At 48.6% G+C, this 71,360-nt stretch overlaps 1 protein-coding gene across 1 annotated transcript; it reads right to left on the bottom strand.

Annotated features, from left to right (window-relative positions):
* Positions 1 to 11,006: 11,006 nt before the first annotated feature.
* TBX5 (T-box transcription factor 5) lies at positions 11,007 to 48,816 on the bottom strand. The gene is made up of 8 exons (XM_042805307.1): positions 48,646 to 48,816; positions 46,867 to 46,961; positions 43,987 to 44,106; positions 43,117 to 43,264; positions 40,782 to 40,934; positions 31,608 to 31,699; positions 20,383 to 20,609; positions 11,007 to 12,058 (listed from the first exon to the last, which is right to left on the bottom strand). The coding sequence occupies exons 1-8, from the start codon at positions 48,790 to 48,792 to the stop codon at positions 11,475 to 11,477; spliced, it is 1,566 nt and encodes a 521-aa protein (XP_042661241.1). The 5' UTR covers positions 48,793 to 48,816; the 3' UTR covers positions 11,007 to 11,474.
* Positions 48,817 to 71,360: the final 22,544 nt, after the last annotated feature.

Consider the following 71,360-nt stretch of genomic DNA (forward strand, 5'->3'; position numbering starts at 1 on the left):
AGAGTTGTTCCTGTTTTCTTCCTTCTTCCTGGGGCTCGTCTTCTGGCTAAACATGGAAAAGAGCAACTGATTCAGCCTCTTCCTGGTGAGCATTTCTCAGCCACTTCAGCTGATTTCAATGAAGAACTACAGCCCATCAGTGCCAAAAGATAACACAATTAAAAGACATGGGACATTTCTACTTGTGCAGCCTATGATGGGCACCTAAGAACAGAGAAACATCCCTGCCTTTACTGCCACCTGCCTTGCTGTCCATCTCCTCCCACCTTTTCCTTCAGATCTATGTTGTCCTTCCTATATTATCCAGACAGAGATGACACTCGGGAAACAGGGCCGGACAAGAGGGTGTGGGAGCAGTAAACTGAGACACCCAACTGTTTAGAAGGGATGTGGGGTAGGAGGATAAGGAGGGGAGAGCTGCATGGGTGATGCTGGTCTTGAGACGGGGAAAGAGTCCCATAGGTACCTTGGGCTAGAGGTATATTGTCATCACCTAAAAATAGGGAACTAGACGTGATTTCAGCTGCAGACACAGGTGGGTTCCAACACCACAGTAAGCCCGGATCCTGGGTGAGCATCAGCCCTGTCATGGGATGTTAGCAGAGCACCTACTGAGCTTTTAAGCTTCACTTGCTGCTGACATTCAAATCCAGTGCTGTGTGAGGCCTGGCTCATGGTTAAGATTACCAAAAATCCAGCCAGAGCCTTTGGACCAAAAATCCCAGCTTTCAATCTAGTTGATCCTGCCTTGGGGCCTGGATGACCTTTTGGAGTCCTTTAGATCATATCTCCCACCTAGCCCTTTTCCAGGTCACCCCACCGCAGATGGACGAGAAGAGGAGCAGGTGCCACCAGGACACTGCTCAGGCCAGTTAAAGTTGAATGGGGGATTTTTTTCTGGGAATGAAAGAACACCAGAGAACCACGTTGAAACTTTCCCTGAGCAGATAGTTCACTCTTGAGAGGGAGCCGAACGCTTGGACCTAAAAACTATATGCACACAGATATGTTACATATTTATTCGAGGCAGAAATTGGCCAGGAAATGGCTATAAAACACACATTTTAAATAAAAGGAGGGAGATTTATGGCTCTTTTGCGAATCTGAGTCATATCTTTCTGCATCCCCCAGGCAGGAATACCCTAATCACTAACATACCCCAAACATGTACACACAGTGGGCCGAGAATTGCTTCCTTCTGGCCACAGCTCCAGCTAAAGACGTGATAGGGATTGAGCTACTTTATCTGACAGTTGGTAAATGAATTGCCAATTCATTCTGAGCTCGGAGGGGGATTTTTTCCCCCTTAAAAAAAAAGGTCCTTTTATATACGTCTTTGATCAGTCAGGGCCTTGACAAATTATTTTCTGAGGAATTTCTTGAGCCCTAATTCCATGAGGAAGAAAAATAATAAAAAAAAAAAAAATCTATTTGCTCTCAAAGAAAAGCTTTTATGTCTCAAAAATGACAGCGATGTAAGGGGCTTTCCTCCATTTCCCCTCATCTCCTTTGCTTCAAGAAATGGAGGCAGGTAGCCTGAAGATTTTTCTATCCCACCTAAAGCCAGGAGGCGGATGGGGAGGAAGCACTGCCAGGTCTCCCAGCCTGATTCCTCCCCAGCATGGGGGAGCACCGTGAACTCTAGCAGAGACTGAACAGAAAGGTCATGGTCATCACTGACACTAATAAAGAGGCCCCTCAGCACTAGTATGAGCGATGGCAGCAGAGGACAGCTCGGGGCTGTGTCACCAAGAAGCTGCTTGCTTGCCACGAACAGCAGCGCTAAGCACTTTGGAAGGGTTGAGATACAAGGGAGCATCTGCCCGGAGGCACTGCCAACTGCTGGGGTCACTCCAAATTGTGAGAATAAAGCAGTGTCTGCTTGTCTTTTACTAGAGTCTGGGGCAGGGGGGCAGTTTCCTCGGTTTGTCACTTTACTCTTTTTACCCTGTCATTTCATCCCTCTTCTCCAGGTGAGTATCACATCCCTGACTGAATCCCAAACAGTGCAGGCAGTAAGTTGCACAACCCAGGGCTGGGCAATGGCTGCACTTTCTATTACCATTAATGTACAAATAACTTATCCCCCAGTTATCCCACTCATCTGTCCTGCAGGAGGACAGGCTCCCAACAGCACAGGATTCAATTAATACAGTTCCACTACACTGAATTTTATCAGGATGGCTCAAGCTCAAAAAAAAAAAAACCACAAGACCTTTTTTCCAGCCTAACCCTGCATGGGCACATATGTAACTTGTCTACAGGAATATTCCTACCGGAATCCCAATAGCAGCCCCACTGCAGACAAGACTGATGGATAAAGCCTTTTGGTTAAGGGCCAGATGGTCCAGAGAATATGTTGTAGCTTAATTTCCTAAAGAAATGAGCCTAATCAAATCACTGCATCTGTCTCTTGGGAGGTTTTCACCTTCATGATCTGAATTCAACCACCTTCAACAAAAAGGCAGACTTAAAAATTTCAGGTTGAATGCTGTTGAGGGTCCTCAGTAAGAAGACACTGAGCTTGAGTTTTTCAAGCTAGTTCACTCTTTAAATAGTACCTGTTACACTTTTCCTGGCTTACAAAGCCTCCAGCTTTGGCTTCAGATTAAGTCCTAATTTAGGTTTTATATAGCTACCGTTACATCTCAGCTAGCTGCACCTCTCAGGCATAGGGCCACCTCTCCTGCTCTTGGAAGTCAGTCCTGGCACGAGCAGCAGCTCTGCCAACCGGCAAAAATAGGAGACAGGCTGGACCCAACTAATGAACCGAGGGGATCCTTGCCCCATCCATCAATAACTGATCAAGTTGTTAAAGTCGCCCTAAAAGCTGCCACAATCTGATGAGAAAAGAGATATCACACACAGCTTTCTTGTACTTTATTAACAGCTGTATAAATAGGAATAAAATCCAAGCAAACCAACATTAAAAATAATCCCCTATAAGGATCAGCAATACCTTGGGATGGTGATAATCCTGCTCAGACCAAGAGCTCACTTCCTTATGAGCAAGAGTCTTCAAATGCTGTAGTCTGAACCATGATGTCTGGAAGACAGACATTAGGAAACTATTTAAGGCTTTAGGTTTTGGGGGTTTTTTTTTTTTGTTTTTTTTTAATGCCATAGCACAGCTAGGAATGAGGTGGCTCTTTTGATTCCTAGTCTTGACTTTGTCATGTTTCATTTCTCTTTTAAATACCGATTAAAGTTGAACAACGTTTTTGGATGGCGGGTTGGATGAGGTGAGAACTATCTTTTTTCCACAAAAAAAAAAAAAGCAGATCACATCAAATTGCCCTTACAGAAGGATTCAGTAACCTCTGTGAACTATCCTCACATCCCATCCCAGCAGTAATGTTTTATGTTAAAGTTTAAGCAGCTTTGATGTTTCCTATTCTAGGAGATGCTTTATGTAGAAACATTTTTTTGTTTCAGATAATTTGTTTAAAAATTGAGGGAAAAATACAATTATTTCTTTGTAAGCTAGGAAAATTATGTCATTCAATCTTAAGAAGTGTTGGGTTAAATACATCCAAAAAAAAAAGCAGTTATCCACATTGGTCCAAGAGTGGTATTTAATTTCCTTTGCAAAGTGTTTTCAGAGGCTTTGAAGGTCACCCAGCAGTGCAAGGTTGCCTCATCTGTGGCCCGTGACCCTGGCTATGCAGTGCTGCCTCCTTCCCTTGCTACACAATCTCAGTGTAGGACATTTGGAAACGAACCAAAACAGGATTTTATTATTTGCTCCCCATGTAGGCAAGTGCTGCAGTCACTGCCAAGCTGGGTTTGTCATCACCACCTTGACTGGCATTGACCCAATAGCAATACTGGTGCCTGTCACTCAGTGAGGCTGTTAAAGTGTCTGTGTACAGGCACAGGCTCTCATAACTCACTGACCAGCTCCAGACTGCTTATGGCATCATGGACCAAGCGTGGTCCATTGACCCTCTGCCTTAAATTAAAAGCTTTCCAAGTCTGAAATTACCTCTCCTTCCCTGCCCAGGAACACCAAACGCCAAGCTCAGGCACGGTAGCCAACACTACTTGAACAGCAGCAAATACATCATGCTAGCCCAGCTTTTCAACCAGGCTTCAGCTAGACGTGCTTTCCCCAGATATGTGCCCCACAAAAATCACCCTGTGTTTTAGTGGGCCACAGTGTTTCCAATTAAAGGCTTTGATGAAGAAGGTGCATGCAGACATCCTCAGGTTTATAACCATCTTGAGATGGAAAATGTTAGGGGACTCCCCCAGACTTAGTTTCTCATGAACAACAGGACCTGCAACTTTGACAGTCTGCCATAGCGTTCTCCAAATTCAAATTGATAAGGTACGGATGGGATAGGTAGACAACATAAGTTGTCTAACATAAGTAGACAACAAGGTGGGTGGAAAATTGGCTGGACCATCAGGTGTAAAAGGTGATCATTAGCAGCAAAGAGTCCAACTGGTGGTTGGCTACTAGCAGCATCCCTCAAGGGTCAGTATTGGCACCAATGTTTTTTAATTTCTTAATATATTAACCACTAGGATGATAAGACAGAGCACACTGTCACCAGGTTCACAGATGATACCAAACTGGAGGAACAGCCAATACACTGGAAGGCAGAGCTGCTACTCAAAAGGATCCCAACAAGCTGGAAAAGTGGGATGGCAGGAACCTCATGAAGTTCAAAGGTTCATAGGCAAAGCCCTGCCTCTGGCATGGACAATCACATACAACTGAACAGGCTGCAGCTAGAAAGCAGCTTTGCAGAAAAGGACCGGGGGTTCCTGGTGAACAGGAGCCAACCATGCAGCCTTGCAGCAAAGATCAGCTGCACCCTAAGCTGTATCAGAAGAAACATAGCCAGCAGGTCCAGGGTTGTAATCATAAAGGATATATTAGAAGTCTATACACCAAGGGCAGGAAAAGAGGAAATAGTACTCCATCATGACCACCTCATTACCTTTTGATGAAAATGTTCCCCTGAAAACTCCAGACACAACAAACAAATTTCTGATTCAGCACAGCCCAGGTCTAGGTAAATGCTGAAGTGAAATACTGATGACCTTGGGATCCCTGGAGTTAGTAATGGAGCTATCACAAGAGCACAAAGCCCTGCAGTAATACAGACATGCGTTAGTAATGGCATTCTCCACACACCAGATCACATAATGTAGAGGAAGAGCAGCAGTATATTATTATCGTGATAATAAAAATAATAATATACTTGTTTGGTCTTATGCAACAAAAACATCTCAACACCAGCATTTATGGATATATATACCACCAGACCCCTCAGTCCCTTGCTATTAAACAGCTCACTATGTGCTGCAGCAGGCTTCTACCTCTTCCCCTCTCCAATTTAGGACTGTACTTTCTGTTTATAATTCAAGCAACAATTTTTGCCTTGAGGTAGTCATTTGCTAGGTTTTAAGGACAGGCCAAGGGCCCCCCCCACAACTTGTGGCACACGATACACCCCTAAGCGAGGACACTACACAGTTACATAGAAACCTGTTCATAGGGACCAACTTATCTCCCTAACACAGCCTCACTTTTTTAGTTACTTGTGCTTAGATGTGCTCCCAACAGCTGCTGAGCTGCTCGTGGAAAACCTCCATTGCAAAGCCTAGGCCTGATCTTGTCTCTGCCTTTAATCCCTGTGGTGGGAAGGCTTCTCCAGGTGGAAATGATGCTGGTGAGAAGCCTTGGGGAGCGTCCCCAGATGCTGCCGCCTGAGTCAGGGCGGCTGCAGATCCCACCGGACTCTCCTCCCGCTGATGGGCAGCAGTGGGCATTGCCCAGGTATTCCCAGGAGAGGGACAGTGCTGCCAGCACAGCTGGCCAGGATGCTCAAACAATCAGCACAACCCCCCCACCAGCCCTTCTGACAGAGCCGTCACACCTAAATTCATTTATTTATCTCATCAGGGGACCATGGCAGACACTCGATGACTTTTTACTGTAGCTGAGTCCTCCCAGGTCCAGGGTAAAGCCTGCAAAACCCACAGCAAAGCATAGTCAGAACCAGCCGCTGAGGCTGTGGGATTTGTTTCAACCAAACAAAGGAAGTAGAAAACATCAGAGCCACTGGGTGTGGTGGGTTCCAAGTGAAACATGTCAGTGTTTCACTCTGAAACGAGTTCAGGTTGAAAAATTTCCTTTGAAATTTCAAAAGAGTAAAATCTTCTAAATGTAAACAAAATATTTCTCCATTTTTTTTAGGGTGGGAATTTATTCAAGCCACTTTCTGAACACTTTCCATTCACTTAAAACTTTGAAATTTTTATTACTCAAAAAAAAAAAAATGCAGGAAAGGCATTCAGTTTTCCAGAGAGAACTCAAAATAAAAAAAAGAAAAAAAAAAAGGCAAAATATTTTTTGTCTGGTGATGAGTTCTAGTCCCACCTCCAGACAAGTTATTTCTTTTTGCTGCCTCACTTTCCTCTTCAGTAAAATTTCCAAATTTATTATATATCCTAAAACCCAACAAAGAAGAAAAAACAAGGAGGCTGGGGAAAGACTCAGAATCCTTTGAGAGTCTCATATAATCACAGGACTCCAGCAACTGGAAATTTTAAGAGAAAAAAAAAAAACACTTTTGCAAATCACATGAGACCCATCATAAAATTGTCAGAGTTGGCAGTACTGTAAAATCTATGATATTGTGGGCTGGATTTATGAGCAAGAATCCTGAGGCTTTGGGATATTTTTTTCCCTCAGCCCTCGAGGCACAAAGGCAGTTTTCGGGAGGTCGGCTCTGCCCTGGGAGCGCAGCCTGCAGTAGCGCTGAGCAGGAGAGGGGTGACTGTGCCCCTCTCAAGCATCCTTGTCCCCAGGAGAAACCTCACCCATGCAGGTTTGGGAGCTGCTGAGCCCAGCAGGTACCATGGTGGGGAAAAACCACGTCCCAAACCCACACAGCATCCTAGCTGTTGAAACCTGAAAAGTGGAGGCGAGCTGATAGGGGCAGACAAAGAGCTCTCTGTGCCTGCTCAGGGCATCTGCAGCCTCCCCAGGTACGAGCCATGGTAACTGCAGGGAGTATTTTAGCCTAGGAAGGCAGCTGAAAAAACAGCATTGTGACCACAGACTGGGAATTTGCGTTCGCTCTTTCAAAGATGTTTTTAGCAGAGGTTGGGTTTCTTTCTCTCCTTCTCCGCTTGAAGGAATTGCGCAGCCTGCACTTATTTATTATGGTTCATCTATAAAGCTCTGTTTTCCTTCTGCCTGGTGATGTTTCACGGCTACTTTCCACGCTGCCAGAGCAGCAAGTTTGCTGCAAGGCTCCTCTCCAAAGGGGAGAGGTTTGAGGCAAGGAGGTCCCCTGCCCATGAGGAGGAGGATGGGCCACCATTGCCTCCTCCTCCACTGGCCTTGCAGGGCTCCCTCCTCGCCCCGGGACATGGTTCACCCCCCAGCAAATCCAGCTCTCCTGGACTCTTCCACCAGCCCTGTCCCCAGGCCCACGGCAGAAACACCCCGGGTCCAGCCCACCCCCAACACCCTCAGTGGTGCTTATGGGAAACTACCCGGCAATGCTGAGGATTGTTTTCTGGCTCCTGGGACTTGTAGGCAATAGAAAGGCTGGTGGTGGCTGTGCTCAGTCTCTTGTACCATGCTGGGATGGTCTTCCTCAAGTTTCAAGGCTTCTTATGGATGAATTGCCAGTTTAGCTCTGAATAGGGTGAATTTTGCAACCTCTTTTGTCCAATTCTTTCAATGATAGTAACTCTTATACAATCTTTTCCCTATTTTTTTTGTCTGTTTGTTTATTATTATTGTCATCATTATCATACTCTGCTAAGGAATAAGTCCGTAAAAAGAGAAACGAAGGAAATCACTTCAGGCTCTTTGTAACATAAAATCACAACCAAAGGCAGAGAACACCCTTCTCCTTGACAGCTCCCAGCATTGTTTTGGACCAGTTGGGAAGAAGTACAAGCTGTTTCTCAGGGCTCCACATAGACCAGGCACATTCACATCCAGGCTGAGAGTCACCGTGGGCCTTTGAACAAATCACCTTTTTTCTTTCATCTCTTATTAGACTCCTCACAGTCGTACTCAAATGGAAGAGCAGGCTGTGCTCATATGGCACAACTGAGCTCCATCAAGGCTAAAGCCCAGAAACGCCATACTAAAGCAGTAACCACTAACAAACTCTTCTGGAAGAGGAGGAGAAGGCTATATCACATCCTCCCACCCACCTTTGCCTTCATCCCAGATTTTGCGGGTGTGACAGGTCCATCCTCCCACCATCGACAGCCTCCTTGCTTCTCACGACAATGTGCCCTCACCAGGCTGCATCCTTGGGGAGATACCCGGATTTCCAGCAGCCAAAACCCAGCGATCAGAGCCCACCGTGGCATTCCAGACTCCACCAAAGAGTCTCGGCATTTCCCCGAAGAGCCAAAAAAATAATGCAAGGAACTCAGAGAAAACTAGTCAAGTTGAAAGCTTGAGGCTTTCCTTCCAAAGCTTGAGAAATAATTTACCATGCGGGTTTAGTTTCCTTAATACTCTTTGAGATGCATGGCACACATTTCTGGTAAGACCTTTTTACTTACAGAGTAACCACTGGCTGTTTAATTGCATGTAAATTACCATATAGTGTTAAGACAATTACATGATTAGCAGTGGGATAACGAAGCCTGGAAAGTACAATGTAACTGACAGCTAAATACAGTGTAATTTTTTATTCCTTAACTCAAGATGCAATTTACTCAGTCATTAATCTTGGACAACTGCGTATTCTAGAGGAACAGCATGTGATTTACTGAGCACTGCAACATTTGAATAATTCCCTGGTGGTGGCTCCACAAAGACAAACGGCTTTGGGTATAACCCGAGGTCCCAGCCATGCCCACAGAAGGGTTACATGATTCCTACATCTCCTTCTGCCTGCAAATGTGGCTGATACCCAGAGCGAGCTCCCAGGGTAGCACGGCCTTGCATTTTGACTGTGTTTAACCCAGTTGTTGAAAGTAGAAGGCAGAAAAAGCAGAGACAGCCATAGGAAGTATCGTAGCCAGCGCTGGGACAGCCCCAGCAGACACCATCCCCCAGGTCCCACCTGCCATGGGACACCTAGGTGGGCCCGTCACCTGTGAAGGGGCTCTGATAATCCTACTCACTTTCTGTCCCTTTACAAGGTGTCCCTGGGTCTCTGGCGCACCGGGTGAGCTGCCGCGGGTGGGACAGGCTGGGGACACCCCCTCGCTTCGCTCCCAGGACCTGGCCGTGCTGCTCCCTGGGGTGGCCCTGGCTCACCGGCCAGACACCTTCCTGCTGGGCTTCTGGGATGCGATCTCTTTGTTTCTCCGAAGCTGTTCTCCCCACCTTGTTTCCAATCCGCGAAGCATCCAGCATCCTCCCCTCCTTCACCGAGGCTGGGACGCGGCCCCACACCTCCCCTGGGCCAGATGCCCCCCACCAACCCCATCTACGCAGGAACAAGGGGCAGCTCCACCTCCACGAGGGCTTCTCGGTGCCACCCCAGCACCCACCGGGATTCCCAAGGGCGCTTCTAAATCTGCCTCTCCAGGAAAGGGACCCCAGGAGAGCACGTCCCCTGGGGATGGGTTGGGTGAGAAGGACCTGGGGGGACCCAGGAGTTCTGTAGCAGACAAACACAGCCCCAGGCACAGCAGTCTCAAGCTCAGCCCATCACAGCCTTCCCCGTTGGGACGCTGTGCCTCCTGCAGCACATCAGAAATAAATGAAAATCAAACTTATGAGCATCGAGCAGAAAGAACTGAAAAAAACCACCCCTAAACAACAAAAAAAAAATAAAAATAGGTGGCCAGGTCCCTTGCCATTGAGAGCATATGGTATTTATTAGACATAAATTGGCACACAAGAATAGGAAAGCGTAGCTAGGTAGGGATAATTTTTTTCTTCTTAGCTACATGGCTTCGGATACCTGTCTATAATCCCTCCCACACACATACCAGTATTCCCACGCATTCACACCCACATTCTCAGTTGCTGACACACAGGTATGCCTCTTTTGTTAATTAGAATTACTTTTAATTAAAAATATATGTAAATTATATAGTGTGCACAGCTTGAAGAGAAAAAAAAAAAAAAGAAAAAAAAGCAAACTTCCATTTCAATAAAAATTTTAACCCCTTTGAATCAGCTGCTTTGCTGGCTTTGTAACATACTATGAGTTATTTGAACTGTCATGTATAAATAAATAGTACCAGGAAATTCTACACCTGAAAAATTCGGCAGTAGACATGTTTACTTACACACAGTTGCTTTTTCTTCTCTTTTTGCCTCCCCCACTCCCAGCCTCTCATGATCATTTTCTGCTCCTTTCAAAAACATTTACTTAATATTTCACTTAACATACCCAGACCAGTATCCCTTTTTCTTTTTTTTTTTTTTTTTTTTGATAGGAAGAAAAAGAACACACGATAAAATTCAAGTCCAGGATTGCAAACAAGCGTCATCATCATTTTTATGAGCAAGCTTTTTCCTTTCGCTGTCTGCATCCTCTCCCCCCTCTTTCCCCCCCTCGCAGCTGGCCCAGAGCCTCGCTTTCCGCATGCCGGTAAAAATTCGGCAGCAGACAAGCTGTGGCTGTTTTCAAGTTTGAGAGATACCCCACACTTCCATCAGAGACAGCTGGTGGACTGGGAAAGACTGGGAGATGAGAAGGAAAGAAGAGCGAGAGAATTACACACAAGTGGGAAAGGAGATGAGTTTATGGGCCTTGTTCCTGCAGAGATGTGTTTTGGGGCGTTTGTAAGGAAACACAGCACCCTGCAGGCAGTGATTTCACCCATGGTACAATGTCTGGGCGAGGTAGGTACCTGCTTTTCTTATTTGTGGGTTTGTAAAACCTCTTTCTGTTGAAAAGTAACAATGATAATACTAATGAGAAGAAAAAAAAAAAAAAAAAAAAAAAGAAACACCACTCCAAAATTCACCCTTGGTTAAAAGGGCCGGTGTCTTTTTCTGAGAAAATTGGAAGAAAATATATATATATTATTATTTATTATATAACATTGTCAACATCAACACCACAAAAAAAGAAACATCCTAGTTGTTTTCGTTCAAGCACTCTGACCGTGTTGAGAAAGGCAGCAGGAGTTTGGTGTCCCTTGGAGAACAAAAAGAGCAGGAGGGCAGAGGGGGGGGGGGACAAGGGCAGAGGGCTGGCGGTGGCAGCAACACAAACTGGGTGGGGACCGTGGCAGGGGAGAAGTGTGCCAATCTGACGATTTTTCTTTTGAAACAAAAGAAAAAAGGGGGGGGAGGAAAGTCACACGGAGGCCGATGACCATTTCATCTGTGGTTTCAATCAGTGTCCGTCCCTCTCGAGTGCTATCGGTGAACATTCAGTTAAAGGAGTCTTGCGAAATACTCTCGCTTTTATTATCGACAGGGTATTTTTTTTTTTCCTTTTCCCTTTTTTTTCTTTTTTTTTTTTTTTCCTTTCCCCCATGGCTAATGCTCTTGCACTTTCCTGACCGCCTCGTTAGCTGTTCTCACTCCACTCTGGCACCATGCCCACACCGTGGACCGAGTGGTACTGGTGGGGCGAGAGGGTTCGAGGCACGCCGTGGGAATACAGGAACTCTGCAGGCTGTAAGCTGCTGGGGGGGGACTGGATGCCAGTTTGAGGTCCACACTGCCGGACGATGGGTTGGTGAGAAACCGAGGTTTGGTGCTGAAACATGCTATGGGTATCTCCTATTTGGGGGGAGGTATGGTTGGCCACACTGCTGAGCCGGGGCATCAGCGGCCCCGAGGTGAAGTGGGCAGAGAAATGCTGGTAGGGTAACCTGTCCATCGGCTGCATGGCAGACACTGTACAACTGCTGTAGGATGGCACGCTCGGCCACGTGTTACAGCTGATGTCTTCTAGGCTGGGCACGGGGTCCGTGGGGGGGGCGGAGCTGGCATACATACATGCTTGGCGCTGGGCTGATTCAGTCCTGTATGAAGTGTTCAGTCCCTGCTGCTGGGGGTAACTGGACCTGTAGAAAGGATCCTCTTCTGCCGGAGAAGTTTCCATGTAGGGCTTCTTGTAGGGATGCTCGGTGGTGGAACATTCCTCATCTGTTGGGAGAGAAAACTCCTGGTAGCAACCAACAGTACTGTGCCCTCGGCTGAACCTCCCTCTCCACAATCGTCCTTTTAGCAGGGACGCAGCCTGCACAGAGCTAATCCTGACACTTCTCTCAGTTAAGTCAGCATAAATCCAGATCTCTTCCTTGGAATTGATCTGAATCAATCCTGCTGAAACCAAGGCTTGCACTTGGCCCTGTCTGCTGGACTGGGGAAGGGAGTAGCTGGGAGCTCTGGGAGGAAAATCAAGGCTAGAAGTTGCTGGGGGGATCCTGAGGCTTAGCTTGCTTGGTGATAACCCATGCACACCCCCACACCACCAAGCTCCTCATCTCCTTTTTGCTGCCAGCAGAAGTAACATCTGCCTGCGGATACAGTGCACCTAACAGAGGTCCCCACTCTCAACCGAGAGGCCCAGAGCTGATGCTGTTAACCAAAAGCCTTTATGATATATTTTTGTGACAAATGAGACAAAAATGGAGATCACAATAAAAATCCCCCCAGGAGAGCATCAGCGATGGCACAGTTGAGACAATCAGATTTGGAGTTTTACAGCCCTGGTCTTCAGTTGTGCCAAGGGAGCTGGGCACATAAATCCACACAGGGCTGTGTGCTGGAGCCAAGTGTAGCAAAAAAGAAAAGTAAATTTCACAGCTAAAAACAACAAGGCGCAGCTTGCAGAGCCCTTTGTTTCCTGCAGCATCCCAGGCCAACAGAGGGAAGGAGATAAACAATTTAGGTGAAATCTCTAGGGTGAAGCAAAATGAATAAATGAATATGCACTTATTTATTCATTCACAGGGTCATCAGATGAAATCCAGCTCTGCTGGAATGGATGGCAAAGTTCCCAGGGACGAGCACTTCATCAAGAGATTTTAAGGACAGCGAGGCAAGGGAAAGGGAGCTTGTTCTGACCAGGATTCACTTTGCTGCTGCTTCAAGAACAAGATTTCTGGTGCGGGCAGAAAAACCATCCCACTTCACTTAATGCCTTCTTGTCTGCACCTTTTCAACAGGGGTAAAATTTGAAAGAATACTGCAAGAAATGACCCTTTTTAAATTTTTCTCAACCAACACGTTTGGAGCTGTAATTTTTTTCATCCCCAAAATACAAAGGGAAAAAAAAAAACCACAGTTCTACAGAAAAGAGGACTAAGGCATTTGCAAAGACACTGGTGTTGCTGCTGGGCTGCTCCAACGTGGGTGCCCATGTCTCACCTTCAGGAGGTGCAGATGGGCAGTGCAAGCACCTTTTGTTTCTTGTAAACATGCACATACACATACCCTTACTGCTATAAACAGCCACGTGCTTTCTCCTGGAAGCTGCACCCGTTCTGCTTGTAAAATAGCCCATTTACTCCCACTCAGGTGTCTATCAAGTCCAGCTGGAACAAGCACTGCTGTTTGTCTTCTTGGCCTGACAACCCCAGAAAACATCAGGTACTGAGGTACGCACCGTGCGGACTTTCCCCTTTGGTGTCTTTTGGCTTTGTAATAGCAGCTGCCTGTAAATTCAGCTGGAAAGCCACACTCCCATTTCATGCATTCTTCCTGACAAAAGCAAAACCTGACTCCTTAGTCCCAGCAATGCGGAGCCCTGATAATCAAGTTATCTTCCTCCTGTGCTTTCTCTTAAATCAGGACAGAAAGTAGAATGGGATAAGTGAGCAATGCAATTACCTCTTTAAAAGACCTGAAACAGTAAGCAAATAGGTGCAAAAGTGTATCGCTCTCCTTAATCCTGATCAGGTTCTTTTTATATAGAAACGGTGGAGAGGATGTAGTACCCTGAAAGACAAAAACTGGAAGCACGGGCCTAAGCTCCCGCCTGAACATGTGTCTATGACAGGAGGTACATCTGGAAGAACAGCCTGAGCTCTAGCTTTTACAGACAGCCTTAAAGTTTTGGATCCCTAACCCACCACTGAGTAATAAGAACACTAGGGTGGAAAAACAATGTCTTGTAAAATGAAGCATTGTTCTACTAATAAAGTTTTCAGCATTAAACCGCATTACTCTTCTGGCATTAGAAATCATTGGCTTGGGGTTTGATTGTTTACTTTATTTTTTTTTAAGATATACAACAGAAAACACTCAAACTCTGTTTTTCCGTTGTGTAAAAAATGTGCCTGACTTACAACCTGAGGTTGCTAATTTTCCCATTTAGCCCAGACATTTTGCTGCCTGCCACAGCCCAACCAAACAGAGCTGCAGCGTTACGGATCCACTTCCAGAATTCAACACAGGTGAAGAGAGAAAAACAAAAAACAGGATTTCAATGGAAACCCTATAGGTGCCACCTCTTCTGTAAGTTCTCGCGATCGCTCTGCTGGCCTCTGTAGAGCCAGGCTCACCATTGTTGTATGTGGAAAGGGCACCATCACTCCAGATTTTAAGATGTGTAAGGACACCCCATCCCTCTCCAAAGAGAACATAGTCCTTAGCGAAGGATTACAGCCTACTCTAACAGCTTCTGCCTGCCCTCTGGCCCCAGTTCCTGATGATTTTCCCATCTATGTAACCTCAAAGTGCTGGAGAGGGAAGAGAACAGTCCATCTTCATCTTCAGATGGGGTGATGCAGACCAGAAATCCTCAGCGGGTGCCAGCTAATGAATTTACACTGGTCCAGGCTCTCTACTCTGATCTGGTGTTGTCCCACCGCTCCTCACAGAGGAGACCAGAGCCAGCACACAGCAGGTGAAATGCATCCCTACGGTGTGTGGAGCAGATCTGGGGTGGAAAAGGGACATCTTCAAGTAAGAGAATTGCAAAAGGAGGACAAATCAAACAGAACTCTCAGACAATGCTGAAGGCTGGAGTTTAAATTCATCCCTACCTGCTCTGGAGCCTGGACAGTCCATCTCAAGGCCTTAATCCTTGAAGGTCCTCTTACCTCCTCAGCATCAGCATTAGCAGGATATAGCAGATAACTCTCTGATCTGCTCTGCGTTTGATTCTTGATGTTGGTTCCCTGACAGCACTTCATAGTCCTTTTCCTGTTGCCACTGAGCCCCAGGAGGTGCTGGGCACCACTGGGAGGTGCTGGGCACCCTCCGCTTTTGTTGCTATTCTTGGAAGCCAAGGGTGACGATCAGCTCTTGTGACCAGCCCCTTGATACTGCACAAACCTCAAAAAGCAAAAGGTTCTGCCAAGCAGGGGAAGCTGCCAGCGCTTGGGAGAAGCTGCTCCGAAGTGGATCCAAGGAAAACGGAGCCTGCAGAATGGGGTGGAAACTGGCTCCCTCACAAGGAATTTGATGATCTATCTAATGAAGGAGCTTGAGCGAGAGCATGAGCAGTTCCAAGATTTCCGGTATTTACTACTTCCAGCTGGGTTGTAAATACCACACAAATGGCTTTTTAAATGGAATTTTCCCAATTCCAAGATTAGGGCCGTCCAGAATGAAATGCAAACATGTAAAATCTCTGGACTTTAGGGTGCACTGGGCCCTCCTCTTCCCCTGGTGTAAATCAGGAAAGCTCCCTTCCAAATCATGACAATCAGCTCCCCAGGAGAGAAGACAATGAAGAATGGGACCCAACTGTTTTAGTTTTTAAAGCTCATCCACACTTCCAGGGCATTACAGTAGGTTCATCCCAACTTTGTGAGGGAGACACAATGGGTGATTATCACTAGCACTGCTGTTTTATCCAGTCTGGTTTCTAGCATGAGCCTGAATAGCCAATACCAGTGTGTAAAACTGACAAGGGCTGTCAAAGAAGAAGAGAGAAAGGCAGATTCAAGCAAAATGAACACCCCTAACGGGCAAATAAGATGTACATCCTACAACATGAAACCTAAGACGCCCTAGTTAATTCAGCAATCACACCATTTGCAAGATGGCTGTGTCGCATTGCAGGGGAACACGACAGAAAGGGTTGTGGGGCAGGGACAATCCAACACCAAAAGCTGGAACCTCTTCCTGAGGCAGCGAGCTGCCAGCACTGCCTGCAGAGGCACAGGAGGCACCTCCTGATGGGAGAGGGGGATGCTTCCACGAAGCCGCTGAAACTACAGTGTCACAAGCAATGTGGCTGCACAGCAAAAGCTGGGTGCACCCCAGACCCCTGAATATCTCCCCACCTGTCAGGCAGGCTCATCTTCACCCTCCGTGCCCCAGCAGCCACCTTTCCCTGGGCTCCACTGCGTCTACCCAAGCTGCAAACACCTCCAGCTGCAGCATGGCCCATGCCTTGGCCAACTCATTGCATCTCCTAACATCAGCAGGACAAGCAGCATGTCCTCCAAGAAGACATCCCATACCTGATTATTGTCCTACAGATTCTTTGAGTGAAAGGAAAGCTGCATGGGATGAGGGAGAAATGAGTTCAGTCAACTAAGAGGTCCATCCACTCTACCAGTGCCTGTTCTTGAGGAGAAGGAGGAAAGGCATTGCCGTATCTCCACCGACCTCATCAGAGCAGGAAGGAGATGAAAGATCTATTCTTCCCCATGGTCAGGGTCATGTCCAAGCTAGGTGGCTGAAGGATACAGTCCTCGCTGGTTGGAGCCAGTGGATTCTGCCACGTCCCTCTTCTCCCTCAGGGTGCCAACATGACAAATTTTATAACCTCCCCAGGGAGAGGCTGTTCCAGTCGCCTCCTGTTCAGCATCACAAGCATCCCAGAAATCTGCCAAGTGGTTGAGATTGTGTAAGGCTGGGAGGGAGCGGAGGTTTAGAGGGATGTCTTTTTAGTTCACAGGAAGTCTGAGGGAGAGGATAACACAAGGGAAAACAAGCCCCAATACACTAATTGGGATGTGGGGCTCAAATGAAAGACAGAAAGCAAGCTGCCTGCTGGTAAGTTCTTTTGGGCTTCTCCAAGCACAACAATGAGAGGGAGAGAGGTGGAGAACAACTAGAAAAAAGGCAAAACTTGAACTGGTCTCTGTTGCAGCCTAAAAACCCACATCAGGAATGGAGGCCACTCCTTGGTAGGATACGGGATTGGAGTTAATCCATCCTCTCAAGACCAGTGACTTTGTGAAATGCCATAAGCAATCTCAGCATGGAGCTGGGATACAACACAAGATGATTCTCGCCTGGAGGACTGCCATTCCCCATCACTCAGCATGTTCACAAGGTGCCTGGAGCAGCAACCCCCATTGCACCACACTGGGGTCATCCCCGATGCCGCAACCCTGCACTCCCACCTGCACACCAGGAATTGCCAGATTTGGGGCTCTGGGATGTGTCCTTCCTTCCTTCCTTCCTCACCCAGAAGAGCATCACCTTCCTGAAACAGAGGAGCCTTCAGAGATAACATCCCTTCCCAGCCCTGCTGCTCTCCCCTAATGCAACTCCATATCAGATCTCCAGAGCGAATCCATCTTGACTTGACAGCTAAGAACAACACTGTCAACCACAGAGCTAAATCTCTGTCTTAGGTCACCAAGGAAGTAGAATTTGAATAAAGTGCCTCTGAGTTGCTCAAATACAGTCCTATTCTTAACTGAGCCTAACCCAAGACTTGACCTCCTCATTAAAAAGGATACAGAGAAACACCATGAGATGTCAAAGCTGGAAGGAGCCATATCTGAGAGACTATCTTGGAAAACAGTGGTGGTATTTGCTGCAGAAGATACAGGCACCAGCTGGTCTCAAACCCTGTTGAATCGTCCTCTGCCCCTGCGAGCACTTATCCGTAACCACAACCTTGCAAAAAGGAAATAATCTGCTTGAGATAAATCCTAAACTGACTGAAGGAGTCAATGTTTGGGGAGTTGATGATCCAATGAAATCAATAAAACTTCCAGTCCAGAAAATGGATAGAGGTGCAATAGTAGCAAACACGCTCTTGCTTTCATATTTTTTTAGATGGTGAGGCTTGTTAAAAGTTATGCAGGAAGGTAGGAAAGCAGGACAGCTGTGAGGGAAAGCTTAATACTACACTTAGAAAGAAGAGGCTGGAAAATGAATAAAAGAGGAATATTATAGTTAAGATTTTCCCAAGATCAATAAAGATCCTTGCTCAGTGCTAGAAGAAAGTGCCATGCTCAGTCTGAGTTTGAGATGAAATCTTGGATCACGTTCTGATTTATCTGAACAGAATTGCTCATCTCTAGTGACTTTTTTTTTTTAATTAATTTCACTTTGGAAAGAGCTGCTTGGCAGCTTATGTTGGCTCTCTGTTTTCCATTAACTTTGTGTTTCTTTTCTTTAAGCCCTGGTGACTGTTTTCGATTTACTAGATGCATGGGGAGGGGGAAAAAGGCACAGCGAGGAAAGCAGAGACTCAGGCTCCTGAGATGTACAGCTTCACGGAAGAAGCCGGTGGTATCGGACAGGACATTGCTTCTCTTTGATTAAAGCATTTGGTGACTTTGATAAAAGGCCCTTAACTGCTTGTGCCACTCAAGCCATCGTAGAGATAATGAGGGGCCATCAGCCGTACAGACAAGGACTCGCTTTGCCAGTCTCCTGCAAGGGCCACGCAGGCCAAAAGGGGCCGGGGAGCTTATTACAGGGCAGATAGTCGTCTCTTTTGTGACAATAAGAGGAAGTGAGATAATTGGGGGATTGAGGGAAACCACCCATGGAGACACCACTTAGCAGGAATCCCAAAACTGGAAGGAAACCTCTGTTGATTCCTTATCACATTACAATGTGGAGGCGAATGATGAATTGCCCTGTGGTACGGGGACACGCAGCAGTTGGAGATTGTCCGAAGGGTTTGTTGCCATTTGGGCCAGCTTGTTTTGGTTAGTTTTTGCAGAGGGGAAGAAGAACGGTGAAAGCTCAGCTCCCAGGGCAAAGGAGCACCGAGGATGGATCACAGGCTGAGGGACTCCAAGGGCGAACTGGATCTGCCTTTCCATCACCAACTTCGGGGCTTGGCAGCAACCCTGTTGTGCCCCAGCACCTCGTACCCAGAGTGCCACACCAGCACAGGGGTAGCAAGGGCCACACACCCCACCTCTGACCTTGGGGGACACTCTGGGAGGCCACATCAACTCCATATTCCCTACATTACAGCTAGCTCAAGTCTTGCATCACCATTTCCAATCACAGGTTTGATACACTCTATATGAGCACGAGAGCTGCCTGGTCAGCTGGAGGGGTCAGAAAATGATGCCTCTGTTTTCCACTGTTTAGCTCAGTCTCAGGAAAATAGTACGATTTCTCCACTTTTTCTGTTTTGCATATATACTGGTACACAACACACGTGATGTTACAACATTCAGGGAATTCACCGAGGATGTGAAAGAGATTTCCACTGCCGTCCCACCTCATCTGCCAGCACCTCCCAGCATCCGCTACCTTCGACTGTGTGTCTATACTGCACATCCCAGCGCCCCAGAGGTGATGTTACTAAAAATAATGACATGTGGCTGACTGATAGGACCGTGCAGGGAAGCAGGAAGGGATCTGCTGTGGGAAGAAGCTACCAGGCTGGAGAACTCAGTGCATTCAAATGCCACGGTGCATGCTGACTCCTGTTAACTTTTCCCACGCAATGTAAACTAAATCCTGAGAAAGGGGGACAGGGATAGGCAGTAACCATCTCCTGCCCACACCACAGGGTTGCATTCAGCCCTAGAAATTCCTTATTTTCTTCTGAGTGTCTGGGGTGGAGCTGATCTGAGGCTTTTGCTATCTCAGTCCTGCAAGTGTTTCTGCATCTAAACATTCCCATTGCTTTGGGAGAGACTGCAAACCACTCGCTCCTGCCTGAGAACAATTATCCCAGCGATACCACGGGACTGGGGCTCTTCACGCCAGGACGAGCTGAGCAGTCAGTGTAAAACCCTCACAGTTTGATCCCTCAAGCTCTGTCAGAGCAGGTCAGTCGCACCAGAGGCGAACGAACATGGATATCATGATTTTCAATCCCACGCCCCATTCATTAGACCGAGCATTTAAGTGGAATTGCTTTCTGCAGACAGACAACTGTCTCCCAGCTGTGAGACTCTTAGTTGAAAACTGCAAAATCCAAGCTGTCAAGGTATCTCCACTTGGAGATTAACCCTGTCTGAAGGGCTATGGAGAGAGATAAGTCATCTTTATCTCCGGCACCAGCTATCTTACTGAATGTGGATTCAACGTGGGTGAAAGGCACTGCTACCCCTCCAAACAGCTCACCCCCAGCCCAGCAGCAGAGATGGGGGGTTAGGCAAACATCGGTGAGAGGAGTTTCCCAGCCCATCCTGGGGCCTGTGGCACAGAACCCTCATCCCTTGCTCGTCCTCAAGTGTCACCATAAAGCAGGCTGGGGCTGTCCAGACTGTGGGCAAGGGGAAACATCAGAAAACAATGCTGGCAGTCACGTCAGGAAGGAGAAAGCACCGAGTGGGGAGCAGCTGAGGTCTGACCTTTTCTCTTGGTGCAGTGGTAGATCTGGCTGTGCTCCTGGGAGATCGGGTAGGGGTTGGCAGGCGGTAGCAGGTCCTGGGAGGTGCTCGACACCCCGTTCTCACACTGATACTGGGAGCCCAGGTTGGAGGAAGCAGAAAGGACCCTGGTCTCACCACTGAAGGGGCTGTGATTCGAGGACACTTTTTGTCTCACTGTGCTCCTGGGAACAACCGGGTACTCTTTACTAAAAGCAAAGAAACAACAACAGGGGAAAAAAAAAAAAAAAAAAAAAAGACATAAAAGCAATCAATTAATAAGTAGGTTAATGGATTAATAAATGAAAGCAGCACATTAGTGTCATGGTGTTTGTTTAGACTTTTAGGAAAATAGAGACATCCCTCCCAGGATACTGCAGCCCTGTCACACTTTATCCATGCAGCACTCTTGCATTTCACCTTCATTTTAGTGTCTGTCTCCTTAGATTCATGTTTCTTCCACCACAATTGCTATTTTACACTCATATGTAGATATATGCAGTTATAGTGACATACACAAGATTTATATTTATGTATTATGATAGCATTTATAAATGATATATTATTTATATTGCATATGTGGATATGCACATGCACCTCATTTCTGTCAAGCTGACTTGGATTAAATATCTAGGTCTACTTTTTTCCTCTTATGCTAGTTATCTCCATTCCTTTTCCCCAGGGTGTGCCAGCCTGGTTGTCCTGGATGGGGGATCCCTGAACCAGAGAACAAGCTTCACTCCAGAGTGCTCAGAAAAGAGAAATAAATAAACCCCCAAGACCTGACACACACCAGAGCCACACACCCCAGTGGAGCCAGGCTGGGAGGGTGAGCACTAGTGGAAAGTCTAGTTTGTTCCCTTGCTCTGAAATCTGGTTTGAAGTAGGGATGCTTTGCCAGCACTGGCTAGAAATCCCCTCTCCTACAAGACCCTACAGTATGTTCTGGAGACATTTCTTCAAGCACATCAGCAATATGGCTGGACAAGATTATTCCTGCTCTGCAGGGGGGAGAACTGAAGTTGAGTAGGGTGTCTCAGAGCAGCCACAAACCAGAGCCCAGATTCCAGCACAAGCTTTCTTCTTTGAGGCTATAGCCATTGGATCAAGCTGGCTTTGAGGTGCCCTACACACGTGCCCAAAATCACTGTGCTGGAGAAAGGACAGATCCTTAAATCCCATCAACAGGATCATCTGGAGGAGGAGCCCTGAATCTCCAGTTACACCCCTTAGAGAGAACCTATTACTGTAGCAACTCAGAACTTACAAAATTTAACAATACCAATTATATAAACCTACTCACAACAGGGAGCTTTCATCCAAGCCACTGCTGTGGTGGCTGCCAGAAACATCAGCAACCAAACTGTAACGGAGGGAAAACTCACCCAGGAGCTCAAAACCAAATAAATGTGTCTCTTATTGTGCCACAAAAGCTTTCCAAACCCTGGGCACTGGTGGCTTGCCAAAGAGAGCCTGTTCCAAAGGTGGGGTTTCTTCCCCTGTAAGCCCAGCAGCTCCTCCCTGCAGGGCCAGCAGGAACATGGCTTTCCACCCAGTTGGGCTGGCTTTCCCAGGACTGAAGTCCAGCCTGCACATGAGGAACAAGAGAGATGGACTGGGAGGAAGCAAAGACTTATCCCTCAGTTACACAAGACAGTAAGGGATGCCAGGGTATGTGATGGGCTTCAGAGGACCTCTTTGCCTGTGGACACCCAGCATTAACATTTCCACTCCAGGAGCTCTTGCTGGAGGGCAGCTTTGGTGGCTTTTCAGGAAGGTCAAGCGCTGTAGCCTTCAAACCTCATGAATGACCTTCAAATCTTCTGGGTCCTAGGGGATTTCCCAACCCTACCAGGTCAGGCTTTTGAGCTGCCTGCTCCTGTCGTAATCCAGCTTCACCCGGTGATCCTCATGGAAATCGTACCAGCATGACACCCCAAAGCCACATCCCCACCATTTTTCCTTTCCAAGGAGACAATCTACAGGGAGGTGATGACACATGGACCTTGTCCTTAGCTTTCCTCCCTAATGAGATGATGCTGCATGGATTGTCTGGTTCCTTCTTCCTCAGCCCCACCACCACCACCACCACCCAATCTCCCAAGAAATGACAGAGCCTCTAAGCTACGGTGGAGGAGAAGGAGGGACATACCATGGCGTGATGTCACATCATGTTCTCTGTGGCTTTTTTGGAGGATGCAGAGATGAATGTTTTCACACTTTCTCCCTGCTTCAGTGGGGGAAGAACTGGATGTCTCTTTGGGACATAGGATTAGATCCGTATGGGGATTTCCTGTGGTAAATTCTCATGGTAACTCACAGGGACCCCATCAACATCAGACCCTCGCTGTGCAAAGAACCACGCAAACACTAAGAATCCATCCCCATCTCAGATACTTCTCACTTAAATCAGCGCTTCCTCTGTCTCAATGGAGAGCTGAGAGAGGGAAAATGTAACAAACTGGTTGTTTTTTCTTGATTAAAAAAAAAAAATATTCTCTTTCCATAAAGGAGCTGCTCGCCTGAAACAGCAATATTTTTACCCCCAAGTGTCAGCATAGGTGGTGTCAGGATCCCACACTCCTATTGTGCACTGGGGACCAAATTCTTTCCAGACTGCGTTTCCCAGGGGTCAGGACAGCCTCCATGGCCATAAGAGAGGACCATGGTGATCTGCAGGAGACAGCATGAGCAGGGAGTCATGGTAGAGAGGGAACAGGTTGGAGACAACAGATTTCCAAACAGCAGTTCCCAGGAGGTATCACAAGGACTTCTCTCCAGACTGAAATATTTCCATTTCAGTCAAAACACGTTGGGTGTTATTTTTGCCAAAAAATCAACTATTTGAAGAGGGAGAGGAAGGAAAGTATTTTCTAACTAAATATCTGAAATATTTTCTTTCTTTCACTTTGCCATTTTTCTATACACGGAGGCAGTTATCTCTGTATTTCTACCTTTTTCTTCCTTACAGGAACTGAGCTCTAATAAAAAAATCTTTGGTGCCTTGTAAAGCAAGAGTCATCTTGAAACATTTATACTGTTTCCTGAGCCCACTCAATATGCAGTGTGCATAGCTACCATGTCAGTTTGTCCTTTGGTCCTTACAAATGTATCAGAATTTTTTTTTTTTTTTTTTTTAGGCCCTAAAAGTCACTATTCCCAAAATTACTGATCAGAATCCTGGGTCACAGTTCAATTGAATGAAAGGTTTTGTTCACCGCAGGCACAAAATGACCATTGTGTCCAGAAATTTTGCTGTCCAAAAAAGTTGTAGCGAAGTAGGAAGGGAAAAAAAAAAAAAAGCATTAAAGCTTGACTTACACAGACAATATAGGAAATTGTCCACACAGCAAGGAAGAGACTGTTGTTCCTGGGCCAGAATGTGAGTTAGTTTTACATGGGAGTGTTAATAGGCTACATTTTTTTTTGCATTAAAAATTGTAAAATTAGAAGAAAAAAAAAAGTTCTTTGGGGAAAGAATTTACAAGGAAGGAAGCTGTCACTGGTCTATTTAAAGTCTGTTGGAAGCTAATGATGAATATTTAGTTACCGTAGTTGTTGTATTACAATAGCAGAGGGGAACTGGGAGGAAGGGGGGAAGAAGTGGGGAGCTGCATTGCGCAAGGTGCTGCACAGCCTCTGCACCACCCGGCTTCCCGCGGAAGGGCCACCAGGAGAGAATATTATTTTGATTGTAAATAAAGTTTGGGGGAAGAAATCAGGGATGAGGTCCAAGTCTATCATGAAGGCACTCAATCCTGGAGTCTGGACTCAGTTCTTAACTCCCACCTGGCCACGTGTTCTCCAGACCCATAGGATCGGACACCGGCTCTGCATAACCATTTCCTAATAGCACACGCATTCCTCTTCAGAGTTCATCATGTAACCCTGACCCTACAGATCAGGCCTTACAAGTGAATCCTTCCTGCATTTCCCCAGGCACTTCCACCCAAATCAGATCTCTGCCAGGTAGAATTAGCAAACTTGGTCTCATTTTCTCTCATGACATCTTCCCCCACCCCTGGCCAAAAGATGCTCTCGCCACGGCAGACTCAGGAGCTTCACAAGCTCCTTTATGCCACAAATTCATATCTAGCAAAGATTTCAAAGGGGCAAATTCAAGAAGGTTTTGTTATCTCAGATCTTGAAACCTTGTTGGCCTCTGCAAATTTACAAAAACTGTGGAAAAAAAATAAATATAGACCTTCACAGAGTGACATCCAGTCCACTTTCTTGCTTATCACTACACTGTAAAAGAGTAGTAATTTTTAATGTATTTTCATGTTCAGACTTGAAATTTCCTAATGTACCAGCCAATACATAGTAAATGCAGCTGCCAGACAAAAACCTTGTTAAAAATTTCTTTGAAGATTCAGAGTTTATAACCAGGACACTTCTGCATTGAAGCATCCAACCCCTGATGGCCCTAAGCAAATTATTTTAGAAGATGCTTCTGATATTTCTGCAATAAAGTATTATATACCAAGGCTTTCCAGAGCTGCTGTGCCTCATGGTAACAGGACTTAAAAAGACTTTTTAAATGCCAGATCCCAAGGATCATACTGATATCTGTTCAAGGTCAAGTTGAAGCGTGATATGGGAGAGGATTTCCCCGTGGTTAGTAGCTGCCACATTCTTACAGCATCCCCTGAGCTGGTAACTGTCTAGATCTCATTTGCAATGGCCATTTCTAGTCTAAAATGTGACCAAAGGTATATCAGTGGCCAAACACAAGGATTCCTCTCCACTCTTCCCAAATTGCCATGAGATTTTCACTCCTCCTTAGTCAGACACTACAAAAGGACAAATGTTTGTCATCTTATCAGTCCCATCCCCTCCACCCACCCTGTACTGTGGATACAGTGGTGCAGACTCAAACCCCAATTCCAGATGGGCAAATATAACTCACAGGCATTTGGATTTATATTTCCCAGGCCACCAATTGTTGTCCTTCCTGCTGAGTCTCAAGAGTAGGAAAGAAATGGAAGTCAGCCATAACACATATAGAAAGAGGAAGAGAAAAAAAAAAAAAAAAAAAAAGAGTGACTGGAATAAATATACCATCTCTCAGGGAAAAAAAAAAAAAAAAAAAGGAAAACAAAAAACAGAAAACAACTGACAATTTTCAATGTACATTCATTTCAGCTTATTTCCAGCATATTGAAATAAAATTGAACCACTCTCAAGAGATTGGAGAGTCTGCAGTGGGTAAACTACAGGAGGAAAGGACTTGGTAAGAGAGGAACTACTGAGTACTTCCACAGTACTGAGTACTTTCAGTCTTACCCTCAGATCAAATAAGACCTCTCTCTGCATGGGGACTGCAGGCCAGCCCCACCAAAAATAATACCCTAGACTGGATGTCTAGTAATATAAGTCAAAATGTTCTCTGAAAATTATGGGAGTCTGTTCACTGCAGCATTCTCCACCAACATATCAAATGTCCTGATCTTCTTGCCAGAATGTGAAGGGATCCAATAACCCTGGTTTGGGTGCATGCATGGTATGTTAACAACCAGTGCTTCCATCACTCATCTGAGCAGCGCAGCCCAAAGAGAGCACTGCAACAAACCCAAGAACCAGCAGTGAAAAGAACGAGCTAGAGATCTAGATCTATCATTATCAGACAAATAAAAAATGAGATTCCTGCAGACAAATGTCCCTGTCCATGTTAGAGTAAGAAGAGATGGAGCATGGATGCTGGCCAACAGAGGCAGCATCAGCATTCTGACATGCTGGGCTGAGCTGCTGCAGATTGGGTCCTGATGAGCAGTTCCCCCGAAGAAGGGGCAGTGGAGGAAACTGCAGCTACCCTGTGTTTCTTGAGCTGACTTTCTCACTTTAAAAGAGCTGTGGATACCCTTCAGTAAAGTCTGTAGACCCTTATTTTGGATTTCATCTGAATTCCATCAAATTCTATAGAATACAATTCAAACCTACAGTTCCCACTGGGGCTTTGACCAGGAAAATTTTCTTGGGACGTCTGCTAGAGGAAATAATCATCTCTCCAACAGATGTTCTAACTCCAAGTCTCACACTGAAAATGTCTCAGACAGCATGTGAGTCTTGGGAGATTTCAGTGACAGAACATGGGAAATTAAAGTGGATGGAAAGATGCAATGAGAAGAGGTAAGAAGAGCAAAGTCATTTGCACTGGACCGAGACCTATTTGCATTAGTCAGACTGGTGCCTATCAGTCCAACACGCTGTTAGCATGTCAGGGTAGACAACCCTTTGGGAGCCTAGAGGCTCATCCACTTATTCTACTGGCACCCCAAAACGCACCGTCTTCTCCATTATGCCAGCTCTGAACCATGGTACTGATTTTATGTCCTTTTCGTCTGGCCCAGTTTCTGTTCTCAGTTACACCAGGAAATCTTTGGAATAATTCCTTTGGAGCCAGGAAGATTACTGTGGATCAGTGCCAAAGGCAGCAAACTATGGCTCATGATCTTTGACGAAGAAAACTTATACATAACATTGAACTACTTGCCACTCTTTGTCAAGTGGATCATTCTGGATCTTTTGAAAGGGCCTGAGGTACCCATCAAGGGAGCTAAGATCCGCCCTTTCACATAATCATCTTTCCTCTCAAAAGCTTTCTCAATAAAAATCTTCAAGGACTAAACTGAATTAATTTGAATTAACAGTAACTAGGGCCTGAGACTTCCAGAAGCTCTTCAGCACCCATAATAACTGCTGAAGACAATGGGAGTTGCAGATGATCAGTAAAAATTGATTAAAGGGTTTAACAGAATTGCTCTTCTACAGTGCTCTAGCCCCAGACCCACAAACACTTATCCCCTGCTGTCTTTTGGCAGTCACAGATTTTTAAAAAAGCCAAAAACTAAAAGCTATGACTTGCATACAACTCCCCAAATCACCCGATAGCTATGGGTTATTAGTACAGCTCCACTGACCCTCATGCATGGGGAATTTCAAGGGCAAAGTCCTACGCTGGCATCTGCAATGCAGATCTCATCGTCTCTCTGCATTAGCTTCACCATCTGCAGATTTCTGCTGCGTGTTTTGCTCTTGCTCTCCACACCAAATTCCCCTTGGCACGGGCAGAAGTTCTAAGCAGAGACAAAAGGAATTTTTACAGTACAGAGGGGCAAGAGATCCAAAAGGAACGCTTTGCCTAAAATTCCCAGCATCACAGCTACATAATTTCTACCTGATTTATGTTTTTCAATTGCAGCACGACCACAGGATACAGATGCAGTTTAACTCACATCCCTTTACACATTTTCCTCTAGTGTGTTTTCCTTTTTTTTTAAATCAAGGAAATAACAGACTTGATCTCATGCTCATAAACTTGAAAACTTTAAAAGAACTGTTCTCCCAGAGCACTCATCCTGTCAAAAAGACTGCTAAAGATGTCTCATGCATCTTGGGAAAGAAAGGTGGGGGGGGGAAAATGAACATGTATCAGAAGTCTCTGTGTTCACTGAAATTTGGATCGCTCTGGAGCTCGTGGCTATTCTTTTTGAATAAAATCATCTGCTGCTGAAAGGCTTAATATCACTACTGAATGAAGTTTTCTACCTGGAAAGACTTATTAACTTTTTTTCTGTGAAACAGGAGGAGAAAAACCGACACGGAGGCCTTGCAAAGGAGAAAGGCATGGAGAGGGATGGGTTTGGGAAGACACAGCCATCCACCCTGCAGAGCTCCTGTCCCCAGAGGCCACTCGAGCCAGCGCGTTGCTCTTGCTTGGCCAGAGCACACGAAAGCAAGCAGAGATGGAGGGAGAGTCCTCGACGAGGCACCCGAGACCTTGCTCTGAGCTCACTCTTGGCACTGGAAGTTGTCTTTCTTCCCTGCTTCATCTTGCTTCCTCTCAGTCCCCACCTTTTGCCAAGGGTAGGTGTTCAGTGGATGAACCATCAGGCCAAGTCTCCACTGGCACCTAGACCTATTTCTACTTCACCCCCCTGCAAGACCTGCTCTGAAGCAAGTGAAGTCATTCTGGACCCAGCAAACCGGCCTCCCTCCCATCCTCTGGCAGCCAAAGGTGCAAGGAGGCCATCAGAGCTGGCCAGACGGAAATTATTTCCATTAGGATGGACCTTATCTCATGTAATTTTAGCTATTTAAAAGTCAGGCACCTACTCCAAGCAAACCATTCAGACTCTGCAGGCGAGACAAGCAGAGGGAGGGCTCCTCACCCACCCTGCCATCCACGGGGTGAGCTCTGCAAAGCGAGCAGCTTTGCTCTCTGAAAGCGCCCGTCAGGCTCCGCTTTGCGCGGAGGGAGCCTGGGCACCAGCCCAGCCCGGGGACACTGGGCCTGGGCGGCATCTTCAGCCGCCCCGCACCGACTCCCACCCGACCCGAGCCCCACGCAACGCATCAGGAGCTGAAGGTTTGCTGCTGGAAGCACGAGTTCACCGGGGCTCAGCCTCCCAGGCTGCTCCAGGCGTGCAAGCGTAGGGGGTGAGCAGAGGGACACGCTTTGGCCGCAGCTGGGGCCAGCTTTCCCCAAAACTGGGATGCCACAAGCCAGCTCACGCACCCAGCTGGGCCTCTCAGCCTTCTCTGCTGGGGTTTGCTTTTCCTAGGGCTGCTTTCGGCTGGGAGATGCCCCTCTGCAATAGCCCTGTGCAGGGAATTAAGGAACGCTGAAGATTTAAATAAGGAAAACATATAGGTGCTGAGGCTTTCCTCAGCATGAAAAATTCATTTTCTCCATGGTTATATCCCTTAATGAGATGATCAGTGACCTGATGAATGTCAGGTCACCAGTTTCCAGTACAATAGTCTGTGCACTCTTTTTTAAAACTGTGTTTTTTCCAGCTACCTTTTGTCTATAATGAAGGAATAGCACTAAAAATACGTCCCACCATATTCTCCAAAGACATAAATAGACATCACTCCCCTAGAGCCAAGATAGACTTACTTATACCTGCCAGCTGGGGAGTGGGTCCATCCCTGGGAAACAACTTCACTACATATGCACACACATACATTTATATATTAAAATATATTTTTATATATATTAAAATATATTTTTATATATATTTATATGTTAAACCTGTATAAACCCACAAAGGTAGGTAATACGTCTCTAACATACTCAATCCTGAATGGTTCTTTATCTTATATATGCAATTTATTTTTTATATATATAATTTATTTTATATATGTTTTCATATATTTTTATATATAATTTTGTATATATTCAGATATATATATAAAAAACCACAAAGGTGGGCGCATATTTGTCTAATATTTTCAACCTTGAATGGGTCTTTGTTTTACTATAATAATCTTATCCCGCACTCCCTTAAAAAAATGACATCTTTGTAAAGGTACACAGTCATTTCTATGCTATCGGTACAGAGGATAAGTTATTAAGGAAGTGAGCATCAGAAATTATCCTATAAAGTCAGTGCTGTGGATTTTAACCCTTTCAACCATGCCAACTCTGAGCTGGTGTATTTATATATTCCAAGTGTTTCTGTTCACTGTATCATCGAGTATGACCACAGGCCCGCATAAAAATGCCAAGCAATTTTTAGCACAAGCTCAGCATGGCTAGATGCCATGCTCTTCATATGGCATGAAGCCCTTCTAATAGTCCTCACTGTTTTACCTCCTCCCTCTCACTCCAAAAAAACCCACGATGAATGTAAACCTTCAAATCTTTCCATTAACTGTAATAAAAGAGTAGTTTAGCAGCAAAAAAATGTGGGGGGGGGGGACATCGTTACTCAAGTTCCAGTAGAGGTTGGGAAGCTGGCATGGGAGGGAGGGGGAAAAAAGCTATTTCAAGTGGTAGTGCACCCATAAATAAATAAATATTGACATATTATGCCAGGATCTGTGCTGTCGTTGGAAAGGGCAGGCAGGGAACACAGGGCACATTCAGAAGACCACAGAGATGATTTAGCTTGAGAAGAGTAAGTGTTATATATACATTTAAATACATAGATGTTTTTCTGGGTCTGAGCCTGAAAATGTTTGTACACAGGAGTACATTTGCCCATTTGAGTAGGATTACGGGTCTAAGCTCTTGCAAGATTACAGGCATTATTGGTTGCGCGCCGGCATGATTTGCACGGCTACGGAGAGCCGTGCTCAGGTCACCGGCTACGGCTGCGGTGACCACCGGCAGCCGGCTCCCGGGCGGGCGGTGGAGAGAGCCCTCCCAGAAGAAGGTCACAACGCAGGTCCCCACAGCCCCCCACTGCGACCCAGCTCTGCTGGCCCCGGGGAATAAAGGATCTAGGGTGGCTCCTGCCCCCCCTGGACGGAAAAAGCTATATTGAGCATCTACATCTGTCTTAGGTATAATCATGGGTATGGCAGTGTTCCTGCAAAACATTTGCACCAGGAAGCAACTGGACACGTGGACAAAGTTCCAAGTGAAGTGAAAAGTTAATTACTGGCAGGACCTGACATTTAGAAAAGGACTTTAAATGGGATTTTTAAACAGGATTTAGGCTTGATTTTCAGCTTAAGTACTTACATCCAAAACTGAGATTCAAAAAGACCTCTTCAGCCACCTGGCCCTGGAGATCCCAACATTTTCTAATACCCTCCTTCTTCAACCCGAAACCACCACGTCTATGCTCCTGCTCTGCGCATCCAGAACCAACCAAACAAACACTCCCCTCCTGCCAAAGACTCTCCAAAAGCCAGAAACCAGCACAAGCCTGGTCTCCACACAAAGATCTCCAGAGGCATCTGGAGCATCTTTAACAAGCCTGCTCCCAGAACAAGGATGTGAGCTTTGTCTCTAAAGCACTGCCACCTGGGGAAAAAAATACCCAACAGCTCTTCCGCAGCAGCCTGATGAGCAGAGCTTCCCAGAGCTAGCCCAAGTCTCTTGTTGCTTTAAGCAGGTTTAAACCCACATGCAGCCACAGAGACATCTGTTTAGCACAAAGCTAGAGGCTGTTCTGGATGGGGACATGTCAGAAGGAAACACAAGGTCTCTGCGGCCAAGAGGACAACCCACAAGTGAGATCCTGCCTCTGTAACCCAGCAGTTAAAGCATTCACCTCAGAGTGGGAAGTCCTGGATTTTGGCCCCACATCCTGATGATATTTCAACAGCTTGCTGTAAAATGCACATGCAGATACCAGAAAAGGAACTGTCAGTAAGTCCTGGCTTAGCTCAAGCCACAAGTGACATGCAAAGCAAAGCCCGGGCTGCTCTCGCGGTCCTGAGTGGGTCCCCATGACGGAGGCACGCATTACCTCTGCATCCTGGACATCCTGTGGAGCTCCATGTCGTCGCTGCCGCGGAAGCCTTTCGCAAAGGGGTTGTTCTCAATCTTTAACTGGGTGATCTGAAAGGGAGGAAATGCAACGAGTTCATTGCAAGTCCAAGGCATGGCCTGGGAGAGAGGGGATATTGTTTATTAAACCCAAGCCAGTAGGGATGTGGGGGGAAACGCAGCTTTCAGGAGCTCAAGTCATCCTTCAGCTCAGGCACTGACCACTCCAGATGGGCCTTCCTCTAGATCTCTCCACTGGAAAAATATCTCCTGTCAACAACCTCTCGCTTCCCTCAGGCTTGTCCCATAACTAATAAGTGGGACTGCACACACAGAGACACGTTTTTCTCTGGAGAAAACCTGCTTTCTTAAAGTTACTTACTTTCTTTGTGCTGTTGGGACAGAAAGGGCTGCACTGACCAGGGATGAAAGTCATATTGCCTGAATAAATCCCACTGACTCCAACAAGCACTTTCTCATCAATGTGCAGCCATGACCGAAACCTTACCTCTCAGACCCTGGATCCTCTCACTCAGACTGGCAAGGCTCATCCCTTCGGTGTTCCAGACCAGCTAAATGAACTTCAGGTGCTCTGCATCAGACATTCTTCCACAGCTGACCCCACACTGCCTAAGGTACTCAGAGGGCAACTTCACCTCTGACCATCGTGCTCTGGAGGAATATTTGTCTCCCCACTAATTCTAGAAGGAATTAAGAGGGACTCGTTTGCTCGCTTAGTTGGTTACCTTCAGCATCTAAAGTTTGCTGGGATGAATTCCCCTCAGACTCCTGACTTTGGTCCTCTTACAACATCTAAGTTAAAAGTTTAAAGCAGCTGCCATATAAAACGTACCCTTATCCAAAGCAACTGTGTTACTCAAAGCAATGCAATCCTTTCCTTCACATGCCTCTCCTGAGGGCTTAGATGAGTAGGTTTTCTCAAGCCAGGGATTGTCATTTAAGTAAATGTTAACTGTGGTCCAGCAACACCCTCAAATGCCCTGCTGATCTTGTACAAACTCTGCCATGCCAAATTTGATGCAAATGCTTTGGTGCCTTTGCAGAGCAGGACTGAGTCTGGATCAGGTGTGATCTAGTTGCAGTGCCCTAATATTCAGGCAGAGGCAGAAGAGGCAACAGTTCCCCTTCTTCTCTTTCTCCATCGCTGCCTGGCAGTCCAAGCCCTCAGCCAGGAGACCCACGTGCACTTGCCCAGGAGGAGAGACAACCCTGTGTTTGCCACTGGAGGAACTTTCTGAGCTCTCCGCGTTTTATGGAAAGACTGTCCTTCCTTCCTACTGAAAGTTGGCCAATGGGAAGGAAAGAGCTCGAGATTAATGGCGGGAGAACAGAGAGAGGTTCATGTTCACCAAGTCAAGCACACACAACCGGACCCACCTCTTTGCCAAAATTCAAAGAGAAAAATCTGGCTCAGCTAGTGTCAATAGCAAACCCTGCCAGGTGTCTGCACGACCAGATTATTTTGCTATTTTCTTGTCTTATAGCATTTTTTTTTCCAAAGGCCATTTGTTTATTTGCCATTTTTGCCTAATTCAGCCCTGAATCTCACACAAAGACCCCATCACCACTACGCTTGTCCCCATGGGCATTCCCATTAAATCAAGACCTAATTTAGTATATAAACAGGCCATTACACTTTTTTTGTCATGCATTTCAGATTTCAAAGAGAAGGGTAAACAAACAATCTATTTGATCCAACTTGCCATTTGAGCCGTTCTCTAGCAGTAAAACAGGGGCGCATTTTATAATAAAAAGCCCTGAATCATTAGACAACCAGCTGTGTATTTTGCAAAGAAACTGCCTATCGGTTTCCACCTTAGAGGTGGTGGCACTTCTGTAATGAATAATAGGCATTATTCAACTTTTTGAATGTTTCTATGCAATTTGCATTCTGAAGCACACTAAATGTACGAGTTGTCCTCACTTGCCGAACCCAATGGCAATATTTGCTTGCATAAGTGAAGTCCTTCACTGAGCAAGGATTTACAGTATTGGCACCAGCACACAAATGTACAAAGGGCCGGATTCATCCCAACCTAACCGAAGGCATTTTAACCAAGGCGCCTGCACTGGGAACCTCGTCTCCCAGCATTCCTTCTGGAATCAATGGAGGGAGATGGGGACTGCCAGAGGGCACTGGGGCTCTGAGGTGGGTAACGTTGCCTTCACAGGTCCCCAGCGCTCACCATTCACCAGAGAAGGAGCCGTCAACACGCTAGCGCCTAATTTAAGGACCTCGGATGAATGCCCTGTTTGATGAATCAAGCCTTTAATCACCCCAAAAATGTCAGACAAAATATCATAAGGGACCTTGATCTTGCAAATACGTCGCTTTATGAGTAGAGAAGACCCCTAACCCGCATCAGGAACACTCTTACAAGCAAAGGTATTAACATATGTGCTGGTGGCAGCAAGCTCCAAGTGAAGCACGGCTGACTTCAGCCTCCTTGAAATTAAACATCTGCTAGATTGAAGGCATCTAGAAACCAGGGACTGCAGAAGGTTTTAAATTGGGTCTCAGATCTTTGGTGTAGTTCAGACAGATTTCAGCAGGAGCTTTCAGAACAAAGTTTCCCTAGATGACACCTGAAGGCATCAGCCCTCGCACTAAGCCAGGAGAGTCCAAGCCAGATTTAACAAAACCATACACAACAAAATAGAAAATAGAGAAAAACTGGTGAATCCCTGCTTTAGAAAACAGCCTGTGGAAGATATTTTGTTTGGCCAGTTTTTGTCTGACTTACAAACTATTTCAGAGGTGGAAAAGCAAACGAATGGATGGAAATAACCTTCTTCTGGATCAACTTTGCCATAGCGAAACTGTTTAATTGACTGTAACTCATTGGGGTGGGAAAGAAAAAGCTGTCAGAAAGTCAATTGACAGTTACATCATGAAAAATAAAAAAAATACAACGTCCTGCGAGGTCATTAAGACAGAGTGCCCAGGGCTAAATTATATAGCACAGATTCAATAAAACTGTAGGGCTTTGTTTATGTATTTGTGACTGAAAGAAATTGATGGCAAAGTTCGCTACTGACCACTGATTTCTAAAGCTGCTGCAGACCCCTCTGAGATGAGAACTTTCCGGGGTGAGGCCTCCCAGATTTACACTTTTTGGGGCTTGTCTGACCTATAGGTTCATCTTCACTTTAACGGGAAGTGACAGTTCCCAATGAAATCTCAGTGCCGCTCCTCCACACTCCTTTCTCTGGGCTAACTGACCACAAAACGCTTCTGCTGAGACATTTCCAACGGCACCTTTAACTCCAGCATAATAAAATTTAGCTTTGCATTTAGTTAGGTCCAGGGAAGACTTTTTTTTTTTTTTTTTTTGCACAACCATATATTTATATGGGTATTTGTGTCCACAGGCTCATGAATATTGTTATGTCCAGGGTCAAAACCACCACTCAGTATTACTTTTTGTCACGCACTTGCCATAATAAGATCTCTTTCTCAATTGCTTCTAACCTGACAAAACTTTGTTAAGGTTGAAATGTTCTACACCAGGTAAATACCCTGGGCTCTGTTTTATTTACTTATTTTACTATCAGCCGAACTAGTCACACTTTTTTTTGAGCACTTCAGCTAAGCAAAAACACACGACCCTGACCCTATGGGGCTCTTCTGAAACCCTAAAGGCTGGGCATGCTGGAAAAGGGACTTCACGTCCTGCAAGGGATGGGGACCCTTAGTTTCTGAGCTCTCTTCTTGTGATGATCTGCCCCTCTCGGACAACTTAAAAGTCTGAGTGGGGAAAAAAAATCACCATTCAGGTCAACCTATTTAGTGAGGAAGAGGTCAAGGTGATTATCCTTGAGCTGAGCACGCATGGACCTCCCCATGCTGTGGGGATACGTGCTGTCCCTGCTGTGCAGGTGACCCTGGTCCTGCTCAGCACGGCAGAGACGGGCCAGGACCATTCCTGCCACCACCACAGTTGCTGTACTGGGAGTAACAGGGAGGCTGGACTTCAGGCTTGAAAGCACAGAGCCTTTTTCTTTTACACTCTCACATACCCCAGGTGGAAACCAAGTCAGTGTGGAGGAGGAAGCCAAACCAGAGAAATAGATGAAGACAAGTTGCCTGCTGAGACTACGTACATCTGTCTGGGCCAAACAGAGGAGCTGGATGGGGAACTGGGACTCGGAGCCCAAGGTGAAGGCCAGGGGAAGGGGGGGGCTGCTGGCAGGGGGGGAGAGGATGCTGAACCCAGAAGCCAGTGAAGGAAATGGGAGGGATTGAGAGCCAGTGACTGGTCAGAATTACTGGTGCAAGACAGAGGGGCTCATTGAGGAGGGTGTTGGCTGAACTGGGAAACAAGGACGGAGGATGAGAAGAGACAGGCCTTGCCCAGTGTTGGGCTGGGGGCAGGGAGAAGGTGGGTCAGGAGGCAGGAGTGAAGCTGATGAGAAATAGGGTGTCTTTGCAGAGCTTGAGGAGGGGTTCTGGATTAAAGACCAAAAGGGGACAGCTGCTCGGAGCTGGCTGAGCATCCTGTCCCGGGGCTGGGAAGGAAGCAGGGTCAAGACTGAGGACAAAGGGGCAGAGGGGGTCAGGACTGGTTCAGACACAGGTTGTGAAGGACACGAGACCTCTTGAAGGAAGCGCTCTCCCACCGAAGCCTGGAATGGGACTAAGCATTTGAGAGGAGAGATACGAGGAACCACGGAGAAGGTCAGTGAGAAGAGAAGGGATCACTGCAGTCCCCAAGTGACTGAGAGCTGCACATAAGCTACCAGTCCTAGCGACAAAGAAGAGATAGATGGTCTCACCTCACTCAACACCAGGGAGCCCTGCCTATCTCAGCTCTTGGGGGACCCCCCTTCGGAGAAGAGCCTTCCCTGAGTAAGGAGGGGAGCTGCCCCTTCTTGCCATGGAGGTGGCAAGACACAGGACCAGCGGCTCCAGACTGGGCAGAGAGAGTTTGGGGGACACAGCCCTGCAGGGCTGCTCTGAGGGGCTGGACCGGCTCCAGATTCTACACAGAGGCAATCCATAGGATGCCAGCCAGGCCACCACCCCGGTGGCCTCTATTGAAGTGATGGACGTGGCTACCTGCAACCAAAGACAAAGAGAATTGAACTGTCAAGGCAAAACATCCTGAGCCCAAGGACCTGCCCGCCTCCTACACAACCCTGCCAGATGCCTCGACGGAGCGGCAAAAGGCCACGTGCTCGGAGGAGAGCCGCACAGGCAGCTCTCCACAATTTGGCAGGATAGAACACCAGTCAGCTCGGTCAACTTAACAGCATTCTTTTAGTACAGGGGTCTTTCTGGGAGTGGGATGAACCTATATATTCAGAAAGCCCACCAGCACGTTTCTCTATGCCCTCCGGTTATCTGGGAGTGCATCAGATTAGACTTCAGCCAAGCCCTGCCCCAGTCCTCTGCTTTTCTATGGCGCACGTAGCATTTCTGGGTGCCTATAGCATCCCAGCTGGGCCTAATGTTTCCTTAAAAGAATTTGGGCTACCAAGAACGTTAAATAAGTTGGGGGGGGGGGGGGGGAAAGCATAAAACCGGATATCCTGAGGAGGGGAAACCAATATAAAGCCCAAATCCAGCTAACGGGCAAAGTAGGTTGTAAAAATTAATGAGAATAATTGTTGTGAATTCTTGCTTTTGAAAGAACCCTCATGAGGGCAGAACCTTAATTATTTCTGTCTATTAGGGTTCATTTCCTGGTCCTAAGCAGAGAGCTAGTACCTAATAAATACGAGCTAGTAACACAATGATTTAAGCTACAGCAAAAAGGTACTTAACTGCAGGGGAAGTTAATATTTGGGAATCAACCTGATTGCAAGCACCCATTGTGTAAATGGCAAGGAAATGAAATGTGCATGTGACCTATTTTAACACCTCAATATTTCTGGGGTATTTTTTCAGGGTTGCAGAGAGGGGGGAGGTGGTCAACCAAGCTGCTGACAACCACACTGAAAACTTTACCAAAACTTTCTTCATAGCTTAAGCCTCCTTTTGGGGAGTAGGGCTGGCGAGGGGGAGATCCCAGTGTGCTTAAATATCTTTTCAGGCTGTCTAAAATATCAGGGGAAATAAGCACAAGCCCTACATTGGGATTGCAGCTGTGCTATTGAAACAAATTGACGGCTCTGAAATCAGGCAGGTATTTCCATAAGCTGTGTAAGCATAGACTCAAACGCATTTGTGGGCAAATCATACAATTAATACTGTAATATAATTCACCTATAACATACATGTATACATTTGTAAAATTTAGACACATGTGTACACATGTAAAAGACACACATATAAATTTGTTTGTGTGTATATATTTGTACGTGTGTAAAATACGTGGGTATATAAAAACTATGTGTAAAATATACAAACTGTGTGTGATTGTGCAGATAGGAAAATTTACATGAAGGATGAGCTACAGGTGATGGGTGGAGGTGGAAAAGAGATGGTTGTAAATGGGAAAAATTAGGTAGTGCACTGACAGAGAGACGTGGGGCTGGACAGGCAGACCCTCCTTGGGGAGCTCAATGTAGACACACACAGATCTGTGGTACCGCGATCATTTATGGCAACAGAAAGCACAGTCTGCAGTGCCACGTGAAAATCCATTGTGCCAAGCAACATCTCAGCTGCGAAAGCTGAACTCGTGTTTCTGCCTGTGGAAAAGACCCCACTTGCCCCTCGCCTCGGCGGAAGGATGTTACCCCCTGTGCACAACCAGCATCTCCAACAGCACCAGCTGCAAGCTGCCTCAGCCCTGATATTATTCTCCATCTGCGCTGGGGCAAGCTACAAATTTTATTCCCTTCCCTGGAGGGAGATGCCATTTAGGGTAGATCATTCCCTGGTTTATTTTTATGGCTCTATCTTTCTCAATTGGGTCTTTATCTTGGGGCTACAGCCACTCTTTATTTGTTCCCCCAATGATTCAGTGCCGCAAGAAGAGGAATGCGTGTGTTGGGGTGGGGGGGGAAAGGAGGGATGTAAGTGTATGTAAAATGTGTAGGGGGGTGTGTAAAATATGTAGTGGTGTCTGCATGCGGGTGCATGTGTCTGGTGGGACGCGAGCGCGTGTGTGTCTGTAGGGATCCATGTGTCTGTCAGTGCGTATGTTTTGACAGAGACGGATACGCAGATGTCGCTTCTTATCAACCAGATGTTGTTGATTTACAATCAAATATTCCTGCTCCTCCTAATATGGCAGTTTTCCCAAACTACTGTACTTACATGTTTCTGCTTTGCTTTTGTTTTATTTGCATGATAATTTCTTTTTCTATAAAACAGTCCTATTTTTCTTCAAAGGAAAGCAGTTAAATTCAGGTCTGTTTTCTTATAGGGAAATGCCTTTAAAGCGAGCAGTGTGTCCTGTTTTATTAACTCCCAGTTCTATTAATATTATATTCTTTCTCTGAATCCATCAAGCAGAAGTTAAACTTGATTTTATAGCATCCACAGCGGAGTTATAATTTAAGGCATAATTTGGCAAGGACTCAATTTGGATTCAACTTGCTTGTCCTGGTCGTGCCAACAGCTCCTATTTTAAAGGGCAGGGAAGTATTTTCTTTTCTCCCTAGTTACGGTGAAACACTCTTTCTTCTCCAGCCTACCTCTGCTTTCTGCACCTCCTTTGCCAACTGATGGACAGAGGAAACGCAATCATTGCACGCAGGTTTAGGAGCTTCCTATTTACATCTCCAGGAAAGCATCCAGGATTTTTCTGGGGTATTAAATGACCTTTCTCCACTTGAAAAACAATCATTTCATTCTGTCCAGTGCAAAGGAACCATCCTACCTGTCCGTAAGTACAAGTAAAAGTTTGTAGTAATTGCTTTCTACGCAGTTTGGGGAGGAATTTGCTTTTATTCCGAAGGAAAATTGTCTTTTCATGGGGCTCTGCCCTAGAAAGGGCCTGCGGGCAGCGCTGAGGGGCAGTTGGTGAAAGGCATCTCTAATACATCTGCTGGGAATTACCCCAGCCCTAAGCCTTCTTCCCCAGCCCTAAGCCTTCCTCCTTCTCTGGCCTCACTGGTTGGGGAAGCCCAAAAGCGGAGCAGGGGAAGGCGAGGGTGCAGCAGCCCCCCAGCAGGGCGCCCCCGAGCAGACAAGCAGAGAGGGCTGGCAGTGGGAACCCACACATGCCTGCCCAGCGGCACCCCAAGAAAACTGTCTTTGATTTTTTTTTTTTTTTTCCTTTGTTTTGCTTGGGCAGGCTGGGAGCTGATTTCAGGCACAGAGCCTCCCTTTCCTTCCAGGGCCTCCTCACTGCCAACCCTGCAGCCCCCCGCCGACCTCCCCGCAGGCCCCCCGAGGAAGGAGCCCCATCCCAAACAAAGGGCCGGAGCGCGGCCAGCCCGGGTTATCAGCCCCCCGGCCGCGGAGGGGAGCGCCGGGCTCCCTTCTCCAGATTACAAGCCTTTGACCGATGGGGAGGGGGGAGAAGATAAAACCAACTTCCTCGGTTGGTCGTCTCCTCTCTGAGCAAACCATCCTGTTGAGCTAATTCCCCCTCGGCTCGCCCTAAGCCCCGTCTTTAGACGCTTTGTATGTGTCGCCAGGAATAACAGGGGATGGGATGGGTGTGTGGCGAGAGGAAAAGGAGAAAGGGAGGAAAAAAAAGAAAAAGGAGAAGGAAGGAGGAGAAAAAGGAGAAAGTGGGGAGAAAAAGGAAAAGGAGAAAGCGGGGGGGGGGGGGATGGAAAGAAAAGGAGGAGGAGAAAAGAAAAGGAGAAGGGGGAAAGAGAAAAAAAGGGAGAATTGGGAAAGAAAAAGGACAAATGGGAAAGAAAAAGGAAAAGGAGAAGGAGGAAAGAAAAAGGGAGAAGTGGGAAAGAAAAATGAAAAAGATAGGGGAGGGGAAAGAAAACGGAAAAAGGAGAAGGGCGGTGAAAGAAAAAAAAAAAAAAAGAAAAAGGAGAAGGAGCGTAGGGGGGGAAGAAAAAGGAGAAGAGGGAAAAAGAAAAAGGAGAAAGAGGGAAAAAAGGAGAAGGGGGGAAAAGAGAAAGTGGAGGGGGGGGGGGGGGGGGTGGGAAGAGGAAGGAGAAGGGGGACAGGGGGAGTAGAAGGGGAAAGGGGAGCCGGGGCCCTCGGAAGCGGCAGCGGGAGGAGGGGAGGCAGGGACGCGGTTCCCGGGGCGAGGCTGGCCCGGCCCCTCACCTTGTGGTTTTGGTAGGAGGTGACGGCGATGAAGGCGGTCTCCGGGAAGACGTGGGTGCAGAAGGCGGTGTTCTTGGAGCCGAAGCCGTTGTTCTCGTCCGCTTTCACGATGTGGAGCCGGGGCTGGTATTTGTGCATGGAGTTCAGGATGATCTGGGCAAGGGGAGAAGGAGAGGACATCCCGTGGGAATGGGGGAGGCACAGCGTGACGCACCCACCCACCCACCCGCTCCGCTGCCCGGGGAGGGGGAGACGAAGAGGAAGAAGAGAGGGGTCCGCAGGTCTTCACTTCCCCTTCCCTAAAATATTGGCCTCCTAGGGCTCCCCCAGAAGGGCTGACTTAGGTGCTAGGTGCATCTCTCTCAAGAAAATCTCCCCCCCGCCCAGCAAAGGAGCCCATCAGGGCCGGGTGATGCTGTGAAAGGTGGCTCCTTACCCACTTCCCCCTCCCCGGGCTGTGCTGCTGTCTCCCCACATCCCCGGGGTGGGGGCAGAGTTGCTCCCCCAACACACGTTGACATGAACCTGCTGCTAGTGGGGGCTTCCCGCCTTATCAGGTCCTTGACAGCCCCCCAAAAACTCCCAGTTCACCATCACGACGGTCCGAGCATCCCAAGCGCCCCCCCCCCCCCCTTCCCCCCTGAGGAGGGCAAAGAGGCAAGACGGGGGGGAGGGATTTAGTGTGTCCTCCCCCGCCAGCCACCCGCGGAGGATGGGAGAGGAGGGTGGCGGGGGACGCGCTGTGTTCAAGATAAAAAGCGGTCCCTGCTCGGTACCGGGTTAATCTCGGGGGAAGGGGGCGGAGGGGGGGGCGGCGGGGGGCCGCTCGGTCACGATAATGACTGCCGGACCCTGGCGACAGCGAGACGCAGCGCGCCCCGCCGCCGCCTCCCCCGTCCCGGGGGTTTAAGCAAATTGCTTTGACATCCAGGAAAGTCGTAGACATCAACGGTGAACGATCTAATGGTTTTTAATTTCATTACAGCGACTCTAATTGAGAGACTCCTGGTGCAGCTCCTCCTCTGAAGTCCCTTATTGTCCCCTCAGCGCCTTCGGTTTGTTTAGAGGGATTTTTCCCCAGAGCCGCCTGTTCGCAGCGGGGGATGCTCGGCCCCGTCCCCCCGGGCCAGATCCCGCCCTGGGACTGCTCCCCAAAACCAGCCCCGGGGGGCGGAGGGGTCCCCCCGGCTGCGGGGCTGCGGAGTCCCCGCTCACCCCTCCCTCTTCCCGGGGTGAGGAAGGACCTTATCTCTGGAAAGCAGCACTCGCAAACCGCCTTGCCCCCAGCTCGAGGCAAAAATAAAATAAATGTTAATTTAAAAAATAAAATTTAAAAAATAAAAAAATCAACCCCCCAACTGGATGGGGGAAGGAGCGCTCGTAAAAAGATGCTCAGCACTGGGGTGGGCTGGGGACTTGTCCAGCCGCTCTCCCCGGCAGCCCCCCCCTCACTTCTTAGCGACCACGTGGGCGAGGATTTAATAGCACTAGATTTATCATTAAAAAGCGAAGAAAAAAAAAAAAAAGTGGAAAAAAAATGAAACTGAAGTGTTGAAACAAGACTGGAGAAAAATACACTCTTGGAAAGGGATTGCAGGATCTGGATTCACATATGCGCTTAAGTAATTATATATATATATTTTTATAGAGACATATATATTATTCATACATGCACATATATATTTGCTCAGAGGAACACGCATCTTTGGAGACCTTCGAAGGAGGGCTGTTTCTGGCTGCAGAATTCACACAAGCTTTCACGGCCCCACGAGTCTAGCAAAGACCTTTTTATATCCAAGAAGCTCTAGCGGGATTTCAATATTATTTTTTTTATTGTCTTTAATTATTGTTTCTTTTTTTTTTTTTTTTTTTTTTGGATCGAAGAATCCACATGGTTTTAGGTCCTATTTCCTCGAATAAATTATGCCTGATTAATTTTACCTGTTAGCCAAATTCACGGAGGCAGCGAGCAGATTTTAACACTCCAACACTCCCCATGATATTAAAACCAGGTAGCTGAATACTTATTTAAGCTGGGTGAGTTTCGCCCACTCGCGGACTCCAGCCCCCAGGGTCTTTAATCAATTCCCACGCGGTGCTGCGAAATAGCCCATTTCTAAGGTTTATGCTTTTATTTTGGGGGGGGGTCCTTCATCGGGGTTCATCCCACCCTTTCAGGGAAGAAAATAACACCCCACCAACACAACGGATTTGGGTGTGGGTGCCATTACTACGACCTTGGTGGCGCTGGCAGCGTTGGGGAAAAACAGGCGTGGGAGAAGGACGTGAGCACGCGTGGGACTCCCGGTGCCCTTCTCCCGCCCCTGGTACTTACATGTCCGAAGGGGTCGAGGTGGTTGTTGGTGAGTTTGAGCTTCTGGAAGGAAACGAGCTGCCTCATCCAGTGGGCGCCGGTGGCCGGGGAGTCGGGGTGCACGTAGAGCCGCCCTGGCATGGCCGGCTCTGCCTTCCCCGTCACCGACCTGCGTGGGGGGACAGGCACTGAGTTTCAGTTAAGGGGGGCCGTCCCGTGGGCTCCTGCTCCCCCATCCATCCCCTCCCGTGGGGTCCTGCTCCCCCATCCATCCCCTCCCGTGGGCTCCTGCTTCGCCATCCATCCCCTCCCGTGGGGTCCCTCCCACTTGGGTATCCCCGTACGCGTGGGCAGCGCGGTGCCGGACAGTCCCGCCGTGCTTGGGGAGAACAGGCATTTACAAAGACGCTCGGGGAATTCATGGAGCTTTTTGGCACCTTGCCCGTCGGAGATGGCTCTCGCTGTTTCCCCATTTAACCCCCTCCTTCCCCCCCTCTCCCGTTACCGGCACCCAAACCAGGAGCAAAGGACAGACCGTGTACCAATCCTTTAAGAGTTTCCTGCCCGGAGATATTCCCTTCCTTAATGTAATTAAACTATCAGCTCCACAACAGCCAATAATCTCATCGTCAAACAGGATGACAGTTATCGTCAACTAATTGAGAGAGACTTTTCGCATTTTTTGGATGCATTTCTCTCCCAAGGACTGCAGGAGCATCCCGAGAGGCTCAGGTGAAGCCCCTGCATCCCAAAATCTCTCCTTTGCAGGGGAAAAAGAAGGATAAACCGCTGATTCAAGGGTATCCCTCAACCTGTGCTGCCCAGGTTTGGCCAGCCCGGAAAGCCCGGCATGGAGCTCCCCTCCCTCCTCTTTCCCCCACACTTGCATACCATTTATTATCTGCAAATTTGTATCTGTGGTCATCCGCTGGTACAATATCCATCAACAGTATGTACTTAGTTTTTGGATTAAGTCCAGTGACCTTCACTTTGTAACTGGGGAACATACGCCTATAAAAAATAAATATTTTTTTTTTTTAAAACAGTACATAAATACAAAAGCGGAGAAGGGAAAGTTTTCCAAAGTGGTTTCGCGTATGTGTTTGCGAAGAGGAGACGAGGGGTGTCATTTAACAAAAGGACAAAGTCACACTTTCGGACGGACCTTCCCGAAAGGCTCGGGCAGAGGAGAGGTGCACCCTTCCCCCGGGGTGCAGGAGATGGGGGGGTGCCACTGGGTGCCACCGCGGGTCCCAGCTGAGGCGAAACAGGCGGTTTATCAAGGCAAAATAGGAATAACGAGGCTGGCTTGCTTATTTATTCTATTTATTCACCTACTCGTGTGCCTGATCGTCTATTCATATTTTTACTATTATTCGTTTCGCCAAGACTTCGACTCTCCCTTTTTCGAGCAAATCTGATCGTAACAAATTTTGGAAACAAGTTACTTCCCTGTATACATAAACGGCTGGAACGGTAGGGGACATTTGCCAAAAAAAAAAATCTATAAATATATGTATTTAAAATACATATATTTCAATCACCCCCTATGTATATTAATGGCTCTGTGTGCAGATATTAAAAAAACCCTCCGTGCGCTCAGGTGTAACCCCAAATCCGTGTGCAGCCGTACGCGCGTACAGAGACATCAGCAAACACACCTGACAAATACTTGGAAACACTCGGATACACACTGAAGACAGGGGCTTTTCGAAATATTTTCCATTACTGCAAGGCAGGGACTTAAAACACTGATGTTATTTTAGTTCGAGCTTTCCAAATATTTAAAAATAAAGCAGCTGAAAATGTATCCCTGGACTTAAAATACGCATAAACAAAAACCCCACACCTCTAAAAATACTGCACACTTCTCCGAGGCTCGGGCTCTTATCTCTGCTATAGGGCATCTGGGCTGGGCTTTAATTCGGTTGTAAAAAACTGGAGGAAGGAAAAAAGCTACCAACGAATAAAGCGAGGATTTATCTTTAACGTTTTAAGGGCGAAGAATTCCACCTGAAGAATGATCTGTAACTCCATCGAAAACACCTGAGCAGCAAGAACAGGGACTTCTCCAACAATAAACATGGGGAATTTTATAAAAAGGAAATCTATCCCATATCTTCCTAAAGCCCCTCCACTGTAAATGTCTTTTTATTGCTCTCCAGATGAGGTTTCTGTCCACTGCGATTTTTTTTGTTTAAAATTTCTGCAAGGTGGTTTATGTCTCCCCTCCGTGCGCTGCCTTTTTTTTTTTTTTTTTTCTTCTCCCGTGAACTTGTTTTTTTTTGGGAGGTCCCTCTGCTCCCCCAGCCGGCACCGGGCTGCGGGGATCGACAGGACCCCGGCCCCAACCAGCTTTCCCCCATATATTCTCCCCCCCCCCCGCTTTTGTACCACGTCCTCCTGGACACAAGACCCTTCTTAAAAACCGATTTTTCCAGCAACATCGAGGTTCACGGGGAAGGCGAGCCGTGAAACGGATCTGTTCGCTAAAACTTTATACAACCAACTCTATCTTTTTTTTATTATTATTATTATTTTCTCCTCCCTCTTCAGGCAAATTTTGGACGACCACAACAAATACCAGATGACAGAGCAAAATGAAAGTTTGACTCTGCGTTGTTTATTGTGCCCTTGCAATCTAAAGCCACTACTATTTCTACGCGTGGAAGGTTTGGTTGTTTTTTTTTTTTTTTTTTCCTCTTCCTCCGAGGATTTTAATTTAAAACCACAACGAAAAGAGCCTCTCTCAGGCTGCCCCCAGTTCGCCGATGGGACTGGAGACACTATTTTACTGGGTTTCGCTGGCTTAGGCACTCCTCAATTTAACAGTCCTCTAACACACTAATATTAAGGATAAAGCCAAACCGCCCCAAAGGCACCCGAATACACACGCGTACACATATAAGTATCTATGGATCACGTTTACTAAACCGGTCATGGAATCGATTACGCATAATCCCAATAAAATTGGATTTGCAAGGCTGTATATTTTTCTATACACCCACGCAGACAAACACACACATACAGAAATGTGTATCTGGACGCAGTTAGATCCGCATGCTATTTATTTGCGGACACATCTATCTATGCATCTAAACAGCTTTGCTATCAGTATATAAACAGTAGCTTAAGACCACATATACTTTTAAATGGGGTGGCGTGGGTGTTCTGGATGTATTGGCATCAGTGTGCGCAAAATAAATAAGAAACTTCTATAAACAGCGCAAGGCATTACAAAATCTCAGAAGGGCCGAGCTGCTCAGCATTTAATAAGCAAATTAATATTTAATTTTAAATAATAATGATAACAACAACAACGAAACCGCCCAGTGACCTGCTCTAAACAAGGTTAGTTTTTGGCCAAGTGCTTGCAACTCGCGTTCGCCTGGAAAGTTTCCAAAGGCCTGAAATTGGGATTAACGATCCAACTGTTCTGGTTTAGAAAGAAGCCAGAAGAAACAATTTCTGGTCAGTGTATCCTCGCAGGGAGGGCTCCCCGCACGCCGCCCCGGGCAGGGCTCTGCGGGTGCACACACACGCACACACGGGTGGGTCTGGCACACTCGAGACGTGACCGTAGCAATGTCAGGGAGAGACGGGCCGCGGGCACGCACCCCCACCCACGTGGCTGTGAGAGCACGCGCGTGTGTGTCCCGTAGGCAATTCCCCACCACCACCACCCGCAAACACGCACAAACAAAAAGGCAGATTCAGCCACGCAGACACGCGGGGGAGCGCGGACCCCACCCCGCCCCCCGCAACTCTTACCTCCCGGCCTTTGTTATGATCATCTCCGTCCCCACTTCGTGAAATTTCAGCCACAGCTCCCGTTCGTGCAAAAACACTTTGATCCCCTCCATGCCCTGCGAGGGAGGAAGGCACAAACCGTCAGCCCCGAGTGGGGCGGGGAGAGCCCCACCGGGGGGGCAGCCAGGGAGGGGGCGGCGGGAAGCTCGGCGGGAAAAGGCCGGAGCTGGGGGCATTCCCGGGATAAATCCAGCCGTTTATATGGTTGCAAAACCGGGGAAAACGGGGGTTTACAAGCCGGAGCTGGGTGATGCTGGCTAAGGGGGGGCTGGGGCAGGATCCTGCGGGTCTCGGAGGTGGGGGGGGGGGGGGGGGGGGGAAGGGGGCCCGGAGCCGGCCAGCCCCCCCATCCTCCCCGCTGCTGGGAGAAATACCCCCGCGCCCCGGCCCAGGACCCAGCCGGAGGAGATTTACACCCCTCCGATGAGTGATTTCCACCCGCCCGCTTCTCTTCCGCGGGCTGGAGCGGCGTGGGGTGTCATCTCTGCTCCCCGCGCCCGCTCGTTTCATTCACCCACACCCCACGGGGGCTGCTGGCAGCGCTTGGCACCGCGGGGACACCACGGCCCCTCACCGTGGAGTGGGAGGCACAGTGGACCGCCGCCCCTCAAGCCAAGCACATCTTTGCCCCCCACCCCACCCCCCCCCACTGAAAATGAAGCCCCGCCAAACGCTTCGGTGGTCGCTTTCCAAACGCCCACTGTGGCTCCGAGCCCTAGGGCAAGCCCAGGACCGGTGCCCGTTGCCCTCACCCCCGTGGGCTGCATCCACGGCGGGGGGGGGGGGAGGTTCCCCCCCGGGGGTTTACCTGCCAGGGGATAAGCGAGGCTCTCGGGGAGGGGGGGGGGGGGCGCCGCAGACGCTGAAAGCGAAGCGATCTCGGTGGAAAAGCCCTTCTCCCCGCCTCCCCCCGCCCCTCCGCTCCGGGGCTGCCCCGAGCCCGGCCGAGCACCGGGGACCGGCCCCCAGCACCGCTCGGCCCCGGGCGGGAAAGGCCCCGGCGACGGGGCAAGAGAAGCTGCCGCCTCGGCCTGCTCTCCTCGGCAGCGTGGAAGTCCGTGGGGAGCTGCGGCAGGCGGGTCTCGCGTGGGAACCCACACGTGTCCCGGTAACACGCGGCACCCCGCCGGAGGGGTGGGTGAGGGGCTTAAGGGGATGAGGGATGATGGAGGGTGTGAGGGGCACCCCAGCGTGTGCCTAGCCCCGGGGTTCACGCGTGACACTTCCCCCCAGGGCCCAGCGCGTGGGTGCGGGCAGAGCTGCGGGTGCACGGCGCGCGCGGGGGCTGCCCGTATATACACATCCATACTTATACGAACAGCCACGAGTGTTCTTAAGTCCTTAGCAAATATAGACACCCACACGTAGCTGTCTGTGGGTGCGTTTCCGTGTGCATTCGTACATTCGCGCGTGGGCTCCTGTGGTTGTGCGTCCACCGCCGCGTGGGCGGGCGCCTCTGGTATTGTGGGTGCTTTTCCACGCGTGCCCCTCCACGCACCCCAGCATTCCCGCATGTACTTTCCCAGAGGTTTAGCGCTTGAACACCAGCCCAAATAACACGAAAGCAGGATGAGGCCCACACTCAGGTGAGGCTTTTCACTCCCGTGGGGCCTAAAGCGGCTCAGCACCACCCTGAGCTGCAGCAGCCACCCAGCTGTGCTGACGTTTAGGGAGAAAAAGGCAGAGAAAAGGGAAAAATAAAGAGCGAGGGGGAGAGAAAAGAGGAGCGTGGGTCCTTACCTGCTGGGTGAAGGCTGCCTGGGGTGAGGTGGGGGACTTGCTGGTGGCCCCCAGCTGAGCGTCCTGCTTGGCTTCAGCCTGGAGCTCTTTGGCCTCCGAGTCAGCCGGCGTGGTCGGGAGCCCAAAGCCTTCCTCGCTATCCGCCATGTTACGAGCTTCCTTCGCTGAATCCCCCACTGCAGGCACACATCGGGGAGAGAGCAGAGATAAGAGACGCATAAGTCAATGCTGACGTTTAATAAAATATATATATATATATATATATATATACAGATATGTAGCAGGGAGCGAGCCGGAGCGCGGGGCAGGGCTGCCCGACAAACTCACGCTGCCCGCAACTCACTTCCAGCCGCCCGGGGAGGGAACAAGGCCCTTTAACTTTGGGAGAGGGAGAAATAAAGACTTTTATTTATTATCGCAGCCCGCAAGGGATGATAGGATTTGGGGGGGGGGGGGGAGGGGGGGGGGAGGGGGGGAAGGGGGAGGCGGTATTATTAAATGCATCTTTTGGAAAAGGTAAACAGCGTATTTTAGGTCTGTCTGGCAGGACACAAGGAGCAAGGTACGGGGGGGCCATGGACCAGCCAACTCATCACACAAGTGACTCTGGAGGTCAGGGGTCCGAGGTGGGGGGGGGACGGGGGGGGGGGACACAGGACAGGGCCTCCCCCGAGCCTTGAATACCTCCAGTTCACCCAGAATTGCTGCAGCCGAGGGGGTTGAAAGCCCCCACTTTCCTCTTCTGGGGAAGTGGGAGCTTTCACTCCACTCCAGTTTCAACCAGGCAAATGCCACTGACACACAAGGCCCCTTATACAACTCCATTTTCAAAGAAAATTCAACTTCATGCACCCCTACCAAAAAAAAAAAAAAAAGAAGAAAAGCAGCTTTTTCTCCCCCCACCCCGGACAGTTGCAAGTAAAGTAAAAGATGGACGAGATAATGAAAATATAAAAGTGCAAATAAATCAATCGGTTGAGACACTGTGCAAGGTAACGCGCACTTGGGCTGGTGAATGGGGAGGGGGGGGGAATTGGGGTTGAAGTGAACTAAGCCAGAACGTTTAGAGTAAAACTGCACCAGGGGAGAAAACGAGGTTAAAAAATACACAGTTTACATCTGATGCGAGTAACCACAGTAAGTTTTAAAAGCAGTATTTTAGTGTAGCTTTAAAGGCTCTATCAGGAATAGTAAAAGTTTCAAAGCAGCACAAGAAAATTTTTAAAAAAGATAAAAGCAATTGAATTATCTGTTGGGTTTTTTTTTTTGTTCTTAAGAAGTTTAGAGTTTTAGTAACTTTAGAAAAAATCTTTTGCATGTGTCAAAGAAGGGGATTCATTTTTGAAAGGCCAACCATATGGAGACAATATTTAAGTTCATGAGAATGATTTGAAATGACTTCTCCTTCTCCCTGCAACAATTTTTAAAAGCCGTTTAAAAAATTAAAGAAGAAGGAAAAAAAAAAAATAGCAATTCTCCTTTAAAAGCAGAGGAAAATTGAGAGTTGAAAGGAGAGGGAAGAAAATGATCTTCCCTGCTACTGGTGGGTAATATATACATATACGTATATATAATTTAAAAGGACAAAAAGCAAAGGGACTCCAGATCATGTAGAGAAACGGTCCATGCCCCCTCCCTTCCCTCCGCGCCCAAGCTGGGCGCCTGGCGGTAAAGCGACTGAAGGGCAAAGCAAAACCGCTGCGAGCGCGGAAAGTGCGCGGAGGGGCGCGGGGCTCTGCGAGAGCCGCTGCCCCGGGCCCGGGCCCAGCCCGCGGGGGCAGAGCCGCAGCTCCAGGGACCATTTAAGGCTTTTCTCTTCCCCTCCTCCTCTGTTTTTTTTTTTTTTTTTTTTTTTTTTTATTTATTATTATTATTAATTTTTTTCCCTGTGCTGTGGTTTTTTGTTTTTTTTTTTTTTTTCCTTGCTGCAGCTTGGGAAGTGCCGGTTATCCATTTTTTAATCGATTTCCCTCCAGCTTGGAGCTATTATTCCCCCTGAGTTGGCAAAGTTAGGGGGGGAAAACGAGGGGGGGGAAATAAAATAAAGCATGTTTATTAAAACAAAGAGGGACCCGGCTATGGCAGCTCAGGGCAGCCTGGCTCCAGCAAGCCTCCCCGATGCTCTCCACTTCGAGACATAATTAAGTAGATATAAAAATAATAATATTTTTTTTAAAAAGGGAGGAGTGACGGCAAAAAAATAACCCAACAACTAAGAGCAATTGGCCATCCGTGGCTTCTAATTTTTTTTTCCCCTTTAAAGAGCTTCTGAGAAGAAATGGAGCTTGACAGAACCAGGCCGCGGTGGCTGTATGAAAAATGCATCTTGCTAAAGTAGCACCAAGTGGGTTTGCGGGATGAAAAAAAAAAAAGAAAAAAAAAAAAAAAAAAAAAAACGGGGGGGGGGAAAGAAAAAAAAAAAATCACCCTTTGCTTTTGTTCCAGCTTCACCCCAGCCCCCCCCCCCCAGCCCCACACACTGCCACGGGAGCCCTGGGGAGACCAGCCCCCCCTTCCTCTGCACCCCACGTCTCCCGAGGCCTCGCAGCTCCTCGGCAAAGACAATTGGTGTCTAACAATGCCCCCAGCCAGCCACTTTCGCTCTCCCTCGGTCACACACACGCACACAGAGATTACAGACACCGACGGACATACATGGCAATGGAAGAGCTGTTACCTTGCTTGTTGAATTCCATGCAATCAATGCATCTCCATATATATAATGTATGTGTATATTTTCCCCCTTTGCAATGGAAATTACAATGGGATCAGGCTTCTCGTGTGCATATTTCCTTTTATTTATTTATTTGCGGATCAGCATGTGAAAACCCAGCCTGGAAGAAAAAAATCTATCCAATGCAAGCCTGCTTGCCTGCTTCTCTCTCTCTCTCTCTCTCTCTCTCTCCTGCTCTCTCCAAACACTTCCAGGTTGTCAGACGCACTAGAAAGGATCCTGAGACCAAGATAAAGCCCCCACCCCCACCCCTTTCTCAGTCTGATCTGGAAGATACAGTTTTCCCCACCCCACTCTTTCTACTCCTCACCTAAAAATAAAATATAAAAAAAAAAAAAATAGGAATAAAAAAAAAAAAAAAAGAGGGAGAGGACGAAAGAGAGGAAAAAGAAAACAGCACCCCCTTGGAAAAAAAAATTAAAAAAAAAAAAAAAAAAAGAAGGAAAAAAAGTTTCGGGCGCGCTGGCAGCCGCCGCTCCTCCGGGCAGGTTCGCGGCGCTGCCGCCGTGGCTGCGCGGAGCCGGGCGCGGAGCCGTGCGCGGAGCGCGGAGGTAACGTGGGCTCGTCCAGCTCCGTTCGCCAAGTGCCGGGACCCACTGCCCAACCAGCTGGGATCCTGCTCCGGAGAGACTCACTCTCACACAGCCCTCCCTCTCGCCCCCTCCCCCCCAAACCTCCTTTTCCAGCCTATTTTTCTGGCCGGCAAACAAGAACAAGGCACAAAGACAATCATCAAACTCCCCAGCAACCCTCCCCCTCTCCCTTACCTCCTTCCCCGCTCCCTCCCTCCCTCCTCCATCCATCTCTCCCAACCAAAGAGAAAATTCAGCGCCTGGGAATATCCCCCCCCTCCCTCACCCCTTTAAATAAATCGCTGGCTCCGCTAACCTCGCACCACCCCCGGCCCCCCCTGCCCTTAAAGCCAGCCTAGAGGTGTGGATTTAAACCCAGCTCTATATTTGTTAGTGATCACAGAGGCCTTTTATTGGGGTGGGGGGGATCCCCCCAGATGGACTCGCTTAATGGGTATAAACCTGGGGAAAAAAAAAAAAAAAAAAAAAAAAAAAGAATCGCGGTGGAGTGGGACTGAAACCCAGCGAAGGTGAACCCCGGGGTGTGTGCGTGGGGTTGTGGCCCTTGTCCCCGCTTCTGGAGGCCCCCGGGGTCCTTCCTCATCCTCTTCCTCACCCCTCGCAGCGCTGCCCGGCCGCCGGCCCCGCCGCCCCACGGCCCCGCCGCCCCACGGCCCCGCCGCCACGGCCGAGGGCCGCAGCCCCCCGGAGCTCTTTGCCGTGCTCAAATAATCAAACCGTCAGCGAGGAGTGGGGATGGGGTTTATCTGCATCTTCCTTCGCTCCCTTTTTTTAATGTATTATTTGGAGGGTAAAGTTGAATAGGTCAGCGCAGGGTAAACAGCCTCCCTGTCGCATTCTGCAGGCTGAAGAGAACCAGATTGGCGAGGCGGATTTTTGATAAGACTCGGAATAAATGGCATGGTTTAGATCTGCTCTGCCCACCCTCCTCCTGCCCCCACCCTCTTCTCGTCGCTGTCGTCCCCCCTACCGCCAAAATCCTTCGCTCTTTTCTGCCTTTCGGTCATTTCTTTTGCATTTCGCGGAAGTTTTCAGCAAAGCCACCCTTGCTCCCAGCTCTCGCAGGGCGCGATAACACCGGAGCCCTCTGAAAGTTTAAGGTGAGGAAGAGTAAAGTCTGGGGGCGAGCGGCTATTGGGGAGGGGGGTGCCTGTGTGGGTGTAGTTTGGCATCTCCCAAACCCTTTCCATGTGCACGCCAGTTCAAAGAGCTACTTGAGAAGAAACAGCCAACAGTAAACGGTTGCAAATAAGAATAATAAAATAACTGCACTTGTAGCCGCAGAGAATAAGCCAGACAACGCTACTTAAACAAACAGAGCAAAGCTTGTTCCATATTTCATTATTTTGCGAGGGGAAAGGGGCCGTGGAGCCCTTCCAAACACAAATAAACGAGCGAGCAAAGCGGGCGGTGCAGGAGCAGCCCCGGCTCCGGCCTTGGGGCGAGCGGGCAGCGCCCGCAAAGCCCTTCCCATCGCACGGGCTCTGCTCGGAAACGCGCAAATCGAGGGGAGGGCAAGCAAAATCAACTCAAATCAAATAAAGCAGGCGATCAGCGTGGTGCTGGGCGCTGCGGGAAAGCCGGGGAAGGACGGGCGAGCGCGGCCGCCCCGCACCGCGCCTGTGCTGGGAGCATCCCCCGAGGCACTCGGCTCGCCCGAAGGAAGCGGGTTTTCTCTTAAAAAAAAAAAAAAAGATTAATGAAAGCGACGAGGAGAAAGGTTTCTCGCAGCTGGTAGCGAGAGAAAACACGAGCTTCCCTCCCCTCGCCGGAAAGAAAGGCAAAAGTGAAAATCTCTGAAGTTTGTAAGAGCGAACCCGAGCACGGCCGCTGCCTGGGAAAGCACTCACCTCTCCAATGCCAAACTAGCTCTCAAACACCTTGAAGACAAGTTGAAAACGATGCAAATAAATCGAATTTATTTCCGTCTGCAGGTTGGGGTGGGGGGAGTGGGGGTAAAGAAGGAGGGAAAAAAAAAAAAAAAAAAAGCAGCTGGGAAAAGGATGGCAAGTCCAGGCTCTCTATGACTGTAATGTCAAAGCGAAGGAGCCTTCCAGCTAGAAGCCGATTTGTGGTCTCAGACAAATTAAATATTACTGTTTATTACCAGCCATACTCCAATAAAATAAAGAGAGTTCAAGGCGATAGCTGCTATCTCACGAGCTTTGCTCCTATAGGACACAGAGACGTCACCAACCACGCAACTGGCCTATTCTGTCATGGTTGACTGCAGCAGTAATGGAAGGTTAATTTGTATTATTCTCCTCTTTTTAAAGTTCTATCAGTGAGATTCCTGCCTTTTTTTTTTTTTTTTTCCCAAAGAAATACATTCAGCACAATGCAAAATACATCGAGGCTGTGTGCAAACTCTATATATAGATGTGTGTGTGTCTATATACACATAAATATATATATTCACACGCCGAGACATACAACACATATATATGCGGATGTGAGGGGTTATATATTATATATGAGTGTGTATCACCCAAGCAGACACGGAGTCACTGGAAACTCCAGGAAAACCCACTCTTTCCTGCAATAGACAGGGGGACACCAGCAGCAAAGCTCCCACTTCACCAGAAGTAGCCCAGTTAATCCAACGGTATTGGCATTATTCAGATTAATTTTTTTTTTTTTTAATAATGCTATTAGAGCGAGCAGAAAGCTTGTCAAATGAATGCTCAGGCACCTCTGGAAGCGAGCACGCTCGGCTATATATAGTAAATGATAACCTGGTTAATTGCTCAGATTCGAGCGCACTTCGGGAACCAATTATTTGCTCTGATTTAAGGAACAAAAAAAAAAAGAAAAAGAAGACAAAAAAGAAAAAAAAATGTAGTAAATCGAGGCGATTATTTATCAAATGAGATTGACAAGAAAAAAAAAAAAAAAAAAAAGAAGTCCAAACCCCTCCGAATCCCTCCAAGTGCAGGCAGTGGCTGCAGAGGAGCCGCCAGTGCTTCCCTGCACCTCAGCTCTCCCTCAACCTGGAGGGATTTGGGGATGCACTTGTGGCCGCTGCAGAAAGATTTCAAAAAAAAAAAAAAAAAAAAAAAATATGCTAAGACGTTGTTTCCTCCAACAGAATAAGAGAGGAGGAGGAAGAAGAGGAGGAGAAAGCGAGAGAAAGAAAATAAAGAGCAACAAAAGAGCAACACCTAAGGAAGAGCGAGAAGTTCCCGAGGGTGAGTGGTCCGGGCAGGACCCCCAGCCCTGCGCCGGCCGGGGGGGCTGCAGGCTGCCTGCCCCCCCCCGCAGCAACCCCTGCCTGGAGCCACCCGCTTTGCCCAGGCTGAGCTCTCCCCACCACCCCCGGCTCTCAGACACCCAGGGGAAGGCAGGCTCTCAGCAAAAAACACCAAACAAGGATGGGGGGGGAGGGAAAAAAAAAAAAAAAAAAAGAAAAAAGTTAGGGGGAGGAAAAGCCGCCCCCTTGCCTCTATTTGCCCCAGCGCAGCGCTGGATCCGGCCGCGCTCGACACCTCGGGGTCCCCCCCCAAATAACCGGGATGGGGGGAAAACTCCACGGAGGATGGTTCTCCCTGCGGGGAGCCAGGCTGGCACTGACTGCCCAGAGGTGGAGAGGATCTCCCTGCTGAAAGTTTATCCTAAATCAGAACTAAAAGCCCTCTCCTCGCACCCCATCCCCCCCATTCCTCGGTGCCCGCTTGAGGTCCCCCCCGAGGCGGCTGCAGCCGGGGGATGGGGACCCGGCCCCCGAGCTCCGGGGGTTCGGGGTCTGCTGGGCCCCAGGCCCCGCCGACGCGGGGGAGGCCAAGCCCCGGGCAAGCTAGCCCACGGATGTACGCAAATGTGTGTATAGAGAGAGGTATAGATATATATATAAGTATAGGTGGGCATGCATACGTGAGGCTGGACGCACACACAGCTTGCAAACGCGCGCACACGCACATACGCGATGCCTTCTCCTTCCTCAAGTGTTTAAGCAGATTTTCTATCTTTAAACCGAACGTGCAACATAAACGCTGCCAGAGTGCAGCGACATATAGACAGGCGTGAATATGCGCATCTATTTATACAGGCACAAACGCACCCGCACCTCAGAAAAGCGTGTGTGCGTGGATCTGCGGGTAACGAGACCGTCACGCACACTCTCACAACAGCACCTATGCCAGTGCAAGCCATCAGTGCCCCATCCATCACACCCACGCGTGAATATTTACATTTCCCCTATGGTTTCCACACGAGTTTTGGGTGCGCACAGGCACACGTCTGCCCCCACCCTCCGCACAGCTGAGGGTGAGTGGGTGCAAATCCACGCACACCCAAACCCCCGGCGAGTGGATAAATGCGTGGCACACCACGCCACGCTCACATATATACACCTAGAAAAGCTCCCGCACGCACAGAAATACCGGAGCGTCCATCAGCAGCCACGGACCCAAACCCTCACACCGTGGGCACTTACCTACACGCGGGGGTGCGTGGCTGGGCGGGGGGGGAGGACCCCCCGGATTCGAGCCCTCTGTTGCTCAGCTCCTCGCTGCAGTCCGGAGCGCAGGATCAGGCCCACGCAGCCCTGGCCCCGCCACCCTGCCCGTGGGCCTCAGGCCGCGGAGAGCCCCCGGTTTTGGGGGCCGCATGGCCGGAGCCCTGCGCAGCCCCTCTGCCCTCTTGGAGGGTGTCACTCGCTTCGGAGGTTTCTCCTTTCGGGTTTTACCCTGGAGAGGTGGAGGGAGGGGGGGGTGGCCGGGGTGCTGGCTTGCAGTGGGGTCGAGGTGTCAGCAATAAGAAATAGTGCCGAGCATGAACTCACTCCCCCCCCTCCGCACACCCTTTAAAATCACTTCTTGGGGCGGCTTAAGCAACTCGCAAAGCCTTTTGCGCTGCGCCCGCCGCCGCGGCTCCTCGCAGCCCCCCTGCCCACCTTGGAAAACACAGATACTTCGGCACTTTGGGCTTTCTAACTTTTTTTTTTTTTTTTTTCCCCCATAGATTTAGCTCCCCCATAGCAGGGATATTTTTTTTTCCCCCTTCCATTTTAAGGTAATTTGCTTCCACTCTCCGACCAGTTCTCTCTTTTTTTTTATTTCTAACGCCCTTTTGTTGGCCGCATACTCGCTTTGGCGAAATATGCACCTGGGAGAAAACAAGTATACAAAATAATCATCCTCTCTGGAAGCAGTTTGGTTCAGTCACTTGGTTTGGGGTTTTTCTGTTGTTTTTTTCATTTTTTAATTTTATTTTTTGATTTAATTATTTAGGTGGTGGTGTTTTTGTTTGGTTGTTTGTTTTTGTTTTTTTTTTTTTTCCTAAATTACCGGAGCAGTGACTGACTGCATTGATTTGAGGGTTTATCAGCAAGACGTTTGTGTCAAAGTAACGCCAATACAGTTCTCTTAGTGTCAGTATTTCCATTACAAAACCCTGGATTTAGTGGTCTATAATTTGTATGCTTAAACGAGACGAGCCTTCGGGGGTAGATACCTGGGTCGAGCTTTTTTTTTTTTTTTTTTTTTTTTTTTTTTTTTGTAATTACAGGTGAACAGCATTTTTCTTTCAAAGTTTGTGGTTTCGGGTTCTTTTTTTCCCGCCCTTCTAGCTACTTTAAAAAAAAAAAAAAAAAAAAAAAAAAAAAAAAGGTTTGCAATTAAAACCCGTTCTCCCCTCCTTCCAGCCCATTAATTTCCCAAATGAACTCCAGGCTTTAAAACGGTGACGAAAATGAAAAATAAGCAGCCGGGCAGAGGCAGGGCTGCAGAGCCCCGCGTGGCGTGGGCACAGCGCTGTCCTTCGGAGTCTCCCACGTGTGCCCGTGGCATGAAGGTCCCTTTTTCTTCCAGATGGCAAGCGGGGAGGGGGGGGGGGCGGCGAGAGGGTCTCAAAGTCATGTTAGGAGCATCCCTGGAGCAAGAGGGATCTACTTTTTTTCCCCTCTCCGCCTCCACACAGACATCTCCCCGTGAATTAACCGCAGTCTGCGGGAGCCGGGGCTCGGCCCCCTCCCCAGATTTTCCTTGGGCACGGGGGCAAAGGGAAATTAGGCTTCATTTGTCCTTTTCCGTCCTCTCGGGGAGCCAGTCCGGGTGACTTTTTGGCACAGGGTGCCCATCGGATCCCCCTCCCCGACCCGATCAGTGACTGATGCTCCCGATGGAGAGGGGCGCGTTATCGATGCCGGAATGGAAAGGCTAATCTGCTTTTGCCAAACAGGGTGTCAATCAGGGCGGTATCTCGGCCCGAAGGAGAAAATAAAAGTAGATAAGGCCTTCGCTCTCGCCTTGGGAAGAAAGTTAATGGGGGCAAGAGGGGGAAAGTCTTCAGCGCCCCGCGCCTTTCCCTGAAAGTGATCTTGCAATGACCTTGAGGGGGGAGCGGGGGGGCGGGATGGATCGGGGGGTGGGGAGACGAGTCCGAACCGAAAGGCTTTGAATCAGTAGCTGAAAAAAGGCCGCACAAGCAACACCTGTAATTGTTCTTCCCCCACCCCCGGCAGGACCGGCCCCGGCGCCACAAGCCCTTCGCGGGGAGGGGGCGGCCCGGGGCACCCCCACAGCTCCCTCACCCCGGCAAACTTTCTTTCCAATTAATTTTTCTTTCTCTATTTCACTCGTCCCAATCCACCTCGCCTTCTTTCTTCCTTTCATTTTTTTTTCTTTTTTTTCCCCGATTCTCCCCCCTTTTCTCTCCTCCGTTCGCTTTATTTCCCCTGCCCTAAATAACGCAGAGCCAAAGCGCAGCCGACCCCGGCCGATCTGTTGTGACCATATTATCCTTTATATTCAGAGGATACCCACAAATTTCGGGAGCTGGAGGTGCTCCCAGGGAGGCGGGGGGGGCCCCGCCTCAGCCCCGCTCCGCGGACGGGAACCACGTAAACTCGGGTCCGTGCGAGTGTCACGGGAATCTTAAAAAACATATTTTCTCCGCGCGGGGAAAATACAGATTATGTGAATCACCTAAACAGCTCCTGAGACGGTTTTTTTTTGTTGCCTTCAGCAAACATTAAGTGCGAAAAAAAAATTTCACGGAAGGAAAAGGAAAAATGAGCATTTCCACCCTTTGATGGACTTGCTCCTTGTGCCAGGGCTGAATGAGGCCACAAACTGTAAATCCGAGGGCCCTGCGCGCTACCCTGGGTGCGCTGCGCGGCCGCGGATGGCTCCGCGGCAACCAACGTAGAAAAGAAATCGGTTTCCAAGGGGCAGAGCCCCACGGGTGTGCGGGGAAGTACCAGCGATATTTGCGGGCGACGGGCCGCGGCCCTGCCGCGCTGCCCACAGCGTAGCGGCCGTGACTCTGAGGGTTGCAGGGAGCTTTCCCGGAGCGTTTTTCCACGCGAACAGAGGTGGGGGAAGGGGCTGAGAATTTAGGTGCGAATAGCTGCTGGCGTTAGCACTCGGTTTGGTGAACCCCGTTCTCTATAACCCCGTGTGCGTCTCCATCTACACACCGCCGTGCCGCGTATATTAAACTGGATATGCGCTTGTCTGTTTTGGTCTTTTTGGTCTAGGTGTAGAAGTGGTTGTGGGCACAGAAAATCCTGTTTTCACTCATTTGAGAAAATATTAGGAGCTCATTTCGTGCCTGGCTGGGTATTTTTTTGGAGACAGACACGCGTGTTTACCTGCTCCGGTGCGCGTCTGCAGACTGCCAGCACGGGGGCTGGGGGTTAATGCCTTTGCCAGCACATTTTGGTTACTCTACGCTTGGAAATCGTTCCTCTCCAACGAATAATTCTTTTTTAGGGGAAAAGAGAGCTCAAATCCCCGCGCAAAACCCTCCCTCAGTGGAGCCCGGGCGGTACCCACGGAGCCGAGTCCGGTTCCCCCCCCGGCTGCCGGGCACAGAAGCCGCCAACCTCCCCACTCGGGAGTAGCCGGCCTTCAAGACAATGCCTATTTTCTGTCATTAATAACTCGTTTTTTTAAAAAAAAAAAAAAAAATCTCGTTTGGATCCAAGATTGTTTTTTATGATTCAGTTGGACAAGACGGAACACATGTTAGTTTAAGCAGGTTCATGAAATAGCTGTAAATCAAATAAAGTTTACGAGTTTAGCAGGAAATACTGAAAAGATGAAGAAAAAAAAAAAAAAATCAGCGCCGAGGCAGAGACCAGCAGGCTAAAATAGTTGGTGGAGTTTTGTCCTGCTCTGTGTTTCTCTCTGTTCTCTTGTGCATCTTGCCGATTAAAGGCCTCGAGACCCCGTGTTGGCGCCAAGTGGCATGTTATTAATCAGTTATCCCTAGGTTCAGTCCACATAAGAGAGAAATTTAATCACCAGAAACCAGACCCGACATAAAAGAGAAATCTAAAATCAATTCCCGCCCGTCCCGTCGTCCCCCCCCCCCCCCCCCCCCCGCTTCCCCACCTCCGAAGCGATCAGAGCGAGCAGCAGCAATCAAGATCTCGCTCCCTCTCCCTCTTAATTGCAGCAGAACTACAGACTTCTCCGAGCTTTAGCCCGAAGAGCATTTGGAAATTAAAAAAAAAAAAAAATTTTTTTTTTTGAATTAAAGAAAAAAAGCCAAACAACAAGGACCTGCCACCACAACGCAACAAGTTTGTCCTTGATCTCGCTATAAAAACGTGATGGGGGAGAAATATCCCAGGTGGAACCTTTTATAATGGAAAGGGGAAAGGGGGAATGGGGGGGGGGGGGGGGGGGAGGAAATCACATTTATCGTTGTTAAAACGATCTTTGAAAGATCCCAGGGTAAGGGCTCGTTAGGGAGGGGTATCCCCCACCCCAGATCCCGGTCGGGGTATCCAACCCCCCCCAGCCTCTGCCCCCTTCCCCCAGCCCAGGTTCCACTCGGGGACGGGGATTCTGGGGTGGGATGTGGGGGTGTGTGTCACCCCCCCTCCCCAGAAGCTGAGCGCTTCCTTCGGGCACTTCCCGACCCACCAGCAGTGCCCCCTCCTTTTCTCCAAGGTGTTTTGCGTGGGAATACCCAGGTTTGGGTTAGGCCGCGTGGGTAAGAGCAAAAATCCTTGGCCCTTCTCGCTGCCCCCGGGACAGGGCAGCCGGGGAAGGTCCCCTCCTCCGGGAAAGGACCGGGGGTGACAGCAGGGGAGAAGGGACCAAAAAAATCTCATTCCTTCCCCCCAAAGTCTGCTTGAAACCCAGAGAAAGCAGAGGGCAGCCGCGGGAATCACCCGGGCTTGGACCGGCAGTTTCCACGCGTGTTTTGCGTGGAGTACCCCGCTCCCCGCCGCCTGACACGGCTGGGGGGGTGTGGGGGGGGTCGCAGTTGTCCCTCAGCTGCGGCTCAGAGCCGTGAAGGGCACCCGGGGGAGGCGGGCGGCCGCCCCGGGGCTATATTTGGAAAAGAATTTGGAAACCTTTCCAGCAAATCTGTGCGAAAGGTACCGGCCCGATGGGAGAGGCTGCCCCGGGGGCTGCCCCTTCCTCTGAGCACCCCCACACACCCCCCCGAGGTGGCAGCGTCCTGCTCCCCACTCGCGTGTTTATTCCTCGAAAGCAAAACGACGCAAGAAAAACTCTCGTGCAAACCTTTGTCTGCCCAAGCCCGAGGAGAGGCATTTCACCCCCGTCTACCCCCACCCACGACAACCAAGGTTTAGGTCCCCACCTCGTCCCCCACTTTGTGGGTTAAGACTTCGTGGGGAGGCTCTAATTCGTCTGTGACAGTCAGATTTGCTTGTTTTGCCTTTAAAAAAAAAAAAAAAAAAAAAGCAGGGGGGTGTCCTGTGGGCCTGGACCGCGGGGGGACAAGGGAGAGCCGTCACTTTTCCACACTGATCCCACCCGAGAAAACCGCACTGAAGTATTGTAACAAAAACCTTAGTTTTCCCCGTTTTTTTCTCTCCACCAACACCCGTCAAAAAAACCTAGAAAGCATTGATTTGATTTGGGTTGCCTAATTTTTTTTTTTTTTTTTTCCCCCTCTCCACGCTCTATCTGATCGTTTTCCTACAGCCCAAATAGACTGGAAACCACAGAGAAAATAATCAAAGTGCAGCATGTTTTCCCACAGTAGGAATGCATGTTAGCACTCTCTCCACGTCTTGATCCTCAGTTTGCGTGTGGGTATCCATACGGAGATGCCTTCAGATACAGATGCACAGATGCAAAATGCGTTTGGGTGTCCAGAAAACACTCGGATCCACGGACGTGTCAGTCCACGGCCTCGGGGTGCAGCGCCAGGTGAGAAAAGCTGCGTGGATCTGAATATTTCGATACAAGAAGAGGAATGCGCACAGGTAGGCATAGAGCCAACTTCTACCTACTTGCATTGGGGTATTTGTCTGCAGCCCGTGGGTACAGCACCCACCCGTGCCCGTGGGTGCTTCTTCCATGCTCAGGCCACGGAATATACACGGACTCATCGGCGTTGCCCTAATAACTTCGGCTTCTCTGCCGCCCGGCGTGATGCCGAGGAAAAGGGGGAAAATAAGAGGGAAAGGCAAGATTTTGGGAAGGAGCGGGGCCCTGCGGGTGGAGGGACCTCCCGGCCCGGGCCGGCTGCGGCGAGGGGAGCGGGTGGGCTCCGGGGGGAAGAGGGGAAAGGGCTTGCTTTCCAGCAGAAAACGTTTTTTTCCGAACACCCCCCCCCACGCTGTCAAGCCCATCCGTGACTCCTCCCCCGCCCGCGGAGCAGCCCCGCTCCCCCCTTGGGCTCCCGCAGCTGGGCGGTGTAGGTAGCTCCAGATAAGTGAAAGTGGTATTTTTATAGGCTGATAAAAGAGACTTATCTCGGCTTTCCCGAATCTGACAAAGATTCCCTAATTGGTCATTTGCCCACAGCAGCCTCCCCAGCCCGGGGCCCGGCAGACGCTATTTTCAGCCTCCAAAGGGGGTGTCGTGCCCCCGGGACCCCGCTCGGCTGCTGCTCCCCAGGCTCTTCCCTTCCCAAATCCCCCGGGATCGCTTCTCCTCATTCCCACTCACCCACCCACGCTGAGGCTGGGGCAGACGGGGCCGCCCTGCATCCTCGGACCCGGGGCGACCCCACGGGGCAGCCGCCGGGTGGATCGGGCCCCGCGGGGGGGAGTTTCCCTGCCCCATTTCCCCGCAGGAATTACTCCCTCGGGATTGCCCACCGAGGAGGGATTGTCCCCCCAGCCCAGTCCCACTCACCACCCTCTGTCTGTTGGCTGAGAGAGTCCATAAATTGCTTACTAGGTCTTTTTGCAACACCGAATACATTTTATCAGGAAAAAAACCTCTCCATCACATACAAATGCCCATTCAAGCAGGGCAAAAGCTCTCTCGGACAGACAGACATTGGGTGAAGATGAGCACAGTTTTGCACCAACCCTGCCTCCTCCGACTCCCCAGCTGCTGAGATTAAATGGAAATTTAATCCCCAGGATTAAATACAAACAGCAAAGCGGGGTCACCCCCTTTCTCCCACAGCTTCCCTGGGTCCCCCAGAAACATGCCGCGCCTATCTCGCCACCAGTCCCAGCTCTGCTCCACGTATCGGCTGAGTTTTTTTTTTTTTTCCCTCCAATCCATTTTAATCACCAGGCTAACAAAAAAACCCAAAAGCACAAAGGAAACATTTCTGAACACCCAGACCTTGCAGCCAGCTCACACCACGAACCTGGAAGCGAGCTGGGAAGTCACCCACTAACCTTATTTCTCATTTTCTTTTTTTTTTTTTTTTTTTCCCCTAGGGAAGGGGGAAGGGACTGGGGGATTAACAGCCCATCTGACCTACCAGTGGTGTATGCACATGAATCAAACGCAATCAAAGGCCCCAGTGTCAGCATTAGCTTGACCCCTAAGACTGGCTCGGGGCTGGGTGCGCAGCGAGGCCTGTTCTGGCCAGGGCAGCTTGAACCTTCCCCCGGGTTATGAATGTCTGCCGAGGGCTCTGCCCGGCGAGCCCGTGGGGTTGGGGTTACAGCCACCTCAGCACCCCGGGGTGCGGGGCCCATGGGGATGGACCCGGCTCTGCTCCGCTACAACACCGGCAGCATGGCCCCACTCGGCCAAGTGAAAACAGGTCTCACCACTTGAAATCACTCACTCAAAATCACGGAGAAGAGGAAGGGATGAGGGGGTTTGGAGTTTTTGGGGAGAGTTTAGGATTTTTTTGTTTTGTTGTCTTGTTTTGGTTGGTTTGGGGTTTATTTTGTTTCATTTTGTTTTGTTTTGTTTTTTTTTTCCTTGTGCTCACATGTTTTGCCTTTCCATGACTTTTTTTGGTAGGATTTCCTTTCAGTGGTTTTTGGAAGAAGAGGCAGCCACCCACATCCCGTTGGACCCTCTGCAGTCAGCAGCGTGGGACAAGGCTAAGCACCGTGGGAAGAAGCTAAATCTCAGCCCCACCAGGCAGTGATTCCGGACCCACATCCCAACAAATGTGCTCCAGACCTGGCCTTGAGGCTCCGCAGGTGCTGAAGCATGGAGGAACTGAGCTTTAATAAAGTCCAGACAAATGCCCCATGGTATCTTCAGAAACAGGACTGGCAACTGAGCACATCCTTTAGTACTTTTTTTCTATCAAAGAGGAGCACATCACTTAGTTCCCAAATCAATTCTCCATGAGGAGAGCAGTGTGTCTATAGGAGCTGATAACAATATGAGTATTTCAGAAAATATCCCGTGATCCCCCTTTTTAGTGAACTTTTCCCACATCCAAAAGGGCACATAAATTAGCAAATGGTCATCAGGAGGGAAAGCCATGCTGCCCTGGCTCTGCAGGAGCAGTCTCTGAGGGGGATGTACACAGTCCTATCAAAGTTTCAGGTTCACCCTCCATTCAAACGTTATTTTTAATGGAAATAGTGCAACCTCCTCTTCTCCTCACCTAGTCCAACCTGGACTATTTTTATTTCTTTCATGCATGCTTTAACTTAACATTGACCTTTGCTTTTAACCAGCTCCTTCCAAATATGTATAAATAAAATCCTCTTATTAAAAAAAAAAAATAGATGCCAACACTCTCTCAGCAACATTTGGCCCTTCAACTTTAACAGGTTAGTCGTCATTAATACTTGTTTTATTTTTTGTAACAGCAACTGGATGAGCAAGGACTTGCATGGGAAATGTCAGTGGGAGCTGGGCAGGGGTCTGGCGGGTGGGAGGGCTGGCACCCAGCTCTGAGCATGGACCATGCTCCTCTTGGCTTTCTTCAGGCATGAGAAGGGAGCCTCCAGCGAGGCTCCCGCCAAACCCAAGCTGCCAGGAAGCTCAGTGTGCTCAGAAATCAGCCTGAGCTTCCTGAGAGTGGATTCAGAGGGGGGCCTGGCCTTGAGATGTCTACCCAGAGCAGATTCAGGGCCAGGAAGAACCATGAAGTTGTGGCTGCTTCAACCAGTTGCCTTGTCTTGGACCATCAGTGCCAGGCATGATGGAAATGCCGCTGGTGCTCGCAGCGCTCCTTCTGCCAAAGTTTTTCTGCCACCAGATTTCAGAGGAGCAACACGATGCTGGACTCCAAACAGCAGCTGCTTCCCCGGGGTGCCTGTGAGCCCTGCTCCTGGGGTCAGAGAGGCTCCTCAGCGCAGCCAGAACAGAGACAAGGTCACCGGGACGGAGCAGGCAGGACAGATCCACTCATGGCAAACACCGTGGTTGCAGGGCTAAGATCTCAGCCCTAAGGAAGTCCCTACGTGGGGTCTTCTCTGCCCCAACTTGTTCTCCCATGGCTGCACCCAGGAGTGCTCTGCAGCACCCCCGGAGCTGGAAATTTTAGTTCCTTGCATGCATCACTGTTGTCACGACACGATCACAGAATAAGATCAAGAGTTAGGTGTCCACTTCAATTTCAGTGGGATGAAAATACCTACATTTCTGACAGCTTTTTGAAACCCTGGGAGTAAGAGCTGTTGCTCATCCTGTTCGGTAGCATCTGAACCGGTTCAGTGGTGTCTGTGCAGTCTCTAGTGCAGAAGTGTCCTTATTACACCGTGCGGTCTCAGGGAGAGCAGCACGCCCCACGCTCACCCACCAGCTCAGAGCAGTACCCTGGGGAGACCGGTCCTGTTGGCCCTGATCCCCCTCTCCCAGTAGAGGCAACATCTCTGGGTCTCAGGCACTGGGCAGAAGCATGGGAAGTCCAAGACCAGTTGCTCTGTTCAGTTTTTGGGTCATTTTTTGAACAATTGTGGGCCTGTCTGTAGTTCAATGTCTTTCGTGACATAGGAGGCTGCAGCATCACACAATTTTGCAAAAGGATGTAAGAGAACAAGTAAGTATCTATTTATTCCCTCCCAGCCCCTCTCTTAATTCTATCCAGAGCATAGAACTGACTACATTAGTAAGTCTGGAAAACTCAGCAGCCCTCTAATTTGGGTAAGTCTTGCTGGCAAACACTCTAAAATCCATCTGCTCCTACAGACACGGTTAAACTGCAGCCTAGATAGGTCTCACTGCAACTGCTGCCATAACTGAGAACAGAATTTCAAATCAATGGGAACAGAGATGGAAAAGAGAGAAACTGGGTTGGGACTGCAGGAAACAGAAACAAATTTGCCCTGAGAACAAGTCCTTCGGTATCTGTTAGTTGGATTTAAGTGGTACTTATGACTTTTACAAGCCCTGTGCATCAGAGAGAATTTCATCGGAGTCAGAGAGTAGTTGCTTTATGCTAAATGAGCCACGGTGGATGTACCAACCCCGAGTAAGGTTCCTTAGGCCAGGACCTTGAGTAAACCCTCCAAAAAGCTTTGTCATGCTTTCAAAGGACTGAGATTGATTATAGGCCATAAATCCAATATACCACATCTGTCTGGGGACTCCGGCAAGAAAAAAAAAAGCAACTCCAGCTGAGTAATGCCTCTCTCCCCAAGAAACCTGGGGTATCTACAGAGGGTCCTTCATCTACCACCAGTCAGGTTGTGGTGGGATGGAAGTACCTCACTCATTGCAGCATTTCTGCAAAAAACTGTAGCCTTCCCATTTCTCCTTCTACGGGAAGTCCTTAGCACACATTTGGCGCGGTTTACAGGATGATGATGACAATGTGTTTCTCCTAAATAAAATCCATTTTTAAAGAGTACATGTGCAATTACTTTGGGTTTTGGCCTGTATTCAGGAAAGAATTTCCCCTCGGGTCAGATTTGGCAGGGACTGGTAAGGTTTTCTTGCTTTCCTCTGTAGGGTGGGCCATGGTCCACTTCCTAAGATCATCTGGACATTTTCACCTAACAATTTTCCTGCTACTGCCGGGACCCGGGACACTGGCAATGCCCTTGATCTCTCCTGCATGTTTGAGTTTTTGTGGCTTTTGGTCTTTTGTACTAACGGTCTTAAATTTGTTATAGGGTGTTGGGAAGTGTTTTATGGCCTGCAGCGTATGCAGTGGATGTTCTGGGGACCCCTCTGGATTAAGCGGCTATTACATGGTCACCTGTAATTGTGAGCGCCTGTACTCGATGAGGCAGGTGGTCCCTCCTCGTGCTCTGTCACCCCTCCCTTATCTTCCAGTAGCAAAGCTCTAACATCCAGCTACAAGGCAATTACACCCCCAGCGTAGTCACATGTGACATCTCCCCTTTCTCTTATTTGAAGTGTGATGCTTATAAACCAAGGTGATAGGGGATATTAGGATAATAAACAAGGTGGAACTCCCGGGACTGGGAAATTATGAAACCTGGGCTCTGGTCCTGTCTTGCTGCTAACCGATCGCATGGGACCCTTCCCTCCTTCGCGCACCCTCAGTTAGGCATTTAGACCACTCTGGTTATGCCAGGATCCCCCGAAAGTCAAAAGAAAAGTGTTTTATCTAGTCCTCATACCTTCCTGCAACAGTGGGGATGTCTTGCCCCTATCCAGCCACTGATAACAGAGAGCCTCGACAACCAGCTTAAATGAATTATCTACTTTTCAGATCTCTTGGCCCTGATGAATACATGTGATGAGCTTAGCGCTGTGCGTCTGGCCTTTGCTGGGTCTCCTACAGAACAGGTGACCAGGACAAATCCATCCATGTTAAGTACAAGACCTCTGAAACCAAACAGGGCACCAAGTGGTACAGCATGATGACTCCCACGCTGGGACACGGGGGTTCATGTTTCATCCCCAGGTATACCATTAAGGTCTCCGTGCAGACAGAGTAAGACAGATGCTGTTGTTGCCCTGGTCATTTCCAGAAGTGGAAGGTAATCGAAATAGGTGACATCCTGCATAGCAACTCAGTCCTAAATTGCTAAATTTCAGCCTATGCAAATTCAATGCCTGTGGGTCAGGAATACTGTATGGATGAGGCATCATCCTGAAGCTCATACCTGGGTGCTTCTGATACTCACATCTCACCCACCTCCCACAGACAGCAAAGATTTTGTTTAAAGCACATCATGCTCCTTTAGACCCCTACACTTCCCCACCTAGAGAGAGTACAGACAGCTTCGAGACTGTCTCCAGAAACACAAAATACCTGATGGACAGAATTGTTGGTGTTAAACCATAGGGCTTGCTTGGGATCAAAGGGGTCTGTGTGCTCAAGTCCTTGCCCATGTCCTGAGCTCCACTTCTACAAACACGCTCTGCACAGCCGGAAAATCTGGTCCGAAACTGGCAACAGAAACACCCCCTCCTGCTACCAGATCCAATGTGCAACACAGATATATTTCCCCCTAACCCTCCAAAGAGAAAAACAAACAAACATACAAATGCCAAAACATTAACTACTCCCCAAATTACTCAGACTACTGCTAATTAGTATAAATTTACAGCAGCTGCACTACTGGAAGTGAGCTCAGACTTTAGCCCTGGAAATTACTAGGGAGTATAATTTTCTACAGTTTTTCTGAACTTATAGAAATCTACAGGAATGTTCCAGTATACTAACTAGCTTCATCAGCATTTCTAAGCCTTCTTTATTCTGCTCATACTGGGGTAACCATGAAGCTCACAGGCATGAAATCCACAAATGCATTCCCTCTCAAAGACTCCTGTACACAGCGAGTTCAGCGATGTGTGTCCAGAGAACCACATAGGAGAGGGTGTGGAGCTCTCTAGCCTGATTTCTTACACCTCGTTCATCAGCTCTTACTGATCAGCACAGATCAATGTTGAGGGCTTTGGAGGTGTTCATCGTGTTTGGATTTCGATTCTCAGTTTCCTGGTGGAATTACTGAGCAGTGATTTTCTGTGTGCATTATGAAGGTTTGGTCTCAGCAGAATAAGATGCAATGCATTTTTCTGACAGGACAAGCTCTAGATCTGTTTGTCACTGCTCTTTAGAAAGGTGGAAAAGTGGTCTGAGTGATACTAGCCTTGAGTTTGCAGCATCCATGGGGCTCTGCTATCACCCACCTGCCTTAGCATATATGTGTCTTAGCAAGTCCGCAGAGCTTCTGCAGTAAGTAAAATATAACCATCAACCTAATACAGCATTGACTAGTAGAGTATTTTGCTACATCGAGTCACCAACTATTACAATCTAGCAGACTTTCCTCCCTGAGTAATTCTCACACATTTAGATCCCGCTTCCTGCTCCAGAACTGGAGATAAGATCATAAATAGCTTATGTGTGCTTAAAGAATGGATACTACAGTAACAGCAGGTAGGCAGACAGGTAGACAGACAGACAGACAGACATGATGATAAGCCATACATCTGGCATGTAAGTATCATGGCAGTGGAATTACCATTCCCCAGCCAAGTTTCACGCTTTGGGGAGTTGTTTTGACATGCTGTCAATGCCGCACCAGAATAACCTGATTTATTTCCCTCGTTCTCTTTGAAAAGGTCTATTTGGTGCCATTTATTTTGCACTCACTTACTCGCCATCCTATCAGGAGGCGGGAGGTCAGCAGGGTCACTCCTAAGAGAGTATCACGTTCTGTACAGAATAGAGAAAACGCTCTAAGTTAGTGGGAAGGGAAGAATTCATGCTGGGGCCTCCTTTCAGCCTCGGCTCTCCCACAGTGGACTCGTATACCTCTTCCCTTCCCACATCCTTGCTCTTCCTTTCAAATGGAAAAGCCAGTACCCCTGTTGCTGCTATCCCACCAGCAGCACTCCCTCCCCGCAAAGAGCCTGCTTCAGTTTTGCTTCATTTGCGCCTCTGCCGAGCCTTGACTGGGAATTCTCAGGACTCCCATCTCAATCCATCCTCCCTGTATCGCACAATAAAATCCTTTAGTCTTTTCTGTCTCTGTATATAAAATAGATGTTGAGTTCCCAGAGGCTATAACTGGAACTGAAGGCACAGCAGTAGACAGAAGAGAGACACATTGCTCATTTCAACAGGGGTCGTTAAAATGGACGGAGACATTTTTAGGCAGAAAGAACATGGTGAATACCCATGTTGACATACACACACTTGCAAACACAGCACTGATGCCTGGTGCCCAGTTCACGTGTCAGCTGCCATGCTGGTTTTGCTGTGAGACAGCAAACCTCACATCCCTCCAAACCCACCTCAGCCAGCCGAGACTCACAGTTTGGCATGAGCTCCCCAGGCAGAGACAGCTGCCTCTGTCCCACGGAAGCAAAAAATTGTTGTGCCAACTGAGCTGCTGCTGAGACACTTTGAACCCACAAACCATTGCAACAAAAAGGGCCTTGATGATCAAAAAGCAGCAACTTCAAAGGCAGACAACACAAGAGAGACATCATGAGTGACCTTTTCCTCCTTCTGGAAGGTGACATGGATGGGCAAGGCTGGCACAGGAGTGGAAATAGAGTCAGAGCCTGATGGATCCATCTGTAGCAGAAGGAGCAGCACAGGGAAGCAGAGAGTGTAGGCAACTGTCCAAGCCACTTGACTGCAGCAGCAGCAGCTCAGACCTGCTCGGTAGCAAGGCAGGATCTCCCTCCCGCTGAATAACACCTGTTTTATCACTGCCTCCCGCACACAGCTAGCCTTTTGCGCTCTTTTCTTGACGTTTACATCAGTCAGGAATATTGCTTACACATCCTATGAGCACAGCCAACGCTCTAACAGGACAATTTTAACCAGAGGCTCTTCAGCTGGCACCTTTGCTTTGTTTAGTTCATTAGTTGGGGAGCATCTAAGCTCGGTACTAGGGAGGCATTAGATCATGGAATAAAACAAGCTCCGTGTGCAGCTGAGAGCCAACACTTGACATCTGCCTTCTTCCATCTTCACAGCCCTGTACTTCTGCTGCTCCAGCCTACAGGCCTCCGTTCATTTAATCACCCTCACACTTGATAGCTACTGCCTGGCCAGCTGTCCTGATGTTTCCAAACACATGAACCCACTCCCGTGGTCCTCTACACAGAGGAATGAGCGTTGCACTCACCACATCGTGTGTGTCTCAGAAATCAGTAGAGCACTGGAAGAATTACGTATGGTTGAGATAAGCACAGAGGCAAAGTATCGACATTTATGCAAAGGTCTTCTCCCCAGGCTGAGCCGGCAGCAAAAGAGAAGAGGCAACCTTGCTGTTTCAAAAAGATAATTTAAAGGGGAAAAAAAAAAAAAAAAAGGCAGAAAATACTATTAGGAATAATAATAGCACCCCAGAAGTAGCA

This window comes from Tyto alba, unplaced genomic scaffold (genome assembly GCF_018691265.1).
Source record: "Tyto alba isolate M040663 unplaced genomic scaffold, T.alba_DEE_v4.0 Super-Scaffold_44, whole genome shotgun sequence".
Lineage (NCBI taxonomy): Eukaryota > Metazoa > Chordata > Aves > Strigiformes > Tytonidae > Tyto > Tyto alba.

Bases quoted from the DNA above. Each gene is read 5' to 3' on its own strand.
- TBX5 (XM_042805307.1), bottom strand. From the start codon at position 48,792: ATGGCGGATAGCGAGGAAGGCTTTGGGCTCCCGACCACGCCGGCTGAC. The intron at 43,265-43,986 runs GTATGCAAGTGT...CCCCCCACGCAG, and splicing joins AAATTTGCAGATAATAAATG to GTCGGTGACGGGGAAGGCAG. The intron at 12,059-20,382 runs GTCAGACCTCAG...CTCTCCCAACAG, and splicing joins CCACTGCACCAAGAGAAAAG to ATGAGGAATGTTCCACCACC.